The sequence below is a fragment of the Papaver somniferum genome, chromosome 11 (genome assembly GCF_003573695.1).
Source record: "Papaver somniferum cultivar HN1 chromosome 11, ASM357369v1, whole genome shotgun sequence".
NCBI classification, from domain to species: Eukaryota; Viridiplantae; Streptophyta; class Magnoliopsida; order Ranunculales; family Papaveraceae; genus Papaver; species Papaver somniferum.
In genome coordinates this window covers 73,668,186-73,740,274 of record NC_039368.1, presented here as the reverse complement: position 1 = coordinate 73,740,274, position 72,089 = coordinate 73,668,186, and the positions used below count along the sequence as shown (strand labels likewise).

Here is a 72,089-nt window from a genome sequence, read left to right as displayed (position 1 = left end):
TTCTTTATTTCTTGAATTGATTCTTCAATAAATAGATGACATGGTCGGAGCACAAATTTTTTACTTGAAATAAATATAAAACCATGTTCCAAGGGAGAATTCTATCATCTTCTCGCTCAAATTCAAATAAGAAAACTAAACCATCATGATTGGTCATTTTAAATTTACCTTTAAGATTCCACTCCTTCTTCTCGGTAGATTCAATGACAGAGAAAGAAAGACGTCCACCCATAAAATAGCCGACCATAAATTTTTCGCAGACCTTAATTCCTTCTTCAAAATTGGTAGTTGACATTAGAAGATCTAGGGCTCTGGTCCCGACCTTTACTGCCATTAGAAGCAATTAGGGAAGGGAAAACAGTAAACCCCAAGCTTAATTCGTCTTCAACCATTGTAGAGTGAAGAAGATAATCGATCTCTCCAAACTCAAATCTAAAACACAATTCCCACCTCATACTTGAGGATCAGAGGAATAGGAAGAAAGGGCACAAAAGGCTAGAGAATTTGAGTGAGAAAAGAAAGAGAAACCGAAAATCTAAATTTTGAAAAAATGTGCTGTTGTTGGTACAAACTAGTTTCTATTATATGCCTTTCTACATGACACTGAACTTCTACGTTCCTTGTTCATATGTAAAATGAAGATCAGGTCTGTAAATTTCTTTCTGTATGATACAAGATCTCCATAGCATAACTTAGCAGGAACATGAAACATCCATGGTGTAAGAGACAAATTTTCCCAACCATGAGGAAAAAATGTCAAAATTTCTAACTTAGAAGTCTTTCTAAAACCTGGCCAAACAAACTGCATAAACAGAATGTAACAAGTTAACTTTCTTTTGCTTCACTAAAAAATTAATTTACCAAGGGGACAAATCAGAAACTCAGGTGCAGTCTCCAAAAGAATGAGACAGAAAAACTGCCGAGTACAAATTCTCAAGCAGTAGCAGATTCAGATTCTTCTCACTCCACCCATATTCCACAAAGCCTATATGAAGTATCCTAAATCTGAATATTCTCACTTGCCACCACCCTCGACTGCAAAAGACAAACATACTTGCAAACCAATTTTTCTTTTTTACAAACTCCCACCAACCAATTTTAAATAGAATAGTCAGCAAATGGGTGGAATGAGGACCCGACTAAGTATAAAATTTACATCAATTACAGAGCAATCACCTATACAAGCCGATGCTGCTACCTACGACCCTCCCCAAGGTGGGGTTCCATTAATCGAACATATAAACCATTGGATGATACCAAATTATCATGGGTACCTTGTTCCACAATTTTGCCACCATTTAGAACCACAATATTGTCTACATGCCTCATCATAGCTGCTCTATGGGCAATCAGAATAGTTGTTTTATTCATCATGAGTAATGCATCCCAGAGCTTCTTCTACCATAGAGTCTGACTCAATTGAAGAACTGGCCTCATCCAATAACAAGATGGGTGCATTTTTCAGCACAACACGTGCATGGCAATTCTTTGTTTTTGACCAGGTGTCAGATCCACCCCTCTCATGCCCACATGCGTGTCGTAACCTTGCGGAAAACTACTGATGAAATGTGAGCATTTGCTATTCTTGCTGCCTCCATCATCTCAGCTTCTGTTGCGTTACGCCTAGCATAGATGATGTTCTGCCTTATAGTTGTTGAGAAGATAATCGGTTGTTCTTGTTGAATGAGACATATGTGGTTCCTTAACCATCTGAGGTTAAAAAGCTTCAGATCTCGGCCATCCAGTAACCAGCGACTGGATCATAGAACATTTCCATCAAAGAGATTATAGTGCTTTTTCCAGATCCTGAAACTCCCACGACGGCTATACTTCGGCCTCCGCTGATTTTGAGGCTAAAATTGCTCAGTATCATAATTTCAGGACGGCATGGATAATAAAAGTCAACATTTTTCAGCTGAATGCTTCCGAAGACATTGGGGGGTTTCAATCCAGTGTTATCATCAGGGTCAATCTTAGGTGAAAGGTCTATGATTTTGAATACGGAAGCAAGAGATTTTCGACATTTAAGAATGAATGGAGCCAGGCCAAAAGGCTCAATAAGGGCAAAGGTTGTAAAAGAAAAGACTATGTACTCCTTCAGACCTGTGGGCAGATCCAGATGGCCGTTTTTAACAGAGATAGCAGTGTACCATAGTAGGAGAGCATTGCAGGCAAAAAGCAGAAACTGTGAAAATCCAAAGGAAAAACCAATAGCCATTCCATGGAGGAAGCTCTGCTTAAATATTTTTACCAGCTGCGATCTGTAGAGCTCCAATACCTTGTTACCAGCACAGAACGCCACGACAGTGTAAATGTTTCTAACTGAATCCTCAAGGACCAAAGATGCTTTCCTATGCATCTCTTGAATACCTCGTGAGAAGCCTGCAAGCCACAGCTTCTGCAAAATGCAACATTTAAAAGTCTTAGGTCTCGTTGAGGAAACGATTTTGAGTTACTAAAGTACAGTGTTATGGGTATAAATTGTTGGTTAATCTTCAATAAAGAAATCACTAACAAGTTGGTTAGGATAAGAATAGGAAATACATGAAGTTCTAAGAATTAGGAGCTAGCTAAGTTCTAAGAAAAGGAAAGACATGTAATAAGATAATAGGACTAGGAAAAGGAATTCATAGTTCTATATATATATGATCACCAAAGTTGTGGTTGATCATATGAGCAAGATTAGAGCTTGTGTTTAGTTTTGAGAGATTTTCTAAACATCAATAAAGAGAGTTGTCTTTATATAAGCTAAGTTTCATCTTGCAGTTGTCATTAATTGGTATCAGAGCTTGTTTCTGGGCCATGGAAAATGAAACCACCATTGTGGGTGTAAAACAGTTCACGCCACCATCAATACAAGTTCCAATCCTCAACGCCACAAACTACACAGTATGGGCCATGAGAATGAAGGTACTGATGAAAATCTACAAAGTTTGGGAAACAATTGATCCTGGTACATTGGACCCAGACAAAAACAATGTTGCCATTGGATTACTCTTTCAAGCAATACCAGAATGTCTTGTTCTACAAGTTGGTGAACAGGAAACTTCAAAGAAAATTTGGGATGCAATAAAGGCACGTAATCTCGGAGCTGATCGAGTTAAAGAAGCCCGTCTGCAAACCTTAATGTCTGAATTTGAAAGAGTGAAGATGAAAGACACTAATACTATTGATAGCTTAGCAGGAAAGCTATCAGAGATAGCCTCAAAAGATGCGTCACTTGGACAAGTCTTTACCATTGATGAAGATAAACTGGTAAAGAAGTTCCTCAATAGTTTACCAAGATCCAAGTATATTCATATCATAGCCTCTCTCGAACAAGTCTTAGATTTAAAGAAGACTAGCTATGAAGATATAATTGGAAGATTGAAAGCATATGAAGAAAGAATCCTTGATGAAGAAAATAATGGAGAAACTCAAGGAAAACTCCTGTACACAAACTCTTTCCAATAAAACTCTGCGACAATAGGAAGAGGTCGTGGAAGAGGTGGTAGAGGAAACAGAGGCCGAGGAAGGGGAGGAAGGTTTAACTCACAAGATAGAACAACAAGTCAGAATGATCAAAACCAAGGGAAAGAAAAGAAGGATAGATCAAGCATTACTTGTTACAGATGTGATAAACCAGGAAACTTCTCCTCTGTATGCCCTGAAAGAATACAAAAGATGGAAGAAGCAAACAAGAATGAAACAAGGGAAGCGGATACAACTCATTTCATGCACGAAGTTGTATCCTTAAACGAAGCGAAACTAATACCAAAGAACTACGAATCAAAGGATGGAGAAGAAGGAATCTGATATTTAGATAATGGAGCCACCAATCACATGATTGGTAAGAGACACTACTTTTCTGAACTCAATGAGAAAATCAAAGGACAAGTGAAGTTTGGTGATGGATCTTCTGTAGAAATTGAAGGGAAAGGATCAATTCTATTTCAGAGCAAGACCGGAGAACAGAAGCTTGTCACAAACATCTACTTCATCCCAAACTTACAAAGCAACATTCTAAGTTTAGGACAAGCTACAGAAGTTGGATGTGATGTTAGAAAGCGACAAGATTATCTAACAGTTCATGACCCAAGTGGAAGACTTTTAGTTAGAGTCTCACGCTCACAGAATAGACTCTACAAGATAAGTCTCATGATTGGAAGGCCATTGTGTCTAAATATGAGACTGGAAGATCAGACATGGAAGTGGCATGCAAGATTAGGACACATAAGTTTCAGAACCTTAAAAACTATGTCTCAGAACAAGATGGTTCGAGGGCTACCACAACAAAACAGAGTGGTGGAGAGGAGAAACAGGACTCTAATGGAGATGACAAGAAGTTATTTAAAGGATATGCAGGTACCTAATTATCTATGGGGAGAAGCTGTACGACACTCCACATACCTAATAAACAGGATACATACGAAAGCTCTGAAAGACATGACTCCATATGAAAGCTTGCGAAAGAGAAAACCAAACATAGATCATTTAAGAGTGTTTGGTTGCAAAGCATACGCAAAAGTTGATTCTGCAACTCTTAAGAAACTGGATGATCGATCTCAGACTCATGTGAATCTAGGAATTGAGCCTGGATCCAAAGCTTACAGATTATTCAATCCAACAACGAAAAGAGTGATAGTGAGTCGAGATGTGGTATTCGATGAAAAGGCAAACTGGAACTGGAAAGAAACTAATGATGGACCAAGTAGGGATCCAGGAATGTTTCACATGAGATGGGGTCAAGTAATTGATGAAGGCAAAGGACCCATAATCATCAATACCAATGGAAACAATGATGTTAATCAAGAAGAAGAAGAGAATAATGAAAACACTGAGAATAACGAAGAAGAAGAAGAAGAGATCGATGGAAAAACTCAACCCATTCCACTTCGAAAATCAACAAGACATATACAAAAGCCACAGTATCTGGAGGATTATGTTCTTCAAGCTGCAGAAGAATGTGAGATAATGCTACTTTCTGTTAATGATGAACCAAGGAATTTTCAGGAAGCAAAGGTCTCAACTAAATGGACACAAGCATGTAGAGAAGAAACTATTTCAATCAACAGAAACAAGACTTGGTTTCTAGTTGATAAGCCAGGTGGGGTAAAAGTGATTGATCTTAAGTGGATCTTCAAAATAAAACGGAATGTTGATGGTACTGTCAATAAATACAAAGCAAGGCTTGTATCTAAAGGATATGTACAAGAATCAGGCATAGATTTTGATGAAGTTTTTTCACCAGTTGCTAGAATTGAAACAATACGCTTATTAATTGCAGAGGCAGCATCAAACTCATGGGAAATTCACCACTTAGACGTTAAGACAACATTCTTACATGGTGAATTGCGAGAAGATGTGTATGTTGAACAACCAGAAGGTTTTGAAGTAAAAGGGCAAGAGAATAAGGTTTATAAGTTATCAAAAGCTCTATATGGTCTAAGACAAGCTCCTCGAGCCTGGAATAAAAAGTTAGATCAGATCTTAAGAGAAATCAGATTTGTTAAGTGCTCTAAAGAAACATCAGTATACAGAAGAGAAGAAAAGGGAACGCTTCTTGTGATTGGAGTCTATGTAGATGATCTATTTTTGACTGGCAACTCCCTTAAGGTGATCAATGAGTTCAAGAGAGAAATGTCATCAAAGTTTGAGATGTCAGACCTCGGAAAACTGACTTATTACCTTGGCATAGAAGTCCATCAAGGAGTAGATGGGATTCAGATTAAACAATAAGCTTATGCAAGGAGAATTCTGAAATAAGCAGGACTTGAAACTTGTAATCCAACTAAGATACCAATGGAGTTTGGACTTAAAGTTTCAAAAGCACAAGAAGAAGCTGAGATTGATCTAACGAGTTATAGAAGAAATGTTGGATGCCTTAGATACTTGTTACACACAAGACCAGACTTGGATTTCTCTGTGAGAGTAGCAAGACGTTATATGCAGAGTCCACGCAAGTCTCATGGTGATGTAATAAAGCAGATATTGAGATATCTAAGAGGAACAATCATCTATGGATTGAAGTATGGTCGAGGAGGATCAAAAGGAATTGTTGGGTATAGTGACAACGGTCATAATATTGACCAAGATGATGAAAAAGGTACAACTGGTCATATATTTTATCTAGGTGAAGCACATATTACATGGTGTTCACAGAAGCAAGACACTGTAGCCCTCTCATCCTGTGAAGCTGAGTTTGTGGCTGCAACAGAAGCAGCTAAACAATCAATATGGCTTCAAGAACTTTTGGGTGAAATCAAAGGAAGAGAACCTGAAAAAATTCTCATCAATATTGATAATAAGTCTGCAATTGCACTCACTAAAAATCCAGTGTTTCATGGGAAGACGAAACACATTCACAAAAGGTATCATTTCATACGAGAATGCATCGAGAAGGAGGTCATTAACGTAGAACACATACCAGGAACTGAGCAGAAAGCAGACATATTGACAAAGGCATTAGCTCGGATCAAGTTTGAAGAAATGAGACAACTGATTGGAGTACAAGATATGTCACGGGTAAGGTTGAAGCTTAACGGGAAGAATGTTGGTTAATCTTCAATATAGAAATCACTAACAAGTTGGTTAGGATAAGAATAAGAAATACATGAAGTTCTAAGAATTAGGAGCTAGATAAGTTCTAAGAAAAGGAAAGACATGTAATAAGGTAATAGGACTAGGAAAAGGAATTCATAGTTCTATATATATGATCACCAAAGTTGTAGTTTATCATATGAGCAAGATCAGAGCTTGTGTTTAGTTTTGAGAGATTTTCTAAACATCAATAAACAGAGTTGTCTTTATATAAGCTAAGTTTCATCTTGCAGTTGCCATTATAAATCAGTGCAGACTTGATGATATTGAGGCTATTTCTCATTTTAATGGGCATGGGCTCCATGCGTAAAAAAAAAACAAGATTGAGAACACCTTCTATGAAATTCATGGGATCTTTTCCCCTTTTGTTGTAGAGCATAGAGGTCAACTGCAAACCTGAGAAATGGCAGAGATGACAAGGACTGGTAGGGTTGCCAGAGCGAATAATGATATCCGTCGTTCCAACAGCATCCCAATGAGAAGAGCCACAGCAACAGCTGTACTGTCCTGGATAAAGATAGAAAGCCGGTTGCAAAAAGCAGCACGCACAAAAATAGTATCATTTGCCAAGCGCATGGATAAGTTGTCAGCACTGTTATCTTCTTCATCAAACCAACCAACTTCGTTCCGCAACATAGCTGGATGGAAACAAAAACACTTTTAGCTCAGAATGACAAAGTCATAACGCGAACATATTACCTCGAAAACACATAAAGGAAACTACTATTGATTACTAGTAATACCTGAGAACATCATTCTCCTAACTTTCTCAGTCATTTTCTCCCCCATTATACCAAAATAGAAGTGCTGCAAGAAGTTGGCCATCACTGTTACAAATCTTATGCCAACAATGACCAAACACCATCTGTCCACTTCATAGCGTTGATGATGACCGGTATCTCTATAATACGCTACCATAACCAGAGCAAGAAGATAAGCAATGAGAGGATTTAAAGAACCAATAATAGCATCTCCTAAGCTCCATAAAAGGGCATTAATCCACTCAGGGAAGCAAAGCTCTGCAAGCCGCCTAAGTGATGGAGGTTTCTGAAGCTGTGTGTCCTTCACATATTTCTGCTTTACTGGGATATCATCATCTAACCTCATCTCAAACCTGTCTTGCCCTTTTACAGATTGTGACTCATCTGTAGAAGCCAAGGGCATCCCATTTTCTGATACTTGCTCCGAAGGTGGACTCTGAAGTTTTGGCAACTCTTGTGAATTCAACGTGGCATCTGAGGCCCAGAATGCACGGGCACCATGTGCTGGCTGAAGAGAGAGTGATTTACTTATCCTAGGAGATGATAATTCTTGAGTAATATGATCTGATGAGATGTCCTCATTTTGACTAGATGTGGTATCTCTGTTCCTCATAGGGGTCCTGAAAGAGAATGTGACCGTAAGATAAGTGACCCAGGTGTTAAAAATGTAGAATGGGAAAGATGATCACCAAATGATGGATGCAACATGCAACACTCTTGCACAAACAAGTGATATTGCTAACCAAATGTAGAAGGATATTAAACCTCACTGGATGAAGCAATGGTATTATTCACTAAATTTTCCCATCTAGACTTCACCTATGAACACAAAAGCCAATTCTAGCCGCACCATGCGCCAATGGCATGCCAAACCCTTGGCCCCACCATGCTAAGCCAACCGCACCTTTCCTTGGCCCCACCATGCCAAGACGTCCGTACCAAACCCTTGGCTCTACTATGCCAAGCCATCCACGTCATTGTCCTTGGACCCACCATGCCGACCTTCCCCATGCGGCTACCAAAACGAAGACGTGCGACGTCAACGACCACCCTTCAATCATGGATGAAAATCCTAGCCGTCCAAGGTCGCCAAACAACGCATGGTAACCTTTGGCCCAAAACCCTAGTTTTGGCCACGACAAACCGCGCCAAGGCATGCCATCCCACATGTGCCAATGGCATGCCAACCACCTTGCCGCGCCATACCATGCCGGCCTTCCCTATGCGGCTACCAAAACGAAGGCGTGCGACGATCAACGGCCACCCTTCAATCCTAGATGCAAATCCTAGCCGTCCAAGGTCGCCAGACAATGCATGGTAACCTTTGGCCCAAAACCCTAGTTTTGGCCACGCCAAACCGCGCCAAGGCATGTCATGCCACATGTGCCAATGGCATGCCAACCACCTTTCCCCGCCATACCATGTCGGCCTTCTCTATGCGGCTACCAAAACGAAGGCCTGCAACAATCAACGACCACTTTTTCATCTAAGGTGCAGATCTTAGTCCAAGGTTAACAGCTAACGCATGGAAACCTTTGGCCCTAACTTTTGGCCGCGCCAAAATTAGGCCATATTAAAGCCATACTGATCATGCTTTCATGCCACTGGCTACCAAACGAAGGGTTGCAATAATCAACGTCTACCTTTCCTCTTAAGATGCAAAATCTCGACCGTCGAAAGTCACCACCGAGCCGACAAGTCTCCCAAGCTCAACTTGCCAGACAACAACAACGTGCTACATGTTTTCCACGAAAACACTCGAGACATCAACGCATGTCACAAACTGGGGGATGCTCATGGGGTATTGGTTTGGCGGTTTACAGCGTGCGGCGTACACTACGCCCGTTATAAGAAAGTTTCATAAGGATGAGGCGGTTAGTAAATACAGGGAGTAATGGTGAAACGCTTTCTTTTATGGAACATCAATTCCAAGCATTACCGGTTACCACCTCCTCCCATTTACTCACCCGTTTCCTATTTTTTAATGAAACCAGAGTACGTTTCACTTCGACTTGTATAAATAGGCATTACCTATTTCCACCGAAAGACAAGTTCTAGTCAAGAGCATACAACAATCATAAAACATTTGCTAGCTTTCCCATCCGTTAATTTCCCACTTTCTGATACAAGTCACAAAACAACTACTTTTCCAGAATCAACCATTCTGGTCTCAACACTCTTTTCGCTTCCCTCCCCAAAACCAACCCTTCTCCTCCACTTTGTGACCGAAGCAAGTCTGGATCAGCCATTTCTTGGTTTAGGCCAGACTTGTACAGATTGATCTCTTGAATCTAAAGTACTCCCTTGCAGTACATTGTTTAGGGTTTAGATTTGTTTCTCACCCACATCACACGAAATTACCGAAACCAGCAGAAACTGTTTTAACCCTCAAACAATTGGATCACCTAAGCCCCCTGCCCCACACCACCAAATCACCCTCAATCCCACTACAACAATCTCTCAACCCCTCAACCAACACCCCCCCCCCCCTAAAATAAATAACTAACTAATAAAAAAAAAACTCAGCAACAAAAAATTGTGCAAGCTGGAAGGAATGTTATTTACAGGTCTTACTCTGATGATGATGTTGCAGCTGAGTTTGAGATTAAAATGAAAGTTTCTAAAAAATTGAAGCTATAAAAAGCAATTGCTAATATTGCTTCCTTTTCAAAAGAGCCTGTCATTTTTGGAGCTCAATCCTCCACTAATGTGGAAACTGATTCCCTTCACCCAGATGTTATAGCCTTCCAAATAAGAAACAGGAAGTTGGAATTCTCCAAGAAAATTGTTGGCAACTACAAGAAAAACCTTCCAAAGATGAAAGCTGCTGCAAGAGATAAAAATGCTGGAACTTCGAATAATGTTAAAACTCAAGAAGTGAATCATGATGGCATCTTTCCTACTTCACCTCCACCTAAACCTTTCCCCTTCAACACCCTCCCAACTCTTTCTCATATTAAGGAGAGAATGGAGGCTGAAATAGCTAAAAAAAATAAGGAAGCATGGAAGGAAAAAAAAAAGAAGCTAATGTCTTTGAGCAGACCTGTTCACCTACTCAGATACCCAATATGATAGAATCTAAAAAAGAAACCTTTACCTGATGAGGATGCCATGGACATCAACTAAAGTGATTCTGATTGTCTCAAAATATTCAAAGACCAAGATGATCTTTCTACTGAACCACTGGACTCCAGCATTCCCTTGATGGAAAATGGTGACTCAGGCAACTCCTCTCCTAACCCCAAGGTACACTTCTATACTCTCTACAAGCTATTATTATTACTTATTCTTAGATTAAATATCCATTTGAGTTTACTCACTTACTATGACAACATTGCTAGAAGACCTTCCTCCAAGTATCCTAATGTATCCTACTTCTGGCAATTCTTTACCACTTTGGCATGAAATTGTCAAGGATTGAGCACAAAGGATACTAAAAAATACCTCAATGATATGTTGAATAAACTCAACCATGATATCATTTTTATTTCTGAAACCAAACAAAAATAAGAAAAGCTCAAAAAAATCATGAAAAATGTTAATATCCAGAACTATTGGTTTGTAAACCCAGGAGGGGCTAGTGGCACAACAGGTGGCTTAGCATTGATATGGAAAAGCAATATTGATATTGAGATTCTTGACTACTTCTTAAACCATATTAATGCAATAGTCAAGCCTGTCAGTGGCACTCCTTGGTTATACACTGGTTACTATGGTAGCCCATATGACACCAATAGTAAAATACATACTTGGAAAATCCTGGAAAATACTGCTGCCAACAATGCTCTACCTTGGTTGGTCATTGGAGATCTCAATATCATACTTCATGACACTGAAAAATTCAGCAGTCAAACTTTTGATGCTAATGAGGTTACTATCTTTGGCAACAAAATCCTTGAACTGGATTTAGTTGAACAGGGCACCACTGGTTGTCCCTTCACTTGGTCTAACAAAAGAAATGGACATGCTCTCACTGAACAAGGATTGGATAGAGGGCTAGCTGATTACTAGATTTTTCGTGTGGTTGTAGTAATAAAGGTTCAAACTCTCGGACTTGTGAAGGTAATGGATTTTTAGATTTATAAAAATTATATACACAATATTAACAAAATATGGGAGAGAATTTTTACTGGGGATCAGGATTCCACCATCGACCAAAATTTATGTGATTCAATAACAATTCTTATCATGCAATTCTAGACAATATAACTCCAATCAAAGGAAATTGTGATTCTAATCATTGCCTAAATTAGATTTTGAAAACATCCATTGTTAATCGCGAGCATGAAGTATCAAAAGCAATTTACTAAGCATACTCCATCAAGAGAAAACACAATTGATTAATAAAAATCATTTACTCCATATTTATTCGGTGCAATTAATCATAAAAGAGTTGCATAAATAAATTTAAATAAATTTTACCACATAACTTTTGAAAGAACGGCTTCCTCCGTCACCCCTGGGATTGGATTTAGCTACTCATGATGAAAAACCTCTCAAAATGATTCATTGATGCTCAAAAGTTGTTTACAATCAAGAGAAAATGTAAATATAATCGGGTTTGGAACGCATATAAACGTTACACACTGCCGTTACAAGAGCGACAGAAATGAAAAGCTGTTCCCTGGTTGAATGCGACCAACAGCTGAGTGTCGCAGACGCTTGCGAAGAACGACTGCTGCTGCAAGTCTGTTCTTCCCGTTCTTCCTCTCTCGCACCAGCAGAAACTCTCTCTGTATGTTTTTTTTCTTTGATTCTCTCGACTCCAAACTCTCCCCCAAAACTCTCCAACCCTTCTCAACTCTTTAGCCTTGTATTTATAGTGTTTTAGAACAAAAATATCCGACCATAACATCGTATAATCTCCCATTAATCCCGTCATTGCTCGCTGCCCATATTTAACAATAATTTCCATTTTTGGCTTCTACACACGTAAACTTTGATCCTGCACGCTCTAGTTAACCTTCCCCACGCCTCCAAAGTCATCGAACTCCTCCAAAACACTCCATGCATGGCAAACACACAATCAAACTCGTGTTACAGGACACGTTGCTCTGTTTTGAGCTCGTGACTCAAACCAGGATTTCCAGCCAATTCCGATCAAATCCGATGCCCAAAATGTGTTCCTTAAGCTATATCACATCTTCCTACCAAGTTTGAGCCATTGAATCGCACCACAACACCTTCATTTTGTCGATTTAAATTCTGCCAGTTGATGAACCAATTTTCCCGCCAAAAAGTTTATTTGAATTTGAGAAGAAGGTGCCCCTTATCCAGAGTGCTGGGGTGCGAATAGTAATTTGGGTGGAAATAGTAATTTTTCTGGGATCCTCCGGTACATTTTTGGGGTGCCTTTCAGTGCATTTCTCCGGGGTGTAAAACATTACTTATTGAGCAACTCTTTCTACACAAGGGGCATTTCTCCAAAAACACTTAAACAAACATAAAAACACCACAATAAGCAAAAATGGGTACTAACAAAATACACAAAAGAGATGAAAATAGACACATAAATGCGTCTATCAAATACCCCAAAACTTACTATTTGCTAGTCCTCGAGCAAAATTTATTCTTGAAAAGTGACCGAGTTAATCTCGGGTGGGTTTATCAGAGGTGTACCCACAAAAACCAATACTCCAGACCCTAACTATCTACGAAAAATCTTGGAAAGCACAAAAGAACCTCCTTGGTTGGCATACTTATTAATTACAGGAGGAAGTACCCTGACGCGAAATTCCAATTGCTGTATACAAGTTTGCACTCAAGCATACTAAAATTCATATAAGTGACAGAGCTCTACTAAGATAGTTTCACGATGGACATCATACTCGGAGTCAGACTAATCACATGAAAAGATTAAGAAGATGGAAAAAGAAAAATATAGATGGTTGAAAAGTGAACGGTGTTTACCATATCTGTCTGAAGGCCTCTGCCAAGGTGAACCTAACCTAAATGACTGAGATACCGGTCTGACTAATATTAACACACTGGCATATACAAGGGAACCAGTGGTCAATAACTTAAATCTAGATCAACAAACTGGAAAATACAAGGGAACCAGCAGTTGACTACACATAACAATAACCATTTTTTTTAACTTAACGGCATGAATAGATCTTTTGATTCCAAGCGCATGCTTCTTGTCAGCAGATTACACGATAGTTCCCACGGGTCCTGCATTCCACGCTTGCTTAGGCGACGGAAACAGGGAGAACACACGCATATTGCTATCCAAGTGTTAATACTTATTCTGATTGGTCTAACTGGTCTGGTCTTTTTTTTTTTTTTTTTTTTTGAAAAGGTAACTCAGTCACTCTATTTCACCCTAGAAAAGGTAACAACTTGAATCGTGTGCCCCATCAAATCACTTGAAATAAAAGAAAACTAAAAATAGAAAGTGAAAAGGACTCGACGAGATATGGCGAAACTATCATGTTATTTCTAACACCTGAGCTCTGTGCTTTTATGAATAGACTCTATAGATGTTTCCATCTAGTCAGATTGCTTCCTCAGCTCCTAAAACAAAAATGTTTCCATCCACTTAGATTGGTTAGTGCTATCCTTAATAGGCGTAAATTTCTAGGCTCTGGAGTGTATTTATTGCAACTAAAAAGTTTCTCCCACACCCCCAAACTTAAATCTAACATTGTCCTCAATGTTCTAAAGATGAAATTAAAAGCATGAACAAGGAGAGACAGTTACTATTTGAAGCAAAAGAGTGAAGGAAGGATATTACCGGGTTGCATGAGATTGGGTTACCTCCCAAGAAGTGCTAAGTTTAAAGTCTTCAGCCAGACTTAGGAAAGGATTAGTCAACTCGAACCATAAAGTAACAGTCGAAATAATTGTGGGTCTTCAAAACTAAATAGAGCTGACCAAAGGAAACTACAATAACCCAAGAAAGTGAACATGTACTGCATACCCTTATCTAGTTTCCTGATGAAGATACCTATGTCCCATTGTGGTTCAGGTTCAGGTTCTATGAAAGGATCTTGATAGAATATTTTCATTGGCTGCGTTTCTTCATAGATGGGATCCGAATCACTAGGTCTTAGAGTCTGTAAAAACTCAAATACGAACTTAGAATCACGAAGTAATAACCTAAATAATTACGGATCCTCTAAGTCAATCAGATATGACTTACATAGTTGACCACAATGAGAGTAGTGGTCATTCTTAGGAAAATGTGTTGATTCTATTAACCTAAAGTACTTGGGCTAAGTCTCAGAACTTAATATTCGACTCATTTGAAACGTTCCCACAGTTGGAAGAAAACTATTTGGTGGGAAAACAAAGTCAATCTGGGGATCATAGCCTGGGCAAACCACATCAACCAGAGGATGGGTTTCTAACGACTGAACTCCTTCATGGACACCATTAGGCTCGGGAAAACGAGTATGAAGGTAATCTTGTAAAATGGTCGAGGCACAGATATCAAGTCCTAAGTGTAGGGACTTTCTGAGAGTTAAAGGTAAGGCACTAGGGAAGTGATAATCACCCCCAAACTTAGAGTTTTCAGTGTCTCTAGATAGACTAGTTACAATCTCCCTAATTTCTGGATCATTAGATTCTTGAAAATGGTCAATTGATTCTTTATTATCAGGTAGTGCATCTTTACTCATCTATACGGGTATATTTTCTTCATCTAATACTATTGTTTCTAAGTCGCTAGACTCTAAAACAGCATTTTCGGAATAAACCCGTTCCTCTAAACCACTATCGGCTTCGTAATCAAAAGGAAAAACTACATCGTCTAAAACGGTGGTATCCCTAATCAAATCCTCATCCTTTTGAATAGGTGAATAATCATAAAAATTATTTGGATTTGAACTAGAAATAATATAATCATTATAAAGCTCAATTGGATTAATAGATTCCTGATCACTATGCCTACATATTTCAGATTCTTCATTACTACTATCCTCATCATAATAACATGAAAAAGATCGAACCTCATAAAAACAAGTAGTACTACCAATTCTAACCTTGTTATCTTGATTATGTAAATAACTATCTTCATTCTCAAGGGTATTATTGGATACACTATATTGGCAATTCAAGTAATTTCGAGCAATTCTTTCGTTCGTCTCAGCTATCCGCCTGAGGTGGTCTTTTAAAGAAGGTTCACTCATTATTGTAGTTCTTTCGTCTATAATTATACTATTCATCTCAGCTAACTTACGCGTCGACTCAGCTAACTTACGTGTTGACTCTAGTAAAGAGGAATTATCAGAAGGATCATAAAAAGGACTACTTTTCAATAGTTTGATTGTATCCTCTAGAGACGAAGAACTAGTACTATAATATTCTTGCTCGTAAGACTGATGCATGTGTGGATAGTAATTGGGCTCACCAGGGTATGACCCATATCCTTCCAAAGGATGGCGTTCCCAACCACTATTCCCAACATGGTCATAAAAAGGATGATGTCCATAATCAAATTCAGGTCGATACTCATTGTATTGGCTTTTATCATACCAGTTCGACATTATTAATTGCAAGGGAATTCTACACAATCACAAACAAGGCTGACTCGACTCCACCAAAACAAACCTAAAGATTTCTAGCAAACAAAAAGCATGATGGCTCCACTTAGATTGTTTCTAGACCAGCTTCTATCTTTCGAAAGGGAATTCGTTGCAATTTGAGCAAACCCCTCTGGAATCAATCCGAGTCAAAGTAAGTTGAATTTAGGCGAGGGAAGCTCAGTGGAGCTTTGATACCCAAGGCCTCACCGCATTAGAAGGCGGCGCAGTCACGCATTCAACTCACAGAAACCATCATGAACTTTGGAGTGTGCTTAAAGAGCAACCAATATTTTTCGAACGAGTTTCCTATTAAGCTCGTTACCCTATCGGTCTCGTTCTATTCCAAATTTTAAAGCTTAGGTTCGCGTTCGGTTTCGTTTTCCTAAGGCGGGCAAGAAGAGAACGGTGATGAAATCCGAACCCTTATCTTGTTTAGGCCAGGCCTTGCCCTTTACTAGGAAAATAAAGACAGTCCGGTTCGTCCTCAAACAATTATCACCTTAAGGCAGACAGTAACCCGCTTGCAGGAGATTCGCGAGTGTTTCGATTGGACTTACCTCCCGTACCAGACGGGCGATGAACCGTTGTCGTCGACTCGGGCCACGACTCCTATGCCGTGTGCGAACCCGAGGGGCCGAGACGATATAGTAATCGTCGTCCTTCCCTGCACACAGTTTATATAATAATTTTTTTTTTTTTTTAATAATAATACCCTTCCGTAGGGTTAAAAAAAGAATAAAGTCCAATTGTCCAGAATAAAGTCCAAATAAAAAGTCCAAAAATTATGAAAATTATGAAAAATAAACCCTATTTACAAATTCTAAAAAATAAAAGCTATATACAAAAAAAATAATAATAATAAAAATTAAATCCTAAAAAAAAAATTATGTTTTTTTTTCTTCTCTTTTAGCTTTTAGCTTTAAGCTTTTTGTTCCCAAGTCCTTAGTATTCACTTTGAACCTGCAAAATAAAGACAAAAAGAAACGTAAAAAGGAACAAACAATTCTAAGAAAAATAATAAACCTAAAAAAAAATTCTACCTAAGCACAAATCCGCGTCGGCGGCGCCAAAATGATTACTAGATTTTTCGTGTGGTTGTAGTAATAAAGGTTCAAACTCTCGGACTTGTGAAGGTAATGGATTTTTAGATTTATAAAAATTATATACACAATATTAACAAAATATGGGAGAGAATTTTTACTGGGGATCAGGATTCCACCATCGACCAAAATTTATGTGATTCAATAACAATTCTTATCATGCAATTCTAGACAATATAACTCCAATCAAAGGAAATTGTGATTCTAATCATTGCCTAAATTAGATTTTGAAAACATCCATTGTTAATCGCGAGCATGAAGTATCAAAAGCAATTTACTAAGCATACTCCATCAAGAGAAAACACAATTGATTAATAAAAATCATTTACTCCATATTTATTCGGTGCAATTAATCATAAAAGAGTTGCATAAATAAATTTAAATAAATTTTACCACATAACTTTTGAAAGAACGGCTTCCTCCGTCACCCCTGGGATTGGATTTAGCTACTCATGATGAAAAACCTCTCAAAATGATTCATTGATGCTCAAAAGTTGTTTACAATCAAGAGAAAATGTAAATATAATCGGGTTTGGAACGCATATAAACGTTACACACTGCCGTTACAAGAGCGACAGAAATGAAAAGCTGTTCCCTGGTTGAATGCGACCAACAGCTGAGTGTCGCAGACGCTTGCGAAGACCGACTGCTGCTGCAAGTCTGTTCTTCCCGTTCTTCCTCTCTCGCACCAGCAGAAACTCTCTCTGTATGTTTTTTTTCTTTGATTCTCTCGACTCCAAACTCTCCCCCAAAACTCTCCAACCCTTCTCAACTCTTTAGCCTTGTATTTATAGTGTTTTAGAACAAAAATATCCGACCATAACACCGTATAATCTCCCATTAATCCCGTCATTGCTCGCTGCCCATATTTAACAATAATTTCCATTTTTGGCTTCTACACACGTAAACTTTGATCCTGCACGCTCTAGTTAACCTTCCCCACGCCTCCAAAGTCATCGAACTCCTCCAAAACACTCCATGCATGGCAAACACACAATCAAACTCGTGTTACAGGACACGTTGCTCTGTTTTGAGCTCGTGAATCAAACCAGGATTTCCAGCCAATTCCGATCAAATCCGATGCCCAAAATGTGTTCCTTAAGCTATATCACATCTTCTTACCAAGTTTGAGCCATTGAATCGCACCACAACACCTTCATTTTGTTGATTTAAATTCTGCCAGTTGATGAACCAATTTTCCCGCCAAAAAGTTTATTTGAATTTGAGAAGAAGGTGCCCCTTATCCAGAGTGCTGAGGTGCGAATAGTAATTTGGGTGGAAATAGTAATTTTTCTGGGATCCTCCGGTACATTTTTGGGGTGCCTTTCAGTGCATTTCTCCGGGGTGTAAAACATTACTTATTGAGCAACTCTTTCTACACAAGGGGTATTTCTCCAAAAACACCTAAACAACACATAAAAACACCACAATAAGCAAAAATGGGTACTAACAAAATACACAAAAGAGATGAAAATAGACACATAAATGCGTCTATCACTAGCTACTGAAAGATGGCTCCTTTTGTATCCCAATACTACCATATCTGATATGCTAGCCATTGGGTTTGACCACCACCCAATCCTTTTCAATTCCAACCCAACTTGGCAAACTGGTAAAATTCCTTTCAAATTCTTTGGTCCTTGACTGGACCATAAGGATTGCAGGAACATCATTGCTGAGTGTTGGAGAAGAAATCTTACTGTCTCCAGTACCTTTCTCATTGCTAGGAAGCTTAACGATATCAAACTTCACCTCAGAGTTTGGAACAAAGAGGTTTATGGTAATATAAAAACTAATATTGAAGAATGTAAACAATATATCTTATGGTTACATAACAACTACTTCAGAACTGATAGAAATGAAGTTGTCATCTTAGCAAAACAAAAGCTCAAAGATTGGTAAGATATTGAAGAAAAATTTTGGAAGACAAAAAGTAGGGATCAATTCATCAAATTAGGTGACCAAAACAAAAACTACTTCCATACAGCTACAAAGTGCAGAACAAGAAAAAACAAGATAGATACTATTCAAGATAGTGATGGAAATTGGATCTCAGATTATCAAGAATTGAAGAATTGCTTTACCCAACACTTCACTAAGATGACTACTGCTGAAACAACCCTCATCAACCCAGAAATCATCAACCTAATACCCACTACCATCACCTCTACTGACAATAATATGCTGAACAGAACCCCAAATTACAATGAAATTAAATCTATCCTTTTTAGTATGGCATAAGATAAAGCCCCAGGGCCTGATGGTTTCCCACCTAATTTCTTCTAAGCAAAATGGGAGCTGATAGGAGATGAAATTGTCAAGATGGTGCAACATTTCTTCATATCTGGCCATATGCTAAAATAGATGAATTCTACCTTCATTTCCCTTATACCCAAGATAGACAACCCAACTTCCCAAAGCCATTTGATAGACGCATTTATGTGTCTATTTTGATCTCGATTTTCTATTTTTTTAGTACCCATTTTTGTACTTATTTTGGTATTTTATGTTTTTGTAGGTGTTTTTGGAGAAATAAGCTTTTGCGGGAAAATTGGCTCGAAAAGTGATATTTGCGCTCGTGGGAGAAAATTACTATTCGGACTCTCAGTTTGGATAAAGGGCACTTCAATTACTAAGGGGCACTTACTGATAAGGGATATCCTCTTTACTATTTGCTGCCGCATGCTATTTACACCCCATTAGAGGATAAGGGGAGGTCATCTTCAATAATTCAAATTCAAGTTCTGGCGGGAATTATTTTTACAGCGGAGCATATTTTAGGGTTTGATTTTGGAACGATTATGAAGAGATTCAACCGCTGAATTCTCTTGGGTTAGGCTTCAGTGGACTAAACAGGGCGTGTATGGGTGTTTTATTCGATGAACTTGGGATGGATTTTTAGTATGAAGCAAAACAGGAAAGTGATATAATCTCGGGTTTTTTGCTGTTGAAAAGTTACGTGGATTATGCTGGATATTTTCATGGATATGACTCGAATTAGCCCGTTGCTACAAAACAGGGGTGGTAGTAGAGTTTGAATCGAACCAGGAGAAGTTGTGATGTGGTTCTCGTGAAAACAGGGCAAGAGAGAAATTATGAGAAGTTGATTTATTGTTAGTAAATATGTACAGAAAGGGAAGAGAATATCACCTGTTGGATTTGATTCTATCCTAAGAAGAGGGTTGACGACGGAAACTAGAGAAGAAAAGGGAAAGAATCCGTAACTTTCTGTGAAGAAAAGTCCGTGACTCGCAGAGAAAAGAACGGGAAGATAATTGAAATCTTTCTCGAAATATCGTCACCTGTAGAGTATATATAAGTTATTTCGAGTCTCATATAGGGGGTATGAAACCTTAAGATAAGTTTAGAACACCACAGAGCTCCAGAGATCGAGTTGCAGGAAAATAAAATATTCTGCTGCTGCTGCTGAAGAGGAAGAACAAGAAGAACATTGACGCACAAGTATCTGTCGCAGAACACTGTCGCTATTCAACACAGAACCCATCTATCGTTTATCAACAGTAATTACATTAGGTCTTTAGATATTGTTTCCTCTTTGTAAATAGATTCTGCAACACCTTCACACTGTTGCGAATCGGCTGTGTTATCACTTTTTCACCTCCTTGTACACTTTTGAGCTATAAAAACATACTTTGAGAACATGGTTAATATGAGGAGCTAAACCCCATTGCTGAGGCGCTGGAGGAAGCTATTTTTCCAACAAGAAGTGGTATATTCTCTTTTATCTATTTATTGCAATTTTATTATGATTATTTGCCTTGAACTAATATCGAATATGATTTTTATTTGAGTAATTGTGATCTATTTTGATGGAGTATGCTTAGTTTAAGACTTGTGATGCTTCATACTTGGTATTTACAATTATTGCTTTTGAAAATCTACTTGTTGCAATAGTAAGAATCAAATTGAACGAGAAAATTGCATGAATACAAAATTCGGATTAAATCACCTTAAACTTGGAGAATAGTGGAATCTTAGCCTCAATGTTCTTTTAATATTGATATCATCTTTGATTGAGTTTGCTACAACTTTTAGTGTGTTTTCTATTTTAGTTTTAGAATTTAAGTCTATATTTTTTCCTTCGCAAGTCTGAGAATCGAACCACTTTTACCACTATATACAAAACACATCACCATTTTAGACCTATAAGCCTCTGCAATACCACCTACAAAATCATCTCCAAACTCCTAACCCAAAGAATGAAACCATACCTCAGCAAAATTATATCACCTTACCAATCTGCTTCCTGGAAGGCAAATCTCTGATAATATTGCTAATGTCATGAGATCATTCATTCTATGAGATCCAAAAGAGGTGTCAAAGGTGAAAAGGGAAGCATGGGGATAAAGATTGACATGGATAAGGCCTTTGATAGAGTTGACTGGAATTTCCTCAAAACTATTATGACCAAGATGGGCTTCAATGATCAATGGTGCCAAAAAATAATGCAATTCATCTCTACCACCACCTCTGTTGTTCTCATCAATGGCTCTCCTGATTCTCTCTTTCCTCCTTCTAAAGGTCTTAGATAGGGGGACCCTCTGTCTCCATATCTTTTTATTTTCTGCATGGAAGCTTTATCCAGAACACTTATATATGTTGAAGACATAGGTATCATCTCTGGAATAAAATTTGCAGGGGAGCTCCTTCTATAAATCATCTTCTGTTTGCTGATGATTGTATGATCTTCTGCAAAGATAACAAAGTTGAAGCTCAAAATCTCATGGACATTCTCAACATTTTTGGAGACACTTCTGGCCAACTCATCAACTTCAATAAATCTGGAGTGTTCTTTAGCATAAACACTGACCCATCTCTCATCCCTCCCATCAACAACATAATGGGTGTTCAAGTTATACAACTGGATGATAAATATCTAGGATCTCATCTCTTTACCCACAGAAGCAAAATCAAGTCATTTAAACCAGGGGTTGACAAGATGAAGTTGAGATTATCAAGTTGGAAAAATGCATCTCTAGATCCTGCAGGTAGAGAAATTCTCATTAAAAATGTTACTTCAACAGCCAGCATCTATCAAATGAACTGCTTCAGAATCCCTAAAAAAACTTGTCAAGACTTAAATAAACTTCAAAGAGATTTCTTTTGGGGAAAAAATCTGGGAAATCCCAAAGTGTACTACCCAAAGGCTTGAACAGCTATCTGCAAACCAAAGGATCTAGGTGGATTAAACTTCATGAACATGGAACTCTTCAACAGTTCTATGATTACAAAAATTGGATGAAGATTAGAACAAGATAAAAACTCATTATGGTATCAACTAATGGATGTTAAGTATCTGCTGGGGAGAAATCTGCAGAATATGGATACAAAAGCTAAAGATGGAGATTCTTGGATCTGGAAAGGTATCCTTGAAGGCATACAACAACATTGTTATTGGAAAATAGGCAATGGAAACAGAATCAGAATATGGGAAGACCTCTGGATCCCAAACTCCACAGTAAATCTCATAAAACCCACTCATTTCCTACAACATATTGATATGCTGACACACCTTATGACACCCTCTGGGGACTGGAATGCTCACCTTGTTCAACACATTTTCAGTATAAACACTGCTCAAACCATCCTGGCACTCAACACTCATCCAGGGGCAGACGACACAATTCAATGGAACTTAAATGAAACTGGAAAGTTCTCTGTCAAAGCCATTTACAAGGCAAAGATAGACAACTTATACAAGAATGATACCATTACAATAAATTGGGAGGTCATATGGAAAACGAATATTGCTCCAGTTAGAAAGATTTTTATCTGGAAATTTGCACATGAAATCCTCCCCATAAATGCAAATACTGCAATCATTTTGCACTACATTGATCTTATACGTCAAATTTTCAAAAGTGGGGAGGAAACTACGACACATATGTTCTTAAACTTCACTGCAGCAACTGATGTTTGGCATGAAGTTCTTGGGGAATCTCATGGAAAGTTTGACAATACCACGAACTTCATGGATTGGTTCAACTCCAGGTTCATAACTGGAAGTCCCTCTGAAAACTACAATACTTATGCTACTATTTGTTGGTTTATTTGGAAGGCTAGATGTGATCTAGTTTTCAATCGCATAAATCCTAATGCAAAGCAAGCATCTCTCTGCATTAAGAAACACTTATGCGATTATAACAGAGTTCACAACTTACCAACTCATGCTCTAAATACTTTTTCTTTAAATGGTGAAGAGCCTGAAAATCAGGCAGACACTACAGTGCCTTACGATCTGAATCAACATGCTCCACAAGAGTTTTGTTTTATCATCAAAATCTGTACTATACAAGACCCCGAAAACTTAAAATATTTCTCTGCACTAACTATCTTGGATATTGCAGGAAACACCATTGATAGCATAGGACACTCAGGCCACTTGGGATAATGGGGAGCAACAGGAGGTGCAGACCTAGCTTTCAACTGGGCAATGGAGCAGCAACACATGAATATTGAAGTACAAGCTGAATCCAAGGAAATTCTGTTAAGATTTCAGTTTCTATATAGCCAAGCAATCAAGGAAAGATTCAACCTCAGTCATTATGAAGACTTGCAAAACACCAATGAAAACACTCGCTTAAGAATCAACCCAATATCTTTTGTGTTAACTAGTTTTACTTTTATCCATAGACTCCCAAACTTGCAATCTCTTAATATTGCTATTCTATGTAAGAACTCCTGCTACTACTTTTTTTGGTTCTTAGGCGCTGCCTAAGTTTTTCTATATAAAAAAAAGTGGAATATGGGAGCATGCTTAAGAATCAACCCAATATCTTTTGTATTAACTAGTCTTACTTTTATCCATAAATTCCCAAACTTGTGATCTCTTAATATTGCTATTTTGTGTAAGAACTCCTGCTACTATTTTGTTTGGTTCTTAGGCCCTGCCTAAGTTTTTCAAAACCAAAAAAGAAAAGAGTGGAATATGGGAGCATGCAAGTCCACATGTTGGGGCACGTACATAAATTGGCAAGTCCACATGCTGGGTCAACACCACAATAACAAAGGAAGAAAATAATTTTCTTTTACTACAAGGGATATTCTTTTTGTCTTTACTTGCAAGATTCCAGTGATGCTATTAATGTTTGCGTAGTAATATCACTGGTGACCATGGAACTTTCCATTTAGCCTATATCTCCATATAAAACGAGATTGGGTAAAGCAGAGATATGGAGTGTTGGAAAGGGGGAAGTGGCATACTTCTATTGGTCGAATTAATATAAATTATGACACATGGCACTCCACCATTGGGTCGGTGATGTGGAGGAATATTAATGTAATAGAAGAAAGTGGTGTTTGTTGCAACCTATACAATGTGTCAAAACAGACAGAGCCGGAAGAGGGTGGAGAGCCGGTACAGATCACCATTGAATTATTTTTCCCCTCTTTTAGTTTTCTCATTGTAATAATGGATAGCTGAGTCTCTCCGCTGGGTTGAAGATGAAGCCAATAAAGTATATAAGAAATTCTACTATTCTTTAATAAATATTTTTTTTGGAGCTTTTAATGTTTTAGTTAATCCCTCTTCATATTTAGCTTCATTTTAAATGTTTCGGATAGTCTTCGGATGTCAATCTTTTATAAGTGAAGGAGGTTATATTGTTTTAGTACAACATAAAGTTGTAATATTTGTTTTAATCGTTATATATTCTGAGACATGAGATTGGGTTCAATATTGTCTTTTGTTACATTACGAATGTTTTTAGACAGGAATGATTATTTTACATAATTGATTTGGTGGAATCTCAACCCTAGTCTTTTCTCCCATTGATCATCTTAGCAATTTTATCTTTAGTATTTTTCTTATTTAATCTTAAAACTAGATCCTTTGAAAAGTTTGAGAATCGAATTCTTTCTTACCACTTGTAAAAACTACAATCAGTGACTTCCGAATGATAGATAAGTTTTAGTCGTCACATACCTTTTGTTGATGAAGTTCCTCCAAGCTCTCCTTAGTGATCTTCATCTTCAATCGATGAATTTCGTGAAGTCTAAATCTCAACCACATATTTTATCCTAATCCGAGACATATCTATAAGTAGACTAGAAATCAAGACTACAGTTTTGATCAACTAAACTTAACAAACAAGCTTGAGATGACAACGCTTGCGAGTTCGACCGAGCAGTGCTCTAACACTATGTTTCTCTCTAAATAAATTCGTAACATTCCCAAATAACATCAATGACACATGTCATTGTTCCAGGCTATTCTCAAATGATTTGAATCATAATTTGTATTATGAACAATAAATTTTTATTAACCGAAATTCATCAAGTATGAACAAATGTTCATTAAGCTTAGTCATATATATTTCGAGAACTAATTACCAAGATAAACTTGACTCGAAATTCCCGATATGCTTGCAATAATCTAATTAGTTATACGACAACGTCTCATAGATAGAAGGATGAATATGATTTAGAAATAGGTGGTTCAGTCTTTACTTACCTTCTGTTGAAGAAGTTCGCCAAAAGCTTTGGTTGATCTTCGACTTCAAACGATAGAAGCAGTGATGTCTGATAGGTGTAATAAACACCTTGATATTTATCTATTGTTTATGCTTTCTTTGCTACTTTTCTTGTAAATTATGTATCTTATGATTGTTTTTGAGTATTTTAGGTACTTTAGAGTCGTTCAGATCGAAAGAAGAAGAAATCATCCATTTTGAGCACAAAGGGTTAAAGCGTCATTTCACGAGGCAGTATTATTGGAAGCTTAGCCAATGATAGGGGATAGCCAGCTGAAAGAGTAAATGGATTACCACTTTGGTGGCTTATATCCAACAGTGGATGCTTGTAGAAATTATCATCATTACCTAGCCCTAAACTTTAGAGAGAAATAATTCCTCATATCATTGCCTTCTCTTTTCCTACATCACCTGAAATTAGAGGAGAAAAGGCGGTTGCTGCTGCTGGTGGAGGAAATCATTGAGAAGGAAGAGGAGATGTGGTTGAAGTCTACAACAGATAAAGAGGGTATTGATTGGATTCGAACTCGGTACAAGTTTTGGCAGAGGTTTGATGAATTAGGGGAGATGCTGTGGATGTTGATATTCATGGGGTTGTGATGAATTGATGTTGAATTTGAGATTGAGAAGAAAAACTGGGTTTGACTGAGATCGGAAGAAGGAATTCAAGTTGTTGGTGTTTAGATGAACAACACAGAGAGACTGGGATTTGAAGATGATGGAACAGGAATAGGAAGAATTATAGTAAATGTGCCAGGAGTTGAAATGAATAGGCAAATGGCTCAATGGATTGATGTTGTTCATGTGAAACTGAGAATGGTGAAGGATGCAATTGTGTTGGGAGATTGCAGGTGGAAGAGATGATTTTCAAGGGCTTACTGAGATTGGAGGTATGCAGTGAAGATGGTGGTACGACTACAGATGATTATCAAGGGTTTGTGGTCGATTTGGTTTTAGGGTTTCTGCTGATGTTTATGGAGGATTTGTGTGTGCAACTGAACTAGTGTGAAGCTAGAGAACATGGGTGTTATTGGTGCTGCAATGCAGAGATGGACTGTAGCTGAAACAAGGAAGGATTTGAGCCCGAGAAGTTGTTCTGCTGGTATTTGAGGCAATGGTTGCAGGTGATGGCAGGTTGAAGAATGGATGCAATGGATGAAATAGTTGCTGCTACAGGCTAACACAGGCTGAGAAGAATGAGGATATGATGCTGCGAAATGGAGTCAGATTGGTGTTTGATATGTTACCGAGAAAGAACCAAGTGATGTTGTTGAACCGGGGAGAGAGCAAAGATTGCAGTTGAGATGGCTTGAGTCTCTGGTGGAGTTTACAATGGCCAGGGATGGTAGACACTGAACCTAGTGCTGTGAAGTTAGATGTATGAACAGTTCAGTTGCAGGTCAACAAGAAAAAGCTGGAGAATTTCAAGGTTGTGATGCAGCTGTACATGGGAGTCCAAGTGAAGATTGTGATGCAGAGTCAGTTGCAAGCTTGCTGGTGAAGATGACTTGAGCTGCAGTCAAGGATGCTGCTGCTATTGCAGTAGCTTTAGCTGTTGTCATATGATGTACAGTGCAGAATCTGGTAAGAATGATGCTCATGGAGGAAGCCGAAGTTCGTTGCAGTTGAAGTATAAGATGAACGGGTACAGGCTGAATACTGTATGCTAGCCATGGCGAGCTTCTTCCATTTGAAGTTGAATCTGCAGTGATGCAGTGGCCTGAGCAAGTGTTGTTGCAGAGAATGATATTGAGAAGATTGCGTCGTAGAGTGGTGCAATTGAAGAAAATGAGTTTGTAATGGGATCTGATGACAACAGTAAGAGGGGCTAGTATATGCAGCTGGTGCTGAGATGCTGCCATGGATGTGTGGGTTGCGAGGGGACTTCGAGTCTGATGAAGAGTAGAAGCTACTGTTGCTTACGAGAGAATGGTGGTAAGGAGTTAGAAGTGGTTGTTGTGCAGGCAAGAAGCTACAGAAGGACTTGCAAATGATACTGGTGCTTTTGTTGCAGAAGCCACAGAAGAAGCATAGATGAATGCTTTATGTGATTACAGGGAAGTGACATGGGGTTTTTCTGAAGTTGGTTGTGTATGTAATAGCTGCAAGTATATGGAGCTGCTAATGGTGTTATGCGCATTGGTGGTTACAGAATGGATGTAGTGGTGTTGTTGCCGCTGGTATGTTAGAGTTGCAGTCTGCAAGGAAGCTACAGATGGTAGTCAGTTGGTATTGCAGCTGGGAACTGGTTCAGATTTGGAATGGCAGAGGAGGCTTGAGGTAACCTGGGATTTGGATACAAGCTTTTAAAGTATATGCGATGGAGATGAGCAAGGAAATGGCCCTGGTTATGTTGCAGAACTGAGTAACTACTGGTGTTGCGAGCTGGTAAGAAGGATTGAAGTGCAATGGAAATGCTGAGTTGAGTTATTGATTGTCGGAAGGAGAGTAGAACAGAATGAAGGTGCTGTAAATACTTGAAATAGATGTATGCTTAGGGTATAAAGTGTGCAGGGTATGAGTCTCAGAATGGGCTGAGATATGGAAATGAGCCAGAATACAAGCAGAACTCCGCCTGAATCGGAGTCAGGCGAGTTGACTCACCGATCCAGTAGCTGACTCAGATGGACTTGAAACTGTTGGGCTTCACTCATGGGCTGTTAGCTGATGGGTGCGACCAAAGTTAAACTGAAGGCACAGAAAGTATATAAAAGAAGAATTTTATCCCGTAAAAAGAAGTATTATCTTCTCTTCTTCTCTACTTTTAGCCTAGGGTTTCGAAACATGGGTTTTCTTTTTCTCCTTGTTATGAACTCCTATGCCATGAGTACCTAGATTTTATTATTGGTTAAGGAATAAGTTGGATTTCCAAATATGGGTTTTCATTCAATAAATTAGTTTTGTCTCATAATTATCGATTATGATTCACTAGAAATATCGCATGTATGATTGATTGTTAGTTTCGTCAAGTTGCAAATTGGTAGAACTCGTAATCATATCTATTGCTAGTTTAGGGTTTATTATACGTAAACGTGATACACCTTGAATACAAGTAGTATAATTGTGATTATTGCTTGTAGTGATACATCCTAATAATCACATGTGAGTCATAACCTTTGTTAAATTGGATTAGTGCTTTTACACGTTCGATTGCTTTGATTGGCCTGATTTCATAAAACTTAGCGCATCTAGGGAATTAAACTTGATAGTGCTTTTACACGTTAGGTTGTTCTCTTAGGTAGAATTCATATTCGCATCTTTTAATGTGTTTGTTGATGATGAGAGGAAATTAGCGGGATATTCTTGCGATCAAGGTATCCTAGGGCCTTTGATAAAAGTTGAGATTAAATATCAATTCTAGTTATTGTTACAAATTCATGTTTGTGAATGAAAACTAATCCTTGACCAATATCTTTATCTTATTGATTTGCTTGTTTATTTCATTATTTGATTTTAGTTTATTTTCCTTTACATAAAATAACTTGTTTATATAGGAAACCGAAACAACTTGACAAACTAGATCCTCTCTGTGGGAACGATCCTTTCTTACCCTTGCTATATTATATATTTTAAGTTGTGAGAAAGTAATATTATTTTTGACGCATACGACTGCGATCAATGTCGGATTCTGAACTACACACTTCTATCCTTATCCGAGACTTAACTAATTGTTGACTAGATATTAAGATATAGTTCTGATCAACTAAATTTGACAACAACATTGATATTGCAGTACTCGTGAGTTCGGCCGAGGAATGCTCTAACACATTGCTCTATTAACCCTAGAATGCGTCCACAACTTTATTAGTCCAGAATATAGATATTACTTTCGAGTTAGGATGATCACCTCTAAGGAAAAAGATCAACCTTGAAAAATACTTTATTACAGAAATTCAGATGTGCCTTTGTTAATATATCTAACAGAGGCAGAATCACCAAAGAAACTTTATCGCATATACAAAGACATACGCGACCAAGAACTCAGTGTGACTCTCCAAGATGTCTCTAACACCTAAGGCATCATTGGATCTATATGGAGATTCAATCTCGAGCACTACATAGATATTTCTCTAACTATCAAGCACTTTCGTATCCACCAGAAACCCTAGTGATTCATCAAACTGGGGACCGGTGAAGAACCTTATATCCAACATTGGCATGGGTCGTTATAGCAAGTGGAGTTCAGTGAGACGTGACCAAAGCATCAAACTCTTGAATAGATATCAAAGCATAAACCACATGTAATTATTATACAGGGAATGAGACTCAGTAAGTATCAAAGATCATACCAAGTTCAAAATGTGTTTGAGCCTCCCTTTACTTCGTACGCATGAATGAGATACACTAGGGTTTATGTCGGGTCAAAACTCAAATATCTATGGTTTGCGAACTGGTTCGCCAACCTACACTGAGTAGAAATATCAGTAAGTCAATATTTATCTCTTATGATGTTTGAAAAATTCCAAAGTGATAAAATAATTTGCATGGGAAGTTTTCAATTGATCCACAAATTAATTCATAAAACTAATATTCTTAAGGACTGGTGAACATCTTTGCTTAGAACCATATTTCGAGATTTTTCAAAAAATAAGCTTGACTCGAAACTTCTTCATTGTAAATTTACTAGAATTCATACGGTATAGTCTCAACAGATAAATGGTAAGATAATGTGTAAAATAGAATGGTTCAGTCTTCACATACCTGATACAGAAGTTCTCCAAATGTCTTTGTCGATCTTCAGTCTTCAATGGTGATCTCTGATACTCAACTACAAATTCTAACCTATTCCGAGACTTGACTTGGTAGACTAGAAATAAAGATATAATTTTGATCAACTAATATTAACAAGAATCTTGAGAAGCAAAAATGCAATCTAGATGATGAACAAATTCTGAAACCGTAGAAAAAACAAGGTTTATAGACGAAAATCATAAGAAAATTGTTGTTTTTTGATGATTTATTTTAACATAGTTAACTCAGTGGAGAACCGATTTTCAGAGCCTTCAGGAATGAACTGCCTATTTCCATGTTGCGCACAAATATTTCTTTTTGTTTTTTTTTCAAAGAAAAAACAGAAACAAACTTAGAAAAAGAACTATCGTCTTGAAAACAAGACGAGATACATAATCTCTAGGGGATATGTGCATCTTCTTCATACAGTACTTTGACCACCTTTTTAACATCACTCTCAATCATTACTCTTTGCATCATGTTGATGATTGCAATTTCAGTATCCAGAGGAACATCACTGGTTTCAGCTCGTCCTTGTTACAGCCGGGACAACAGGGGCTGGTCCATATTTGAGACACGATGTGACACAATATGACAGGTGAAGAAGAGGATGATTTTCACATTATGATTGATAGCGGGATAACAATAAGAATGATCAAAGGTCTACATTGATTTTCCCAGATTTGGCCCATAAAAATTGCCCCGATTTTAGAGTTTTCCGTTTCAGCTTTAACAGGGCCCACCACCTCATGAGAATTAGTTCCAGAACCATTAAACTTAGAGCTTTGATACACACACCAAATTTAAGCACCATGATGGGTACAGAGGAGAATCGCATGGACACAGGGGAAGGATATGTGCATTGGGATGGGGAAAAAACGGTTCAGTCCAAAACCGCACAAAAAAGAACAGATTAGTCCACTCCGATCCAACTAGGAACAGATTAGTCCAAAAAATGTATAAAGACGTTGCTATCCTTCGCACGCTTTTGATAAAGCACACGTGTAGCGAATGGATACAGTTTTGTAACTGACACCATAAACGTAGTTGTGACACGTAGCTTGGAAAAAAAACTGAATTAAAAACTGAATTAAATGGCGTAACGGAAAATCATTTATTCCTTCTTTTTCTTTTGAAGACTGAATAACAGAACAAAAAAATCAAAACTACTCATACCTCAACATTTTGAACCCTAGAAAATTTTCAATTCACAGAAACTTTCAATCAAAAACTCTAACAGCTTACTAATCAAAACAACTAGATGGTTGAACAATCAGTAACATCATGTTGCAAGGGAAAAAAGTAGTTTCAAAGAAAAACGCACCACCAACAGTGGAAGATTCAACATCAACTGAAGAAGAAATTCCATCAGTTGCTGTAGAAGAAATTCAAAAATCAACATCACCAAGAACGAGATCAAAGTCCGCATAAAAAGATTCAACACCAATTTCATCCCCAACTCCATCAGTTGCTGCAGAAGAGATTCGGAAATCAACAGGACCAAAAACGAGATTGAAGAGATCATTAGAAGATTCAACATCAATTTCAGTACCAGAAACTTCAAAAACATCACCAGCTAAAAAGAAAGCAAAGCCTTCAAATCCTCCAAAGCCTCCAAAGTCTTCAAAGCCTTCAACATCTGTTATCTCAAAAAAAGGTAACAATTCAAATATAGTTATGTCTATTTTTGAGCAATTTTTATTCAATTTCTTGTACATGTGTATAGATATGTACACCGCCATGTTGTTGCAGTGATTCATGTCTAGTTCTATCTTGTTTTTGAGCAATGTTTGTGGGAATTGTTGTTGGTGTGTATAGATCTGTACACCTCCATGTTGTTGCAGTGATTCATTTCCAGTTATATCTGTTTTTTTAGCAATTTTTATTGGAATTGTTGTTGGTGTGTACATACTAGTACACCACAATGTTGTTGCAGTGATTCATGTCATGTTTTGTCTGTTTTAAAGATGTTTCTGTAGCAGTGTACTGGTTTGTACACCATGATGCTATTTCAAACTCATATGGCCTAATGTGTGTGTTGTGCCGTCACTTGTGTTTACCGGTGTACAAGCCTTTGCACCAGCATGCTATTTCACCTTCATATGGCATGTTGTGTGTGTTTTCAACCTATTGTGCCGTCACTTGTGTTTACTGGTGTACATATCTTTGCACCAACATGCTATTTCATCTTCATATGGACTAATGTGTATGTTCTCAACATATTATCCCATCATCTTTGGTGCTGGTGTACACATCTTTGCACCAACATGCTATTTCACCTTTAATTTGCCTGTTGTGTGTGTTTTAAAGTTGTTTTTGATAGATTTCTGTATGAGTGTAAAGATTTGTACACGCACATTGATTCATGGCATGTTGTGTGGGAACAAATATTGTTTTAGTTAGTTTTCTGTAGGAGTGTACACAGCTATACACCTGTATGATATGGTCCTATTTATGCGTACAATGATATGATTTGTACTTGTATGAGTATAATGAATGTATTATTCTTCTTGGTTCATTTTCGTAGATACCAACAAACCATATATGTCAAGTTTTCATGCCTTCAGTGACTTTGTGAATAGAAACCTTGAGGAAGATGAAGCAAAAAGAGGAGAAAAAGTATGGTTTACTAATTACCAACTAGAGAAGCAAAAAGAAGGACCATTCTGGCCTGTTGTAGATATCTTTGTCCACAAAAATGCAGACCGGAAAGATGAGAAACATACAAGTAAAAAGAGAGATGATATATGGACTAAGAACCCAAACTCAATTCTGAAAATTGTGAGACAGTACCGCCATGAAATTTGTGATTCAGGGGGACATTATTTCATGTTTGATACTACCAAGAAGAACAAGCAAGTGGCAGTAAAGAGTGAACCTGAGGATTTGTTTCTATTTTATGGGATTAAGATGGTGCCAATGGAAGTTGAAAAAGGGGAAGATGTAAAAACTGCAGCTGAAAATAAATACGGTCCGCTGATAAACAGATTGACTCTTAAGAAACGAACTGAGCTGGGAAAAAAAGATGTGGAGAAGGAAATCGTACGTATCATGAAGCTAAATCCAAAGTCGAAAATGGAGATTGAAAGAAATGCTGAAGACTTAGTGGCGTTGTTTACTATGTACTTGTGTATCACGGTCTTTTTTACCTAGGCAAACGGAAGTATGATTAGCAAGAACCACTTTGCACACTTTTTTGAGTCTTTGGATAGGATGAAGAGAACTTGCTGGCCAGTTCATATACATGAGTATCTCATGGAGAGCATTAAGAAACATCAGGATTCACCACTTAAAGTTAATGGTTGTGTGCTTTATCTGTTGGTGAGTTCACAGTTGTACACCTGATATATCCATTCACCATTTTAAATAATTTTGTTCATTGTGTTTGTTCCTTTCTCTTATATTTCCAAATATTCACCTATTTGTTAATACAACATTGGTTTGCTGAACACAACAAAATCATGAAGCCAAGCAATGAGGAAGGTGTGCCAAGGCTTCTTAGGTGGATCATCAGCGACGTCAGTAATACAATCGAGAAATACCTGAATGATGCCATGAAAAAGGTATCTCAAAAAACTTTCTTAGAATAGTATATGTACATTGATATACACCTTTAATAAGGTGTACAATATTGTACATTGTTGATAGATTTTAAGAAATTTGTCTTGTGTACAACAATGTACACTCTTACAACATGTGTAAAAAATTGTACACCTGTGATCAATGTTGATACTTTGGCATGTTTTCGGATGCAACCGGGATGGGTGAAGGCTTATAATGATGAAGAACGATTTCTTTTGGATGAGTACCGGAGGAAGAAACAAGAAAATATCATAGATGTTGTGAAAGAAAAGCTGCGAATTTCAGATATGCGAAGAAAGGAGTTGGATGAGGAGCTTAGTGAAGTTCTGGATGGGCAAGAAAGGCTTCTTAGTTTCGTTGAAGAGAAAAGACTAAAAGTTAATGAAGTTGGTCTAATGAGCTTGACAGAAAGAGAAGCTAATGATTTTCGTAATTACACTTTGCATGAAATCTTTAAATGTGCAAAGGAAATATGGCTTGAAACTGAGGAGGATGAGGAGATTGATGAGGATGAGGAGGAGGAGGAGGAGGATGAGGATGATGGTGAGGAGCACAAGGAAGATGATGAGATTGAGGAGGATGAGGATGAGGAGGATGACAAGGTTGAGTAGGAGCACAAGGAAGATTATGATGATGGTGATGACAATGACAAGGAGGAGCACAATGAAGATGGTGATATGCATGATCATAATGATGATGATAATGATGATGGTGATGGTGATGACAATGACAAGGAGGGTAGTAAGGGTGGTGCCGTGGTGATATGCATGATCATGACAATGACAAAGAGGGTAGCAAAGGTGGTGATGACGAGCATGGAACTGAATCTGAAAGGAATGAAGTTCCGTCTGAAACTCCTGAAAAGCAAAGGTACAACATCACTTTTTTTAAATTTGCAAGTCATTTTTTTTTATGTGTGTACATAGTCGTACACCAGTGTGTGAAAGCTAATACCTTTTCCAAAACTTGAATCTTTTTAGCACTCCTTCACCAAAGACCAATGAGGCAAATGAAGAAGATGGCAAGGATGGAACAAGCCAAGGAGTTGAGTCTGAAACTGGTAACAAGCCGAGGTATATGTGTAGCTCGCATTTCTTCTCATTTTCTATATATGTGTACCAATATGTACACCTTAGTGATTTCTCATTTTCTAAAAAAATTGCATTTTTTTCAGCACTCTTCTGCCAAAGGAAGTTGAAATCCCTGAAGGTCAAGAAGAGCATATGAACCTTAATGACCAGGATACTGCTCAAACTGATGAAATTGACAAAGTAGCTGGGTGTGAAGCTGCTAACAAGCAAAGGTATAAAGAAAATGATCTCAGCTTATATATTTTATTTTATTTTGTTTCAGTATGTGTGTACAAGGATGTACACCTTTATGACTTCTTCTGAATTTGTGTACATACCTGTACATTGGTGTAAAACTCTGTACACCATTGAAAATTCTCATAAAAATTTCATTTTTCAGTACTTCTATGCCAAAGACAAGTGTAATCAATGAAGATAAACAAGACCAAGTGAACCTTGATGACCAGAATGTGATGGATGGCACTCGAACAGCTGAAATTGATGAAGCTACTATAATTGCAGCTGAAGCCATATGTCAGTTGGATCCTAAAGAAGTCCTTTTACTCACACAAGGAGAAGAATCACAGAATGAGACTTATACATCAATTGAGGACCTTCTAGATAACTTGTCTGAAACTGTATTCGTAAAGCTTGAAAAAGGTTGTTACAGAACGGCACCATCTGAAGTGAAGGAAAAGATGGCAACCCTGATCCGCCACGATTGTACAAGCTTTGCATTATTGAGCCAAGAAGATCCAAAATAAGAGTCGTCGCAAAAATCATTATCCAATGAAGATGTACGAGAAATGATCATTGAAGAAGCATTGCAGTTCATTAAACAAAATCCTAGTGAATTTTTTAGCAGCCAAGAGGTAGAAGAAGAGAAGACCACTCCAGTGAGGACAAGAGCAGGGAGGATGAAGGAAGCAGAGATGTTGAAGACACAAGCCGCTGGCAAGTTGTCCAAGACACCACAAAAGAGAAATGTAAAAAGAAAGCTAGATCCTGAATTCATTGCCGAGGGTAAAACCAAACGAGTTGTGATAAAAGCAGATCCAATAGGCAAGGGGATCAAAGTGGGACAAGAACCAGGCTATCCTGCCCCAATAAAGAGAAAGGGAGATATATATCGTTCTCACAATCCATTGCCAGATGTTCGTCTATCACCACTATACCATGCTATGCAACCAGGACAGGACAAAAAAAGGGTACAAAAATTCTTCGACTATACATGCATGGAGTAAGTTCACAAAACACCATGATTGAATCTTATAAAAAAATTATGTGCACAACTTTATACACCATGTTAACATTTCCTTTATGTTTCCGCAGCTCTGTAGCTTGGAAACTAATAAGACTGGATGATCCAACAGTCAAGGAAGATATTTTGATTGTTGGAAGATTACTTCGTGAACTGATGTTCAACAAATATCTGGACCAAGAGGTACTCCAGTTCTACATCCATCGACGGAGAAGAGCACTTGTCAGAGATAACATTCGTCATCCAGATGACAAAAAGTACATGAGTTGTGAAATTATGAGTCCTACTGTATGTGTAAGTTTCTCAAAACAAATAAGAAATGTCATATATAGTTACTTTAATATTGTGTACATAGTTGTACACCTAATTGACATGGCGTGTTCTATGTGTTTTTAGATTTCTTTAGATGTGTACATTGATATACACCAATATGAATATATGACACAAGGTCTGTTAAGTGTTGGTTGTTAGATTTATTTAGCTATGTACATAGATGTACACCAATATGCATCTATGATTGACACATGGTCTGCTAATTCTTGATTGTTAGATTTATATAGGTGTGTACATAGGTGTACACCTGTATATCATACATGGATATACGGTCTGTTTTCAAGCCTACAATGTTTGATTTGTTAGTTTTCTGTAGAAGTGTACATGCTTGTTAGTTTTCTGATTAAGGTGAGCCTAATTAATTTTGTTTTCTAACAAATTATTAATTGCAGTACTATGTCAAGTATAATGTCACCAGCGAGGTGCAAAAGCTTGTGGTTGATTTCATACGAGACATGCCTGAGAATCTGGAAGTTCTTGTAATCTCTATCAATCACTCTACAGATCAAACGAGGATGGGATTGCACTGGTCACTTTTGAATTTTGATTTCGAAGCTAAGGAATGGAAATGGTATAACTCGTTACACTCAGAAAATGAGCAGTCATATAAAGACGATGCAAAGAAACTAGCAGATGTGGTACAAGTAGAACTCAATAAGAAGAGAGCATTGAAGGGTCACCCACCTATAGAAGAGCACGAATTAAACATCATGACATGCCCTTCACAAGTAATCAACCCGGACTATCTAATATATACTTGTTACTTTATGAAACGAAGTATGAAGACAACAAAAGGTATGAAAAAAGGTCAGCAGAGGGCCGAAGACATTTGTCAGCAAATGAGATCAAAATTGGTGGCCAAGATATTGACAAAAGTCGAATGGTATGAAAAGGTTTGGGATATAGCGAAGGACGAGGAGCGTAATCAGTGGCGCAAGACCACAGGAAAGCAACCATTGAAGATGAAGAAGAGTTTTTAATCTTCATTCAAGATCACTTTCTGAATTTCTTCTAAACATTTTTAATCTTCATACAAATTTAAGTTTTCAACTTTCTGCTTAAGACTTGTCACTATTATAAAGACCTTGAATTAATGTATTTTATTAGTTTCAATATTGATGTTTTGAAAATATACTTGTGTCAGTACTAAAGTATGTATTACAGGTTAGAAAATATTAAGGTGTACATGATTGTGCACAGTTTCTGACAGAGTAGAAAATCTGACAGGCAATGGTACAGGAAGGTGTACATAATGGTACACATGTACTAACAGAAACATAAAATAGAAAAAGTAATAACCTAGTATCAATCATTAAACAGCAAAAATAAAAACTAATTACTGCATTAGAACTAAAAAAAAAATTACTAAACAAAATAAACTAGTAGCATCCATTGTACAACAAGGTGTACATAATGCTACACATGTAAAAAAGACAGGTAAGAAAAGTGAAGTGCACAGGAAGGTGTACATAATGGTACACAGATCCTGACATTAATTATCCATGAATAGAAAAATGAAAAGACATTACCAAAAGTAAAAACCAAAAAACATAGAATCTTTCAAACAAATCAAACATAATAAAAAGCACCAAGGCATGGGGCAGGTAGCTCTGTTGTGGTGACCAAGAGTGAAGCACTTTGTGCACATCATAGGTCTCTTTTGCTTCTCCCAAGCCTTCTTGAAACGTTGTTCTCTTTGTCTACCGGGTGGAGGCACAGGAATAGGAACAAGAATCCTATCACTAGGATCATAAGACTGCGGCTTGTCATAATTGGGGATTGGAAAGATGATCTCTTGGTATGTCTTTTTGTACCATTCAGTGTTGAAGTATGACTCAACAAATGAATAGATATCCTCCCTTGTAGATTGAATGGCAGCATAAGCATGTGCGCAGGGAAAACCATTTACTTTCCACCTATGACACGTACAAGTTCTCTCCAACAAATCTACAGAATGAGTGCGGGGAGACCTGACTTCATACAATCTTTCCATAGACTCAACAACAGTCCAAGTACGACCAATGTTGATGTTTTCGTTTAGTAAATCCTCGTATACGAGAGTGAGCCTAGTGTTAAAATTTTCAAGACCTTCTACCCTTCTCTTAGAATTCATCTACATAACCTTCAAACTAATATAATAAAAACACAAAAAATAAAACCAAAACATGATATAGAATAAATACAAATAAAACATGTGTACAACAATGTACACACAGTTGCAGAATCACAGATATAACATGTGTACAAGTATGTACACATCAATCAAATCCATGTGTGCGACAGTAAAAAATAAATGAATTAAATAATAAGCAAAACTCACCGTATCGCATTGAGAAGAGCAAAAGCAGACAGCTTTTTGAACTCAAGAATCCAGTATACATGAAGAGTGAGGAGCATATCTGCATACAGGGAAAAATGCATTTTCCCATTTCTCCTTTGGAATGGTCCTGAGATAATTAGCAACATGTCCACCACCAATTGCATGCATGCCCCGCAAAGCTTCTTCAAAGTTCGCTGCTGTGTAAGAGTAAGCAGCTTTGTAAAACAAATCAATAACGACATTGTAATTCGCATCACCTTTTCCAATAGGGAGATTGCACTTGATGTGGTAAAAGCAATAGTTGTGATATGAACCAGGAAATGCTCTTGGAATGCCCTGCAAAAGTCCTTCGTGACGATCACTAAGGAAAACAATCGGACGATCATCGACCACTTGTTGAAGATTATCCAGAAACCAAAACCAATTGTCTTTGTTTTCAGATAAAACAATAGCAAAGGCATATGGGTAAAAACCATCATTTCCATTGACACATGTTGCAGCCATCAAAGTACCCCTGAATCTACCAATGAGGAAAGTAGCGCCCAAGTAAATCATGGGCCTGAGATACCTATAGCTATGCTTGCAAGCACCGAAACAGATGAAAATCCGCTTAAATCTTCCAGTTTCTTCATCAACTTCAAGTTTCACAAAGCTATCAGGATTAGTTTGCTCAACGGCTTTCACAAAGCTACCAGTTTCTCGTCGTCACCATATTGATCTTCAAATACAACTTCTTTCCCTCTACAGGCATGGTGATACTTAATATTGGACCCATAAGTCTTCTTAAAGAGTGACATGATCTGTTTGGGTTTTAAAGTGGGATCACCCTGTATACTATCAGCGATTAAATGCTTAACTAACTTGGTTGTCACCACAGGACTCTTCAACCTCAAACCAGCACCACATCTACAAAAACAAAATCTGGAATAAGTAATGTGCACCACATTGTACACTTAATAAAATCTCAAAAACAACAACACACATGCAAAAAGAAAGCACATACCAAGCAAGAATATGAAATTTACACCACAAGTGCCACCCAAAAAGCCTACAATAAGTAATGTGCACCACAATGTACACCTAAAACAAGTCTACATATTAAAACCTAAAAATCAGTAACATGGATCAAAAAAACAAGTGAACACCACTAACCTGTGAATAACGTTAGAATCTTTCAGCATAAACCGAGAAATGTCACCATTCACAGGCCCAAAGTGAATCCTCCAACCACAACCATCTTCTTCGCACTTCGCAGTAAAACGAGTCTTGTCGTTTTTAAGAATAAGAATCTTGTAACCAGTACACATCTTGTATTGATCAACAACAATCTTTACAGATTTAACACCACCCACAAATATTGTCAAAAACATAACGCCATTCATCGATAATGAGAGGCTTGGCCTTGTCCGCGTCATGATCGACCACCCTTACAAGCTTAGGACTTTCACTTACACAAGAGTTTGAAGTACTAGCACCAGAACTACTGCTACAACCAGAATTAGAACGAGACAAAGACCTTGAACTAGTGCTACAACCAGTATGCTTCGGAATCACATCAACATTCAAATAGAAATCTTCATTGTTCATCTGAATAACAAGAGCAACTAAACCTTGAAGTTGTATATCACCTTGTATAAAAACTACTTGATTAGTATCCATATAGGAAAAACGTATACTCAAAGGGGACAAAGACCTCCACTGCTTACAGGCAAAATGATTCAATTCATCAACGGTGATTAAAGTATTAACACGAAACACAGAAGAATGTTCACCATGATTCAAAACAGCATGAACAAACTTCTCAGACATATTTGATACACCTACATATAACAAAAGATATAATAATAATTTCAGATTCGCATAACCTAAAACTTGAAGAGTGTACAGGAAAATACACATTTAATCGAAGGTAAAAATCAAATAACAGTAAACTTCAAATCAAAACTATTCCATCGATTAATCGCAGATATAACAAAAGCTTCAGAATCTTACTAGAACGCATAATTGAATAAACCAAAAGCATATGATCTAATATCAGTTTGATTTCATATCATGCATCATAACACCAAACACCAAAAAACAGTAATCAAAATCATTCCCCGAAAATCAAAAGCTAAAATACACCAAAAATCAAATCAATAACATACAAACAATAAGATGTAACAGATTGAATTCATATCATCAACTGATAAAATCAAAAAAAAAAACCTAAATATCAGAAAAGAGATTCAACGATGAAGCAAAAACAGAACTAACCTGAATTTGAATTCCGTTAAATATCAGGAATTCGTGAAATCCAACATAACCTCTATGAAACTGTTAAATCCCTGTTACTTGTAAAGTTGAATTCTGGATCGATCTATCTCTGAAATCTGACGTGAATTCAAATCTCTAGTCCAAAAATAATCCCGCAACTACACTTTACCAGTAATCTGAAGTTGAATCGCAACCAAATTTCTCTCTGAAACTGTTAAATCGCCTACGAATTTCTTCTATGTATTAAATAGTCTCAAGGGTAGTTACGGGATATTGGAAATACAGGAAATTGGGATCGGTCACAATTTTGGACTAACTCGTCCATATTTGGGTTAAATTTTTTGAGACGAGATTTTTTTGAACTAGAGAGTACTAGGCCTGAGACGAGAGGACTAAAGCGTCCCAAACCCAATAATTTTGGGACTAAACGTCAATTTCTACCATTGGGATAGGGTGGGAAAATGTGGGTCCCACCCCTCCCTCACACGGTACCTAGGGGTGTGAATTCGGGCAGGCCAGGCCACCCGGCCCAAAAACTGACACAGGTCGGGCAGGTCGGGCTTAATATTTGTGAGGCCTAAACAAATTCAGGCCGGGCAGGCCGGGTAAAAGATGATAATTTGCTACCCAAAGACCGCCCGAAGCCCGTTTTTTATACGGGCAGGCCAGATCGGGCCGGATAGGCCACTATTTTGAAATTTTTTTCTTATTTTTAAGTTCAAATTTTCAAATGAATGGTATTAAATTTATTTTTCCAGGCTTGCAATTAAATTTATTTAATTTTAATATAATATCCTTTCCTTTCTAACATTGCATACCGTAAGTGATAGTATTATTTTATATTTAAATTACAATGACAAACTTTTAATTATAGCCTACAATAAATAATTAATTAAAGTACAATAAAATTTCTAATAAGAAAATATATTACCATTAATGTTTTGAAAAAGTTAATTATAAGTAAAAACAAGTATATATTTAATTTTTCTTGACACAAAATTGATAATTGTAAAATGGTAACTTTTAAGTTTTTTTAAGAGGATATTAAATGATTAATGGCACATAGAAGGTTTTCAGGCCGGGCACCAGGCCGGGTATCAGTCCGGGCATCATAATTAATTGCAAAGCCCGAGACCGCCCAATAAATTAATCCAGACCAGGCCGGGTGGCCCATGACAGGACATAACAGGCTTTGGGCTACTTCGGGTACAGGCGGGCTCGGACGAATACAGGCAGGCCGAGTATTTTCGGGTATTATTTACACCCCTAACGGTACCCACCTTAGTCCTTCTCCTTCGGTGTATCTATACTTTTCGTTAAACTTAACTGCATAGTCAAGAAAGAACCTTTGACTTATCCGTCCAGCATTGTACAAACAAACACGTGGTCTCTTTTAGTGTTTACTCCAGTCCATCCTACTGACCGGAGAGAAAGTGTCTTTATGGATTCAATAATCCAACCAATGCACTTCTAGTTCTAGATACCACTCCCACTACACTATTACTTTGATCTTCTTTCTCACCATGGGAAAAAAGAAGAACACAGAAATGATTATCATACTTGATGTTGAATCAGAAACTTCAGGTAATCTCTTTGGTTCTCTTCTCTGGGGTTTTGAGTACACCATAACGTTTATTTTACATTTTGATGTCTCCAAATGGAAAAATTGGGTTTTTATCAACTAAAATGGTTGTACAGATCATTATGTGTTAGGGTTTTGCTCATCAAGAAAAAACAAGGGGATTCTGTTGGTTTAGCTGATCATTGAAAAAAAAAAAGAAAAGAGATTTTTAAGTGCTGGTAGATGCAACTAGGGATTTGTCATACACAATGTAGTTATTATGGAAATAAGAAACAACAGTTAGAAAGCATATAAGTACACTATGAAAAGAACAAGTTCTGAAATTGATCTGGGTTTTTGTAGGATCGGAGACGATTGATTCGGTTTAGAGCCTATCCGTAAAGGTGTAATCAGTCTCTGCTTTCACCCCCTAAAAACTGTTACATTGCTTCTATTGTCCAAGTTTAATTTTCAAAATTCTATGAATTGAATGGAAGATAGGAGTCATGCCCCGATAAATTACGATTGTAAGGAGCTGATTGCGTTCTAGTTTCTCTTACACCCTAAGCATCATCTTAACTGACTGAGGCTCATTTTATAACGCGGTTGCTTAGGTTCTTTGTACTTCAATTTTGCGTTATCTTTTATTGGATGTTTGTAATGCTCAGAACTTAAAACAATCTTAATAGACATTTGTAGTGCTTGGAATTTTAAACAACCTTGTGATGATGTACAGATTGTTCCGAGGAGGCTCCAAAGACTATAACCAGGCCTACGTCCCTGGGATTAGTAGAGAAGTTCGACAAATCACCAACCGGTCCACCCCTATGTATAAACTGTACCATACCTCAACGAAAGCGATCAAAGATGCGAGGTAGGAAAATTTATTCAAGTATCTCACCCCTATGCAAGCCATCAAGAAAGATAATTGATAAGAAGGTTCCAAACCGTAAGCAAGATCAGAATTCAAAAACCTTTCCTCGACTTCAGCCATCAAAGAGGATAATTAACAGCAAGATTCCAGTCCGCAAGGAAAATCAGCTTGACTCGAACAAGTTTCAGTTCTACTTAGAGTGAGTTCACTAACCTGTTGTTCTACGGGAGCATTTTTGGTTGGCAGATACTGATGATGTTCTTTTGTGTAGGGATGTCTTGTGGAGCTCCTTCTCAGCAGAAAGAAAGAACTCTTTCGCATATCTTGATTGTTCGTGGTTTCCTTTGTATAGGAAAGGGTTACCCAAGGCAAAGGTGTTGAGTTGGGTTAGGAACAGACATATTTTTTCAAAAAAATATGTTTTTGTTCCCCTTGTATGCTGGTATGTTCACTACTAACATAAAGCACAATCTTTTTCTCATCGACCAAATCTGATGTGAAGTTTATATGAAATGTCGATTATTTAGAAGTCACTGGAGTCTTTTGATCTTATGTCACTTTGGAGAAAGTTTGGAGTCTACAACCACAAAACCATGCATGCTGCTATCGGATTCCCTTGAAATAGCAGATCCAAGGCGGTTCGAACCTGATATAAGAAAGTATGTCTCTCTTACTTGGTTAATTTTTCTGTTTGTTTTAATTCTGTGCTCGAGTTATATATCATAAATGTTGTTGCATTTCCAGGTTTATATTGGACATCTATAAAGTTGAAGGCAAACCGGATCACAAAAAGACAATTGGGAAAATTCCTCTGTTGGTGCCAATGGTAAATCTAATCTATCATTTTTTTCTTTTTTTTTTTAAGAAATACAGATCCATCGTTTTGAATTCTCATATTTACATTATGGAATCAATTCCTCCCAGGTGCCACAACAAAGGAATAAAGATGATTGTGGATTTTTTGTTCTCTACTTCATGGAATTGTTCATGCGATGTGCGCCAGACAATTTTAGCATTGACAAAGGCTATCCTTACTTTGTAAGTACATTTTTTAAAGATGCTGTGCTAAGATTCCATGTCTCTATTTTTGTCTATTTCGACTCTTAAAAGAGCGAATACCCCTTCTATGTGTTACAGATGGATGAAAATTGGTTTAGTGCTGAAAGCGTGCAAACCTTTTGTGAGAAAGTCACTTTCTTTTGTACGTGAATCTACTCGCATACACTACAGTGTGTTGTTTTTCAACTTACTCTGTGGATCTGTTTTCAGAAATCGGATCAACTACTTAGAATGGATACATGTTCATGAGTCGTATACAATGAAATTAGGAAATCTATCAGTTGTATATTATGACATTGAAGGAAGGAAAGAAGGTCTACACACTCTTTGGATGAGTTTTTAACATGTCTGATTATTTGTTTTTATCAGTTGTCTGTTCATAAATTGAAGTTTCTGCTGTGCTTTTTAAGAAGCAGTTGTATTTGTATCTGTGATACAAATGCTCGTATTGACTAACCCAATAGACATTAATCAATGTGGCTTGCCTTCAGGGCAAGAACAGACTTCTGTTCAAGCAAAAGAGTAGCTAGCTCTTTTGGTGGTAAATTTTGGAGTATAAAAAAGAATTTACCACCAAAATTTCTGATATGTTTCAAACAAGATTTAGTAATCTGACCTGCTCCTTAGCATGATTCCCAGATTTTCGTGATACTGCAATTTGCTAAACCAGCATGTAAACATGAAAGGACAATCTCCAGTTAACATGAGGAAATAAGAAGCAACTTCTTATTTCATACAGCTTAAACAACATTGAAGTTATCTCTAAATGTTTGTCCCATTTGCCAACAAGTTCCATACTACCAAATATAAATAAATCATCGTACGGCTGCGGCATCCTTCTTCGTTTGAATCCTCCAATTTGTTTATTAAACTAGTCACCCCATTTCGAAGAAAAATGACAGAATCAGCAGGTCTTTCAACGCTGCTTAGCACTCATATAAGCACTATTGCCGGCATGCAACTGACTCGTTATCCAAACGCTTTAGATACCTGAAGATTTGAAAAATGCAACTTGTCTTGCCAGTTGACGCATCACCATAAATGAAAAGTGGGAACATGGGGGAATTCACAGGACTCAGCAGATTTACGAGCTTGTCAATCTGAAGCTTTCTACCAGGAAGAATAGAAGTCTCCTCACTCATGGAGGTTTTCCTCCTCCAAAATATAGGGTTGATGTTCTCTTTTGGGTTTTGCAAGGGAGATATTGTTGTTCGGGTTTTGTCAAATGATCAAAGCCATTTCTTCTGACCTAGAAAAATCTCTCATGTCTCATGAGCATAGTTTTGTGCACAAAAAGTCGTAAACCACAGATTTTGTTATTGCCCACTATTCGACGGCTTTAAGGTTTTTAAGGATTTGAAACCAATAGAATGGTTTTACAGAAAGAGTTCACATTCACTTCAAGGGACACTGACATGAACACTACACCTACAAGAAGAAAAAGAAGTGCAATCCAGCATTCTGAAGGAAAAAAAGCTTCCAAAATATGCCTAAAGGATCTAAAGCTTCAACATGCTTCGAAACTAAAAAGAAAAAAAGAGAGGAGAGGATCTAAAGCTTTCTTCTTCGTCTTCTCTAAGACATTCTAAATTCTGAACCTAAGCCTTATTTTCCCTCTTTCTAGCAGCTAACACATTGTTGGTCATCTATTTGCTCCTATCCTCCTTTCCATTCCAACTCTGTACAACGTACAAATAAATAAAACAAAAAAAAATAATAAAAGTTTAAATGGAAGAAGGAACTTCGACTATTTATCTTTTACAAGCTTCAACTTGTGAGCTTTCAGGCACATGGGTGTTGCTTGCTGGCAAGAATTCTGGAGCTGAATTTCTTGGATTCATGTCGCCAGGTGTACCTTCGATCCTCATTGCCAGGACCTTCTTGTGAGTGTTGGAGTGTAGTGAAGGTACGAATGTAGGACTTGTGGCAGGCCGGTATTCAGGCAAGAGTCTCCCTCTCTTGTAACAAACTCCACAAGCGTTACAGAGGGTACTGGGACCCAGTGGGCCTTCTCTCCATTGTGGGGTCTTTGTTATCTCACAATGCGAACATTTTTTAACTGCCCCACCAGGCTGCTGCTGTTGTTGAAGCGTGCCATGGTCTGACCTATTACTTGGCACAGATGGTGGCAGTCTCTTCCTCTTTTTCTTCTTCTTCTTCTGTTCTTTGCCATTAACTTTGGGTGTATATGGTAAATGGGATTCTGCGAAATTCTCAGACTCTGATAATAAATAGGAGCTGTCTTGGGCGTTGGTTATGCATGAAGTGGGAGAGACTAAGTTTAGAGCAGCTCGTTGATTAAAGTTTGCAGGTCGTGGGCGCTTGCTCCGTACACGTCCAGGAACAACTGTGTCAGGACTGGAAAGAATTGGCTCTCCACCAGGGCAAGAGCTGCTATTCTTAAGGACCGCAACTGGGTTTGATGTACGGAGCCGACACGAGTCATCCTTCTTACTGTTCTTACAGAAGCCCATGTCCAGAGTAATGCCGCCATCTGACAGAGAATCCTCAACAAAGGTTGATAACCACTGAAATCCAGCAGTTTCATCATCCTGAGAAGAGCCAAAAAAAAAGTAAAAAGGTGATTAGTGTACAATAATGATGTGCTTCTAAAAATATAATGAAAAATTCAAGCGAAGATTAACTTCATTCAAATATCACAGTTAAAAGCTACACAAGTACAAGGAGGAGTCACATAAACTCAGTTCTTCATTCATTTGGGATAATACAAGAGTAATATTACATAGACCACGGTTGACTTGGAAATTGATGTGAACATACAATTCAAGACAAGTTAACTGCAACTGTGTTCACCCATCATCTAATGTTGGAAAACAGATTCCATCATGCAATTGGAAGTTATTTAAGTCAACCATGGCATCCCAGTGATTGTCTAACAGTGTAAGTCCCCAAAATTAACAAATACAAGTCTTCTTAACCTATGGCATAAATCTGTGAAGAAGATCTCGCTGACATGGTCAACAAAAGGTGTCTAATCTTTATAGCTTTAGTCAAAACAACTCGCATCACCAAATATAAGATGATGTGTCAAAGGATGAAAGCTGTATTCAGTAACCTGTGATGGGGGGTACTCTGCAGGAGCAAGATTTTAAACGATAAAAAACTGGGCCAAGGGGTCTCATTTACAAGGTGATTACAGATTGTGAAGCCATATAACGGTGGAAATGTGCAAGGAAAACATAAGCCAAAGTAAATAAACTATTGCAAGTAAGAAATATTTTAGAAATGGATAAAATAATTAGTGGATACCAATGGGGAAGGGCTAATAAAAATGCATGTCATGATTGTTGGGATCAAATACGACCAAAGAAACTCACCGGAACAGGGAGGTCACTGGAAAGATCTGGGCTGTTGTTCGACATATCAAAAGATTCTGGTGGTGGGATTGGAGGAAACATATCTTGAAAGTCATTGCATTCTTCTCCTCCACTGCCTTCAAAATCCTCCTCGCCCCATTCATCCATCGGCTTTGTCAATTTTTCGTGATCTTCCCTTTTAACTTCCTGCACCACACAGGGTTGGCAGCATTCTTCAAATTCCTCAGGATGGTAGTTTAATTTGAAAGAATTAAGTTACATACACCCATTGTCAAGGATAGAAGAGAGGTACGAGGATATGACATGACAGAAGTAGACATGACAACAATCAGATGAGTTTTATAGATTTATAACTCACAGTCACATGAAAGTGTTGATTTTTAGTGGTATTCTTAAAAAGATACACTCTGAATTTTTGTATTTTGTTCTGACATAACTCACCAGATTTTGTTTCCAGTTCTGTAGGTGAGAGCTTCTGGTTGCAAGTATCTCGAAATGTTTTCACATTCCCATCCGTCTTACCCAATATTAGGGAAATCACCATGCATATTTGTAATTAAGAATAATAACTTCTTTTTTCGAGCAAAGGATAAAAAACTTTCAGCGCATGCGGAATAAGTCAATTCATAAACTTCTTACCTCGTTTAAAACTTTGTGCACCTCGTGTAGATCATGGTTACTCCTGTGCTCTTTGCCGATGAGGGTTTGATTCAGGTTAGGCTCACTATCCGATTCATAGTCTATCTCTTCCAGTTCTTCGCGGAAACTATTCAGATTCAACTGCAGTTGAACATTGTCTCCACTACTCATATTAATGTTTCGGTTTCTTGTAACCTGTGTCACAGTGGAATCCAAATAAAGCTATAGTTACCTACTCCCTCAGTTTTATAAAAATAGGATTGTTTGGTTTTGCACAAAAAATAAGAAAACCAATCAATTAAGCCATTTTTTATGTTTTTTTTTCCAAATTTATCCTTAAAGAAAAAGTACCATCTTTTGGCATACCCAAAAAGGAAACCGAGCCTATCTTTTTAAAACGGAGGGTACATATTTAGTAAAAGGCAAATGCAAAAATAGAAAAAAATCATTGACATGAGATTGCTTCTCATAGTTCATAAGATTGTACATAAAAAGTCGAACTGATAATCGAGGGGTTTATCAAATGGAGTTTGAGTTGACAAAAGTGTAAGTACCTCTTCACTTAAAACAAGAAGTTGATTGCTTTTAAAATCCAATTGTGCTTCAAGCTTCTCGATTTCCTTACCCTGCAGCTTGATTTCTTTCCTTTGAGTCACTAACTCTCTCATCAACATTTCATTCTCATACACAATCCTCTCCGTTTTTCTCTTTTCTGAATTAAAATGAGAATGACCATGTGGATGTTAGAATCAGGTGACATCTAATTACCAAGGGTTACTGAAACAACGTGTATGCATCAGAAGAATGTAAACATGGAATATTAGCTACAAACTTGGTTACCTTCATTATAAAGTTGATATATGTGATCTCTCTCCTCAGTCATCATACTAAGGAACGTCGTACGTTCTTCCAACACTTTATCCTTGAATTCCAAGTCTTGATTCTTTTCACTTACTTCTGCAGATAATCTAGTAACAAGATCCTGCAGTCTCCTTAACTCTTCCTGTAACTGATCAGGCGCCATTAAACTTGCACCTACAATGTTCAGTAACAAAAACAAGAACTTAGACATTTCATAAATTCTAGAAAGAGGTATGGATCACATGAAAAACAACACTAACAAACACAAACTCCTCGGCAATGCAGAACTTAAATGTTTAAAAAAGTCCTTAACAATAACATTACTGAAGCCGCTCGCACATTGTATCATGTAGGAGCTAGTGGAGTTGGAACTAAATAATACCCTAACTGACACGGCCAATTCACAGTCAAATCTTGCTACAAACAACGCCGTGACAGGTGATAATAACAACAAACTCAAAAGTTATAGATGTGTGTTTTCTAAATCATATAAAAGAATCCATAAACCCATCTACGTTCTCTTACAGAAATTGAAAGGCGGAATTTGACATTGTAGTGGATGGTTAAATCAGGGCTTAAGTGAGACAGCAGCAAATCATTCAACGGACTGAGGCGGAGCTAATTAAAGGCAACTGTGACAATTTTTCCATCTAACCTTCTTCGATCCGGGCTAATATCAAATGCCCTTTCTTCTCTTTTGTTTTACCCTATCTAAATTGGGGTTTTTAACAATTTTTCCTCAATCATCCATAACTGAATCCCTAAAACCCTAAAAAAAAAAAAGACGGAGAAAAATAGAATGAGATTTACTCATACATATATACCTGGTAGAATTGGTGGTGATTAAAGGGCAGCTCAATCAATTGGAACACATTTCGTCTTCTTCTTCTTGTAAATCTCACCACCCTCTGAATTTAAGTTAATAATACTCGCAATGGAGGAGAAGCCCTAAACAGTACTATGATTTTATCCTATTTTCGGAGGGCAGCAGTCTGTTTCATGGACTGGAACAGAAGATTTCCTAAACAGACCAAACAGTTGGACGATTCTTCACACGGGTTGGATCTTGCGTCCAGAAATAAAATAAAAAGTGAAAGGAGACTCATTCTGCCTGATGTTACTACTGTGAAACCCACGCTCCCAAAACTACAGGCGCGCACCCAAATTCTGGAAGAAAATTATTCTCAAACCCAAAATATATAAAAATCATGTTTTCCCGAGATTTCTTTTTTTACCATGGCTGCCGCTGTATTGAGAAGAAGAGGAAAAAGATTATTATCTGCTTCATTGATATCTGTTTCTAGATCTGTTGATGTTGTTTCTGGACCTTCTTCTTCCCAGTAAAAATATTGTTTGAAGTGGTTTTACTGTTGAAAATCGATGTGGGATTTGGAAGTTGAATCGCTGATGTTGTTGACGATTGAGGAGTGTGTTCTGATGGGTTTAATTAGGTCATTATATAGAAGGTTAGGGTTTACTGAAGGTATAAAAATTGAAATATAGGAAGGGGGGTTTGAATTCGTAGATGGAAAAATGGATTTACGGTGGTTGTGTTAGAGTTTACAATGAAGACATGAAGTTGAGCTGCAACAGAGAACAAAGAAGGAGAAATTGAAGTTATGTGATGAAATAACAAATGGGTTTGGTTGATTATAGGGTCTGAGAAGGTTAATGGAGTTGTTACTGCCATGGGTTGTTGCTATTGAAGAACATAGTGGTTGATGGGGGTTTCAAGCAAGAAACTGCTGTGATGAACAGAAAGAAAATCTGGTAGTGAACCGGACAATTTCAAGCAAGATTAAGACATTATAATTAATTGGAGATTTTATAGGCTTCTAGTAAATATTTATGCATTTACTATTTTCGGATGGCAATTTCAATTCAGATTGTGTATCTATTAATCTTCTTCCATGGATTTTACGATTACCAGGTGTCTCAGCCGAAGGTTTCCTTCTCAAGTACACTCGAAGAACACAACCTACGCCACGGGCTGCACACAACCTTCTCAAGTACTAGATGGTTCCACGTATGCTTAATGGGAGATGCAGATGGTGGAATATAATGGATCTGTGGAGTTTTAGCCGTGAGTTTACTGTGGAGAAGATGAGAAACAACAAGGCGAGGGTAAGTTGTTACTGGCAGGGAGAAAAGGAATTGAGCTGTAGCCGAGAAGCGGAACTGGCAGCGAGCAAAATTGGCTCTGCATAAAGTGTAGAGTTGAGGAAATTGAGATCGCTTCCATGGACGTGAACAAGAAGCTGATGCACAGACTGAAAATGGGATTCGTGGAAAGATTGAGCTCATTGTATGTCCGCTGGATTGGGTAGATGGTTAGAGTTGTTACTACCGGGAAGGAAAGAAATGCACATCACTGAAGAAGAGAAATGTCAAGTGGTCCAATGGAGCTGTTCGCAAAGGAGATGAATGGTCTGTTGGATGTTTGATCGAATGGAGGATGGGTGTTGTGTTCGAGCTGTTGTCGCTGCCATCGGTTTAGTGTCTGCACGAAAGGGTTCGATATATGAAGGCATGGATGCTTTTTCTCTACAATCTACAGTAGATTATGACTAAAAATGGTGTTGTTTGGCAATGATAAACAAGGTTTAAAACTGTCGAGAGTTGGAGGTTAGGAAGTCGAAGGTGGGTGAACAACTGTTGCCGGTGATGACTTGGAGTTAGCTATATTGGCTTTGCGTCCTCTAATGACTGAGATAAGTTTAGTTGGCGAAACTGGAACCGAAATAGGACTGTAGTTCATACTGCGAACTAAAGATAGAGAATGTGGATATAAAACTGCGACTGCAATGGGAACTCGGAGATGGACTGTTTGTTGGCTGATTTGATTTCGAAGTGGAGATGTTTGTTGGCTGCACTAGTCGAGAATAGATGAGATATTGTTGTTGGTTAGCTGGTCAGAGAATAAGCAAGGAAGTGGAGGGAAGAGGATGCATGCTGTATGAGTAGTCGATTGAATCAGAGGTGTTGCTGCTGGCATGACCTGAACAAGGAAGCTAAGACTTGATTGATGCATTACTCGTTATGCAGATTTGAAAATGGTTACATAACCTGTTATGCATATACAAAAGTTGTTGCATAACTTGTTATGCAATTTAGAAAATGGTTGCATAACACGTTATGTAGTAACTTTTTTGTGACTATTGAAACCAATAAAAATAAAGAGAGCATAACTTGTTATGCACCTATAATAATATCTGCAAAACAAAAACAAAGACCGCATAACTTGTCATGCACCTATAATAATATCTGCATAACATGTTATGCAGTCGCGAAAATGGATGCATAACCTGTTATGCATCCGAAAATATGTCTGCATGATGCATTATGCATCGAGAAAATTGTTGCACAATCTTTTATGCATCGAGAAAATAGATGCATAATGCATTATGCATCAATTTTTTATGTAGTTACGCACTAATACAATGACTACATAACTTGTTATAGATGCATAACTTTGTTATGCAAATTATGCAGTGGCATAATTTGTTATGCAGTGGAGAAAATGGTTGCAAAATTCGTTATGCGTCTGCAGAAGGTGTTATGCATCTTTTTTGGTGACTGCATAATGGTTATGTATCAAGTTTTCGAAAATTTAGCCTAAAATGATGATCACCTCCGATTTTTTCGTGAAAAACAAAAATTTGATATTGTTGTTTGTACTCGTTGTGTAGCTTTCTTAAAAAGATTTCCAACAATATAAAATTTGTAAAATTTCAAGGCGCGGATTTTTAGATATGTTATATCCAAGTTGCGTTGTCAATTATACCCCTGAAAAATTAGGATGCATAACGAGTTATGCCTGAAAAAATAGTATGCATAACGAGTTATGTATTAATTCTTAATAATTTTGGATAATTTTGGGTGTCAGAGAAATAATTATGGGTGTCACGGTATACAAAATTAATTGTCGGCCTGAGAATGAGAATATTATTTTCTTTGGGTCTCCCCCTAATTTCCCCCAATAAAAAAGGTAACAGACGGCCTTGTGGGTTGATGGTGCACAGAGGGCCCATGAGTCTCAACAAAAGAATGATTTTTCAGGGACCATTGTTTTTTTTTGAAGAGACCATAGTTTTATTAAGCCACCCTCCCTATAGTTATAAGGGGTGTCCTAAAACGTTGAAATGACTAACCTACCCTTAACCTAATTTAATTTAAAACCAACCTAATAACCACCTATATATATATATATATATATATATATAAAACCACCTCCTACTACCACCACCACCGATTACCACCACCTCCGATTATCACCACCACCAACCACCGATTACCACCACCACCTCCTCACACCAGCACCACCCACCACCGCAGATTACCACCACCACCGTCGCCGAGTATCACCACCACCAACCACCACCACCTCTCTCTCTATATATAGCTTAATTTAAAGACATTAACAAAGATATTTTCACAAACCCATTACTTGTCATTCGTTTTTGGTTGAATAAATGAGAAGTAATCATCAAAATGAGTTGAAAATAGAAGTTGCAGAGAGGTTTAATGGAGGGTTTTTTTCAGAGAAAAGTTCTGTTATGTCACAAAACGTTCGGTTTCGTCGCAAAAAGTTCAGTTATCACAAATTAATTTTTTCTTAACCGAACTCAGAGTTCGGTTGATTCGCAAAAAAAACTTTTAACCGAACTCCTTGTATTAGAACAACACAAGTCCATAAGTTCGGTTCCTTCGCAAAATAAGGATATCACCGAACTTTAGTTTACGAAAATAATGAGAAGTCCAAAAGTTCGGTTCGTTCACAAAAATGTTAAGTTTTCTTTGTAACCGAACTCTACCTTTGAAACTTCATAACTGAACTCTACCTAATTCGCCAAGAAATAAATTTCGCAGTAATCGAACGTTTGCCTAATTGCATATATGCATATATAAGCCCAGTTCGATTGATTCGCAAAATATGTTGAAGTTTGCGAACCAACCGAACTTCTAATACTAGGTTACTTTTAACCTGCAGTTCGGTTGGTAACTTGGTTGCGTTGAAGTTTGCGAACTAACCGAACATACATCTATAAATTTTATTACTAAAGTTCGGCTACCTGCGTGTTTGAAGAAAGAAACCGAAATCTGTGTTCGGTTATATGTTCTTGATATTTATTAACCGAACTCCGTGTTCGGTTACCTGTTCTTCACACTTGGTAACCGAACTACCTAAACCTAGCAGGAATTTTTTATAAAAATTTACAGTTTTATGAATATTTGGACCAATTCAACAACCATTATCTAAGTTTAAAGTATACTTGGGTACCCAAATACTCTTCCTCCGGTTGTGGTTGGTAAAATCCATCATTTTCATCTTGAGATTGAGTTTGTGGAAGAATACATTCACCATCTAAGAAATAACTCATATCTAGATCATTGTGAAGATTAACAAATACTCTAGGAGAGGATGGAGATGAAGAATCAGATGAGCTATCATCACTTGAATATTCAAGCTTAGTGAATTGGAAAAAAAAAAATATTTTCCATGTTTTTCTTCTTCATCTTCTCTAATTTTACTCTCTCAATAATTCTACTTCTTTAGCTTAATCATTTCACTAATCATTACCCAAAATTAATCAGGAGGGTAGTTTAGGTATTAATATAAATATCTAGATAAGGGGTGACCTAGATTTACTTCTAAATGTATTACTAAAAATAGAACCATGGTCCCCCCAAAAAAACCATGGTCCCTAAAAAATCATTCCAACAAAAAATTGTCAACTCCAGCCAACAAACTTTTTGTTTCTCTCTTTCTTTTGGCAATTCTTGGTTAAGGCTAAATCCTATGGTGTGCTAAGGCAAACCCCTATGGGCTAGATATCTAGCAGCTAGATTGGTCATCCACGTCAGTTAGGGAAACCTCCTAAGTCCTATGGGCTAGATATCTAGCAGTTAGATTGGTCATCCACGTCATCTGGGACCATTATAGAACGCTGTTTGGTTCAGCGTTTTAAATCTCAGCGGTTAGATCATAAAATTTATCTCCCAACGCTGAACCGTTCAGCGTTAAAAATACTTTTTGAGCGCTGAACCATTCAGCGTTTCAATCTCGCTGCTAGTTGAACTGCGAGCACTTGCTAGGAGAGAGAACTATCCAATGCTAGTGTTAACTTTTTTTCCCACACTTTTTTCATGATTTGCAACAATTTTTGTTCAATCTAGCCCATAGGGGTTAGCCTAATCTAGCAACTAGATTATCAGTCCACATCAGCTAGGACAACCTCTTAAGTCCTACGGCAGTGCTAATCTAGCATACTAGTCGCATAATCAAACATCGTTCAGTATTGTTTGGTTCAGCGTAACCAATCTCAACCGTCAGATCAAAAAATAAATCTAGATGCGTTGAACCATTCAGCGAAAAGATGATTTTTCTTGCGTTGAACCATTCAACGCAACTATCTCGCCACTATTTCAAGTATGAGCAAATGCTAGGAGAGAGAACCAGTGCTAACAAATAGACAACACTTTTTTTTTAATTGTAACACTTTTTGGCTAATCTAGCAGCTCAATCTAGCCCATAAGACTTAGTCTTATGTGTCACTGAGTATATTGATAAAGTTATTCGGTGATGATATGAGTGATCTGGGTTCAAATCTGGTCAGCCCAAAATTCTTTATTGATTAAAAAAAAAAACAACTAAATGTGATGTTTTTTGTCATCCGAGGACACGTACATAGACTCCAATATAATCAATGGATGCCAGCTTATTCAACTCATATTGCATCGTCTCAGGTGATTTATGTGCGAGGAACTTTCCTTATGGGTCATTGGTCCTTGTCTAAGTGTCCCGCTCCCTTAAGCCACTCGTGCAGTCAAGCATATTGCTGATGTTAGAGCTTCCGCAACAAGTGTGGAGGATTGATTAAAGACTCTTAGCGTGAATCACAACATCCAAATAATTAAGTCACGAGTTTGATTTTTTATCCGCACATTGGCGCACATGAGTGGCATGGCTTATACAAGTACATGTGAGAAAATGAAGGTTATCTAATCTCAACTCAAAGGTAGAGAGATCCATCAGTTGATCTTTCTTGGAAGAAGTCACAGGAAGCGTCTGTACGTACATCATGTCAGATTTTGATGTCGTTTCCTTACAAAATCCTGTTGAAACTGGCTTCAGGATACTATATATGCGACACTCTAGCTCCTGTTTATTCTAGTGCATTGAGAAAAAGAAGAAGAAAAAATGAATAATGTTGTATTAAATTTGAAATAATGGGAAACAAAAAATTTCAACATTATTCAAAACAACAAATATTGAGGTCAAAGTAAAGATGTTGGAAAGATCTAATTGTGTCTGGAAATTGTTAGATAAGAATAATTTACAAGGAAGTCTTGACCGACTAAGAAAATGAATTAAAAAATAGTGACTAGTGTGTTCTTAATAACTATACGCGATGAATTTACATGATTCTTATATCTACTCACTACACTTCGAAAATTTACTCCCCTCTACCGAAACAAAGAAAGAAAAAACGCAGTCACTAGTGTTATACCAAATTTAGGGAGAAGCTTTTTTTAGAGGTATGACTGCAGCAACACTTAAAGTTCAGATAACAAAATATCCAGGTAAGTATTTGGATATTCATCTTCAGTGGGGTAGATTTAACCTTAATACTTTTAATGACATGGCAGACAAATTAGCTAATAGAATGCAGGGTTGGAAAAGTAAAACTTTAAATATGGCAGGTAGAACTATTTTAATAAGATCGTTTCTTGATCCTGTTTCTAATCATGCGATGTCTATGCTCAAATTCCCACATGGCCTTTTTATCTAGGTTGAATATATAAATACAAAAAAGACTTTCTTTGTTTGGGGGTGGGAGGGATAAGGACAAGAAAACTTTGCATAAATAGATGTGGGGAAAAGTTTGTAGACCTTTGGAGTACCGTAGCTTAGGTGTTAGAGACTTAGAGATTAACAATTTAGCCTTACTTGCAAAAATAGATCGAAGAGTACCATCTAATCCTGATGTTGCGGTTTCCAAGTCATTAAAGGCAAAGTACTTTTAGGATAGTGATTTTTGGTATTGTGACATCAAGAAAAAGTGCTCTACGAGTTGGAGAAGCATTGCAAAAGGTAGAGATGCTTTTAAAGATTGTCTTAGGTGTAATATAGGGGATGGAAACTCTGTTGAATTATGGAATGATCCATGGCTCTATAATCTTCCTATTTCTGCAATCGTTGGTGATAATACTCTAACTTTACCTAATTTCAAGTTCATAGATATTATGAATAAACAAGGTAGGTGTTGGAATCTTGATGATATTGATACTTTCGAACATGAATAGGTGGGAAAGGATATAAAATCTATGTCATTTGCTGGTGGTAAGGACATAATGATCAACTTGTTTGGTCAGGAAGTAAAAGTGGTGCAGTCACAGTTAAAGAAGCTTATAACTTCCTTATTTATAAAAGAATGGGTTATCTCAGTCCCTACACATATTGATTTTTTTTTTATTGAAGCTCAAATGTTCGCAGAAAATTAAAAAAAAAAAGTTGTGGTTGTTTTGCCACAACAAGCTTAGTCTGAATGAATCTTTATACCGGAAAAATATTGGTACTCACCCAAGTTGTAAGCTATGTAACAAAGACTTCGAAACCCTTCACCATTTATTTATTAATTGTCGTGCAGCTGGTCCTTTATGGAGTAAAGTTCAGTTGTGGATTGGTTTCCAACTTATGACTAATCACATCTCTCCTACTATTCTCAAGAACTAGTACAATTTCGAAGGAAAGATGGGCGATATTAAGTGGAAATAACTTCTGCCATTTGTTTTATGGTCAATTTGGAGAGGAAAAAATGATTGTGTTTTCATGGGGATTGTTTTTCAGCCAACTAGAGTGCTTTCCAAAGCTATCAAGGATGCAAGGGAGTTCCTTACTGCTACACATCAATTGTAACATGTTCCACAGAGAGTTGTTTTTATTCCAGTCCCTAGGATATATTCCAAACATGACTATGCAAAGTTGAACTGCGATGGAGCATCAAACCATCAGGGTTTTGTCGTGATAGGAGGGGTTATTCGAGGTGATCAAGGAGGTTTTATTGCGTGTTATGCCAAACATATTTTTAAGACAACAATGTTGCGGAGCTTTGGGAGATAAGAAATGGAATGCTTCTTGCGAAAGATATTAGTATCAAGAAACTAGAGGTTGAAAGTGACTCGACATATGCAATTCAATTGTGCAACAAGGAAGTTCAGGCTCCATGGAGCATGTATGCGTTAACTGAAGACATTAACGCTTTGAAAGAATACTTCGATGATATTTTATTTCAACAGATATAAGAGGCATATTCTGTGGCGTAATACTAAGCTAAAGTAGGAGGTGCAAATGTGATGGAGGATGTGTGGTTAACTCAACCTCCATATGACATTAGATATTTGATAAGTGATGACCTTGCTGGTAGAGCAGCAATGAGAGATGTTAGAGTACTTAGTTAGTTGTTTTGGTCAGCCAACATATCCAAAAAAAAGATGCAATACAACACAATTAAGAAAGAAATATAACATGAGAGCAATTGATCTATACAATTTTTCCCAACCCATGTAGGTAGCAGTCAATTACAGTAGAACCTCCATATAGGAATAACCTCCATATATGAATAAAATTTTCTGGTCCCGATTTGGGCCAGTTATATTTAAGAATAAACTCCATATTGGAATAAGTCATAATTTTTTTCGGTCCCGTCTTAAGGAACTTACCTCCATATAAGAATACTATATAGATAATATAGATCATATCGTACATCAAAGTTTAAGACGAAAATATTCCTTTAACCAGCTTGAAAAATCCTTTTACTTTTTAGCGTGTGTGGTGTTTTTTTTTTCTTTTTTGTATGACTCGTTCAAATATTTTTGCTCATTTGATTTTATTTTTCAATTTTTCATATCATTGTTGAATTTTGTGTGGATTGTGTTACATACCAAACTTTGTATATTTGACTAATACATGTGAAACTAAACAAAATTTATGTTTTCCTAGGTATTGTCTAGGTACATTGTGTTGCATAGCAAACTTCCTATATTTAACTTGCGTATCATACATGTGAAAATAAACAAAATTTAACTAACATTTGTATTGCCTAGGTACATTTTGATGTTTGTTGTGCGTAATTATGTTTTCTCCTATATATATATATATATATAATAAATTTTTATTGATCGTTTCAAGGTAGACCTCTATATAAGAATAACCTCCATATAAGAATAATTTCTTGTGGTCCCTAGGATATTATTAATAGAGGTTCTACTATATAATCCTTCTTTTCTCGGACCTTCCTTCGAAACACGATATCCATTAAGTTATTGTTAATAATGAAGTTCTCCACATAATATATGAATTCGAAATATCCATCATTTAGAGGAATGGAATTGATCGCACATGCTTCAATTATGTTGAGCGTGCATAATAATCGTAAAAGTAGAGAGAGATATACCGGAAAAATGTTTGTTCCGTTCCTCAATTGAATAACATTTCCACATGGAACAAGATTGATATCAACAATACCAAGGATCAATTTTTCAAAGATTTTTGATAGGTTACAAACTATGAACTCTGAACATCTGAGACGTAAAGTTTCATAGTAAATACTTAAAGAGACTTTCTCATCATAAGCAGTAGGATATTGAGAGATTACAGGAGTGTAAAAGGAGAAGATTATAACATGAAAAAAAAAAGTAGAGCAGGAAATGAAGAAGCCATGTTTAGAAACTTACACAAAATTTTCCAACTAGTACTATGATTTGAGATGGGGTTAACTTGGGTTCTTATATAGGATAGGAATTTGGTTTAGCATTTCTAGAATTCTTAAGCAGCAGTAGTTGGAACAAAAAGTATAATAATATTAATTGAAGTTTATTCTCTCCACACACCATACACTATTCTAGAAGCTTGAAATACATGGATCTATTTGAGTGCACCATATGCTGATCAAAACTGTGTAACACTAGCCGTGGTGCATAGTTTGAGTGAACAAGCTTCAGATTTGCAGGCACTATTTTGCTTCTTGACTGGGGAATATAGGCTCAAGAATTGAATAGCGTAATAGTGTGCCACTCATGTTGATCTTAATGAGTGGTGTGTTCATATTGAATGTGCTAATGCGGAGTAGTTCGGGTAGGTTAGATTCAAACTAAAGTGCTCGGAGATTTTTTGTTAGCTTCTGTCTTGATTAAGTATTGTTATGTTTGTAAACATCTTGAATGAAAATGAGATGCACATGTAAAGCTCTTATTTATAACATCCTAGTTCGAGAAACTCTAGGAATTATCTTCTAGAGTTTCAATAACATTTTTAAAGAATTCAACCATTTTTAGAACATCCTAATTCAATAACATATTGAATTATCTTCTACCATTTTTAGTTTATAAAGTTAGCTGTAGTGAATTTAATTTTCATTAAAAAATTCAATAACATTCATTTCAAGGCTTAAGAAATAAGGAATATTTCAAAAAATATCGTGATATTGGTTGAAATTTTGTTCCAACTAACACAAAAATAGTGGTGTGTTTATATTGAATGTGCCAATGTGGAGAAGTTTGAGTAGGTCAGATCCAAAATAAAGTGCTTGGATATATTTCTTTGCTTCTGTCTTACTTGCCAGTTGCATGAATATTGCTATGTTGGTAAATAATTTTAATGAAAAAGGGTTGAACATGTAAAGCTCCTATTTATAGCATCCTTGTTCGAGAAAGTTTTGGAATTATTCTTCTAACATTTTTAGGTTACAAATAGTTTGTGGTAAATCTCACCACCCCCTAAATTTAATTTAATAACAAGAGAGTACTCACAACGGAGGAGAAGCCCTAAACAATATGATTTTATCCTATTTTCGGAGGGCAACAGTAGATAGGGACTATTTCATGGATCTGAAACGGAACATTACCTAAACAGACCAAACATTTGGACGATTCTTCACACGGGTTAGATGTTGCGTCCAAAAATAAAAGGTGACAGACCTTGCGGGTTGACGGTGCAAGTCGGCCCATGAGTCTCAACCAAATCCATCCAGCAAACATAAAAAAAAATTTTGAAGCATGAGAAATAGAAAAAACAGGCCTAAATAGCTATTACACGTGGTTGTTTTGTACCCATAGAGTCATTTAATAGAACTTGGTTGAGGAAATGTGGGATTGTCTGGTCCTATATTTTTGTTGATAAGTTTCTTGTTTGGATTTCGTCTGCTGCAAAGTTTGCCAGACAATCTGTTGCTTGATTTCTTTCTCTATAATTGTGTTGTATAACACATAGAGAAATTTATCACATTCTCTGTTTTATTTTGATAATCATTTATGCAATATACCACGGAGCTTCAGCCTCCCCTTTTATGAAGCGCATAAGATTTTCCGAATCCATCTTAAAGATAACTTTTGGCCATTGTGTCTCCGTTGTTGTCCTTGATGCCAGCAGAGTTGTCGTGTTTCATCTATTAGTGTCTTAGTTATTCTTAGAGGCTACGCATGAGCCATCATAGTTTGAGCACTCGAATACCTGCGAATAAAACCTGCTCTCGTCATTCCTGGATATCCCCTAGTAGCCTCATCCATGTTGATCTTTATCCAATTCGGTTTCGGTCTGGTCCATCCTGCTGATATTGTTATTGTTTCTCTTATATTTGTTGGGGTGTCCCTGGCAGGTGGATCTCCTGGTTAAAACAGGTGCATAACCTGTTTACCCATTCGAATTCCTGTTGTTGCTTCAAGGTTTGTGCCATGATGTTGCCCGGGGGTGTATGGTGTTATTTGAAAACAAATTCATTTCTAGACGTCTATAGGTTTCAGAAAAGAAAACTGAAAGTTGGTACCGATAGGGTATGGCTAGCGTCTTTTCGAATTTGGGAAATGGTGGTATGGGAGTTAAGGTTGGTTTGGTTTGTCGATAGACGAGATAAAAGGTTGTTCCTCCATATTCTGTTTATTTCTCTTATATCTATGCAGACTTACCAACATAGTTTCCAACAAATAAATTGTTTCGAACTAAACTCGTCAAGTCGATGATGAACTAATCTAAATCTAGAAAGCTTCCAAATTTTATTTCAAGAATTAGATATTTAAGATATACGCAACTCAAAATTTCACTTGGGTATAACAAAAAATCTATATAGTTATACGACTTAGTCTCATTAGAAGATAGAATATAATACACTTTTGAGTGATATAAAAGTTTTAGTCTCCACATACCTTTTGTTGATGAAGTTCCTCCAAGATCTTCAGTAGATCTTCTTCTTTAATCGATGAACGTCATGAAGACTAAATCTGAACTAACAATCTATCCTAATTCGAGACATATCAATAAGTAGACTAGAAATCAAGTATATAGTTTTGATCAACTAAACTTCAAAAACAAGCTTGATATAGCAACGCTTGCGAGTTCGACTGAGCAGTGCTCTAACTGATGCAATTATTTGGATTCATAATGGTCAGTACATGCATCATCCTACCGCTCAAGATACAAAAAGTATTTTTCTAGGAAATGAAGCTCGTGGATTTCCCGGGATGCTTGGTAGTGTCGATTATTTTCATGGGGCATGGAGAGCATGCCCAATGGATCAAGTAGGATCCCACATGGGCTATAAGCCAATTCCCACGGTTGTTCTGCAGGCGGTAGCTTCATATGATATATGGATCTTGCATTCCTATTATGGTTCGCAATGTCTTTGATCATATCCCTAAATTAAAGTGACTTATGAGTAATAATTTAAGTTATTTAGAAGAGTTTTAATTAGAAGTAGAATTTCAATTTCAATGTACTTTTAAATTTTTAGAAGTAGAATTTTAATTTCAACGTACTTTTTAATTTTTTCAAAAGACATTGTAACCTTGTTTTGCAATGTAATGAAGGAATTCCTTAGTTTGGTAAATTTTCAAAATGTGAAAAAAACAACAGTTGGAACAAATTGTCAAACATTTCGAAATTCAAAATTTGAAAACACATATGTTGGTGGTGTAACGGGGGTGTGAAAAAACATGGTTAAATAAACATTTAATTGCTGATGGTGTAAACTAGGTTTAGGAAAGAAGAAAAAAAGTCAAATTTTGGTGACGCGTTTCCATTCAGCGCAAATATGTCGCACAATTTCATTCCGCACAGACAGGCTGCGGCTTTCCATTCAGCGTAGACCCCGTGGAATATTCCACATGACGCTGAACCAAACAGCGAAAAATTGATTATTTTTTTTACGCGTAACCTTTCAGTGAAACTATGTCGCTACTAGTTGGCATTCGAGATATATCTGGAGAGAGAAGTACTGTTGAAGAACAGACAACAGTTTAAGAAGAATCTAAAACACTTTTTTTCTAATTTAGAAGTCAAATCTAACCCATAAGACTAAGTCTAAGATACCGTGTATTTTGGAAAGGCTTTTACCATGCATACTTTTCTTTAAAAAGTCTTCGTAAATATATAAAATCTACAAACTTTGAAATATAACAATAACTGGGATATTTTAATGATGTGTACAAAATCACAATCCAATCCCATAAAGTTAAAGTGAGATTCATAAAACCTGTGGCTAACAAGGGATCGACTATCTTAAAATCTGCATCATCTAGCAAAAGATCTAAAAACTCTCTCAAAGCTGCATATTCTTAATTAGTAACCCTCTTGTTAGAGTTTTTTTTCTTCGAGAAATGGGTCAAAGTGGACTGAAAACTAATGAAACTTAGTGAAACGGATGAGTGAAATTTAAGCAGGGTGTAATGGACTGGAAGAAAAATAAATAAAAAATAAACTATCATACCCTTGAGGGTTGTTCCCCTTTCCTATATATCTAATCTAATCTAACAAAATGATAATTGAAATCAATTCTCCCAGATTCTGGTCCACAAAAATCTGATTTGGACTATTCTGGTAGAACTATAAAAAATAGAGATCCCTAATTGATCCTGACCCCATACCACACATGTAAAACATAACACACCTTATTTACACCTGTAACTCCACAACTGACTTTTAACCCCACTTCCTTGAGAACTAATTATATAACTGCTAAACAATTATCTCCTTTAGAAAGTTGTTATCTTCATCCATTAGTGGTTATCACTAGTACAAAAATGGCTTTTCATCACGGTAATTTACCGTGACCAAAGGTCTATGGTCACGGTAATTCAGTTTTTAAGAAACTGTGTCCAAAGGCTGCGAGGCCAAAAGTATGTCATTTGGTCACGGACAAATCGCGTGACTATTTAATATATTTCACCGTGACAACTGCTTCTTTAGTCTCGTCATTTTATTTCTCCCGTGACAAGTTTGTGTTTTGGACACGAAACATTTAGATTCACCGTGTCCAAATTTGCTCATTGGTCTCGGAATATATTTCCCTTCGTGACCAATCTGTGTAATGGTCACGGATCTGTAAAACTCACCGTGTCCAAATCAAGCATCTCCATGAAGTCGTGCACCGTTTTTATTATTAATATCGTTCCCAGAAAAATCTCCAAAGTGGTAACCAACACTAAATTGGATTTTTATTAATTATTAATCAAACAACATTATCCTTGACATGAATTTCCATAAGCATATATACATATGATGCTTACTGTTAACAAAGACTAAACAAGAAACGAAAGATGAAATCCCTATTTACAATACTGATATTACTTGTAATGACTATTACCCAATGGGAATCTAATCACAGAAGTGATAGTTGTGCACACACTCACTCCCAGCAGAATGCCTGACACTTCCATGTTAGTCTTACTGAGAGCATTTGTTGAAGTGATCACAGCTTCACAGGTGTGGTTTCTTTATCCAAAAAGACCTAAGTGAGATCATAGGAATAGATTAATGAAATACTTTAAATGAATTTAGTTAGTGTGTTTAAGTCTCTGATATCCTATATGTGGCATCTCCATTAGCAGCTTGGTGTGCCTGGAATCGAATGGCATGCTGCCTCTGCATATCTTTACACTTTACCAGAAATTCCTGAAATGTACCAAATTTGTGTGGTTCACCATTTTATCATATTTCTAGATCAAACAATACAACCAAAGTTCTTGGTATGATATATCAACGATATAATGAAAGAAACAATTTGTATGTCGTAAGTTCAGTTTATAAAATTAATGATCAGAATATAACCTGAGCGAACTGCTTTTCACTGCGGATAACTGTTGTAGGTCTAAGTCAGATAGCCAACCGTTTACCACTTCTGCAGCTCCAATCACCAGAGGAAGTAGCAAAATTATTTTGACTCTAATTTGTTTAAGCTAAATCTACCCAACACACCATACTTGAGTAACCAAGTTGACTGTTTTCTTCATTCTCTGGTCACATGTAGATGGATATAATCAATTCAACCAAAAGGAACTACAGCCGTCAAGAAGAAGTTGATCCATACAATATATATTATGAAGGTATTTTGATGCAATGTATTCAACAAAGACCACCAGGAGAGACACAAGTCAAAATCTCTTTCGAATTACTGAAATAGCTTTACAGAAGCATTCAGAAAACTTTTTTACCTTTATCGGAGGGTACTTCGAGAAGGGAGCATGATTATGGGCCAACTCTGTAATTTGTGTACACAAAGAAACTTCACAAGAGTAGATAATGGTTCTTATAGGCATATGAGACAAGGGTTCTCTGTATCGGTAGTTTTCATGCAAAGTAAAAACTGTTATACGGTACAGTAAGAAATAAGAAATACCCACTTACTTGAAATCGTATCAACATCCCGGCTCCAAAACATTTGAGCCATCCCTGTAAAATATGGGAATGTTTCCAATTTCAAATTGTGTACAACAATGAAAAAGAAAAAAAAAACAAAAAAAATGGAAGAAATAGTAGGTTTCACTGAGAAAAAACGTGTTTGAAGAGGAAAAAAAACTGACCAGCATGGAGTTAATATAAAAGTATTACTTGAGCGTTGCCTGTCACCCTTGTAAAATATACAAGTTGAAACACCGAAATCCCCAATCTTCACTATTCCATCGCTATCAAGCAGTGGGTTAAAAAATATCTAGAGAAACGAAAAAATACACAATGAAGGATGGTAACAAAAGTATAAGCTAGTTCTAACAAGACACTTCCATACCTGATCGTTGGATGTCATTCCTAGTGTTGTTGAAACAATTTAACAACTATCAACTCGTTTTTCATATTGGTAAATGGAAGGGGTTCACAATTTGTATCTCCCTTGTATGATAACTTAGGACATTGCTGAGCATCAAAAGTAAGTTTATTTGCTTAAATTTCCTGCAGTTGTGGGTCCTACGGTCTATGTTTTCAGGAGAAGTATCCGTACTAAAATCAATTTGAATACGATCATCTATTTTATCTCTAGCCCGTAGGCTTACTTCGGAGACATGGAGTTTTTCTTGGAAAGCTTTAGATGTCGGTATAATGAGCCAATGTTTTTGTGAATTGTGTATTTCCTGTTGCCAGGCCTCGCACAAAACACAAACCCTGCGGTCAACAAGTAAGATGCTTAAGAAACTTAAAGCATTATTCTAAACTTGCATCAACACTGACTGTCACATTATTAGAACTGATGAAATATCTGTAGAGATTTAACATAAGGATACCCTTTCTGAGTCCTCCACTATCACCTGAAGTCTGATTCTCAGGAGTGTGAACAACTTCATTTCGACCACACCCACAATGACCGTTCACCCAGTAGTTTTTAGTAAAGGATATATCTAGTGTGAATTCAAATGATTGATGCAAGGGCGCCAGTTTTATATCTTCTCTAGCTGAACTAGATATCGATCGCAGATTATAGTTGCAAAAAAAGGGAAAAAACTAAGAAATTTGTGAATGTCAAACTATAACTAGGATTATTTTTGAGTATCGACTTGGAAATCTAGGACTTAGAGTGATTTTTGAGTTTGTCTTACCGGTGGTGAGTATGGAAGATTTAATGGCAGAAGGAAACCAAGCTGGATGGAATGACTTGACGTAAGCAGCAACACCAGCGACGTGAGGGCATGACATGGATGCACCTGACATGATGTTGAACTTGGAATGCTTGGTATCACCTTCTATACCACTTATTGACCTAAGCGGAGTAAATGCTACCAAAATGTCAATGCCTGGTGCCGTGATATCAGGGTGTTCAATAACATTAACATAAGGAAATCAGTATGACGGAATGCAACTTTTAGCAACTCTAAACATTTGTCAGAAGTTTCATAAAACCGATTTGAATTTTTACAAGCGCTTTTCTAGTGAAAAGATGTTAAACTTAAACCTAAGGAAGGAGACTAATACCATTTTAGTGATATAATATTCTTACTTTGAGTAGATGACATGAACCAGAATTAGGCCCTCGCGACGAAAAGGATGCCACAAATGGAGCTTTGACCTTCATTTCTTGGGTACGCGAACTATTTGGAAAAGTTTCCAGAACCATATCTAATAAGAATTCACATACAAATCCCTAAATTAAAATGTAAAATCACCATAAATTGATTAAGCACTTGAGTTTACGCCTCTCCTTTTCAAATCCTAGAAAGGTAATTCGAAGGAATTGTGAAGAATAAGTCAGACCTAAACGAAAATGCGTAACAAGTTATTTGAATTGGCACAAACACCATCTACATATAACACATTTAGTATTCCTTTTGTACAGATGATAATAATCAATTCATAGAAATGGATTTTGCGTCTATCATGATATTAAACTAATTGAACGCAAATTTTAAGTTTAACAATAGAGTGAATATGTACCAACACCACCATCAATGATCAGTAGACCATCATTGTCCTAACAAAGACGAAAAATTCACTATCATCTTCACATATCACCTATCTGAACCAGATCAAAACTAATATCAAGCTGGAACCATGATGGCCAATTGGTAGATAAATTCTCCTAAATTAAGCAAAAACATATTCATTACATTCAAACAAAATAATGACAATTGTAAATCTAGAACATAAAAAGAATGGATTTTTGTTCTTAACTGTTTATCCATCATGGTGATAACGACAACCTAACATCTCATTACAGCAAGGGCGAAGGGCCTCGAAATTCACATCAACATTCTGACATAACTATACTAAAAGTACACATATCAATCCCTGATAATTTTGAGTACAACCAAATCGATAATTGGGTGACATAGAAATTGGGGTTCTCTTCAACAATTGAAGATAAAACTAACTTACCTTTCACATAAAAAAGCATGGATCTCATGTACTCTAGCAATGCTTATTTTAGGGTACCTATTTTCAAATTCAAACACAATCGAAATTGGAAAAAAAATAATGTGCCACGATTTCAAATAAGAAAACCCTAATATACAAAAAGAAATTCAGTAATTTAACATTTGAGCAAATTATTGCATTCATTAAGCAAAAGCGAGCCCAAAATTAATGCCTTCAGACTCTTACCAGAAAAATCCAAGCTTAATGAACATCAGTTTCACCATCAAATAGAAAAATGCGTTGATTACTGCGTCAACCTCTATTTTAACAATAAAACTTCATGTACTATCTGATCTAGGGAGACAAAACATTGACCGACTGATTCGAAACTTCCGATTGATTACGCTTAGGAACATGAAATCAGATCGAACAGTCAAGATACAATAAGGTTTTTATTTGGGAATGGATGACAGAGAGACGAGGAAGCAGAGAGGAACGATTACCCTAAAACGTAAGAAGGTGAGCAGAGGTGTAGGAGATCGTGGAAGACGGGAGTGTAGAAGTTCAGTTAAGAACCAAAGAAGTTCTAACTTTTGATCGTGTGTAACATTGTGGACTGATTTAAACTTAATGTACATTTGACACGCGTCAAATGTACCCGTATCCAAAGAGATGTGAAATGGTCTCGGAAATACATTTACCCGGGACAAACGTAGCTTTAGTCCCGTTTATAGATACAGACGTGACAAGGTCAACCGTGACCAAAGACCATAATTGTACTAGTGTATCTTCATCTTCTCCATTGAATTTTTTTCATCCTCTCTTCTTTTTCTGCCCGGATTTTAAATTAACATCCGGGTAGAATTATCAATGTAATATATATATATATTACAGTAATTGATATCGTGGTGTATTTTTATTTCGTTTACATATGGAAAGTTTGTGCCATTAAAGTTTCTCATACCTTCTGGAGGGCCTTCGATTTTGTTTAATCTTTCATTCAACCATCTACGGACGTGATGAACGGAGATTACAGAATTTGATATTGAACTTGGGCGTATTACTTTTTTTTATGGAAGCATCATTCCTTATCGGAGAGTATCCAACAAAATGGTGATAAACCATTAGAAGATTTCCATTCCCACGTCGGTTTACATATATATGGTGCAGAATTTTGTTTTCGATTCAATATTATTGTACTAATTATATATTTCGATGGACGTAATTGAATATTATGTAACAATATTTTTTACTGTTAATGAAGTTTGGGGCTTTCATGCTCCTCATTCCTTCAAAAAAAAAAAAAAATCTAACTGCTGATAATAACTTCTGCAAATGTTTCCTCAAGTAGGATACTTTTTTAGTTAAAACTAAATTTCCATTACGTGTAAATAATTTATCTTTTTTGAAGGAACAAGGAGTAGATGCTCCCAAATTATTTATTTTTCGTCAATAAGACATCGTCGAGTTTGTTTGGCTGATAGCCCATGTAGGACCATTGGTGGACATCCAAATTATCATAGATTGGCTCCCAATTTCATAAGTATATTGTTAAGAATTCTTACAAGAATCAAGTACATCTTGATTGAAATACAAGAATAAATAAAAATTCTGTGTATTCTAAAATACAACAAAAGTAATAAATTCATGTAGTTTGTTGAGGAAATCGATGCTATTTAAGGGATGGTGTGAAGTTTCTGATTCCACCATTTGAATTTTTGTTCTTGATGGAGAAAAAGTTTATCTTCTTCTTTAAGATTTGATGCTCTTATAACAGAGGAGTAATATGCAATGTGTGTCGAAAACACGATCACATCCAGTAGACATGGATCTTCATGGTAATGTGGATCTACGTCAAGCCAATGTAATTCGTCCTCGAAGATGTATTTGAAACGATTGCAATAATCGATAAAACCTCCTTGAAGTTTATGTGAAATTGTTATACAAACATATAAAAAGAAATCAATATAGCATACATAAGCCATCTGATTGATCATAAATATAAAAAGAACCCTAAAAATTGTTGGAACAATAATTTGTTTTATTAAAAACTATACAAATTATGAAGACTAACCTTGATCTGCCAGGATGATTCAAAAAATCAAATCAAATCCGAGAAAATTCTCTATATAAAAACAGAGTTTTTTTGAGCGTTGTGGTTAACCAAACCTTCTGGTTGATTTTGGACCCACCGTATTTTAAATTTAGTAATTATATTAACACTGTATATTTTTAAATCTTATAAAAATTTATGATGTTGCCAAAAATATATTAAAAAATATTTGTGGAGATATTTAATTATAATTATTGAACTTCATAGGTATAATCGCCTCAAATTTTTCTTTTTTCATCATGATTCTATCGAAAACTTAAATCAATCATAAGAAAAAAATTAAAAATCGATCATAAGAAGAAAAAAAGTCTAGTGTACAATGTCCGATTACAATTTTTGTAGCTAAAGTAAATCTAAATATTACACTTTTCATAGCTAAATTAAGCCAAAATATTACACTTCCAAATTACTCAAAATTAAATTAATGTTGATTATGATTACAATGAAATTAAATATAACTGCGATAAAATGTATAAAATCAAAATGCATGGAGTTGCGAATGCTTACCGTAGATCAAACCACACTTCCTCTACCGCAAACAAATTGATTATTAATCCTGTACAATAGTTGAAACAGAAAATCGTTAATAGAAAATATAATAAACAATCAATCACATCAAGTAAAATTTTGAAAACAAGTGAGCAAAAAATATTAGTTGAAAAGTACAATACAATCGTTCATTTCATCAGGAAAAATAGAATATTTTTATTTTTATTATTAATAATAATTAAAAAATCAAACAAAGCTTGTGGTTGGTATCCTAGCAACAAGCTGAGCTCCAACTCCTTTTTGAATAGCAATGCCTAATCTATAAAAAAAAAAAAACTATCAAAACCACTACTATCGTCGTTGTTAACTAGACAATTCTTCACACGCTTGAAAAAACACAAAGTATTTTCACCGAGTTCCCCTAAAGAAGAAAAAGCTAGGACACCCAGACCGTAGACATGTGAAACACACTTTTCCAAGTATTTAGTACGTTTACGTGAAACCACACTAGAAATAACTTTTCATGGGACAAAAGAGTGAATACCATCACCAGTGAAGGGCGAGACACCTGTGACATCCATACAAACATTTTGTCCGTTTTCCCAGTTAAGAACAAGAATATCAGCAGGCCTCGGATCTTTGTCATCATCTGACAGGAAACCAACAGAAACTTCCTTGTGCGCAGGCACACCAGCTTTGTAACAAACGTCAACGATTATATCACGAACAAGATCATGTCGAAACTAATTCCAACATCTTTAGCACAATGAAGAGCGTGATCCCCAAAGACATCAATCCATAGATCTGTTACAACTTGTGCATAAGCCATTCTCAACAAACAGTGGGATACCAAGGCGATAACAAAGCACAACTTTGAACTGTCTAGGCCCGAGGTACTGATTAAGCCCACTATTAGGTACTACTAATAACTAATCTTGTGCATGCTTGACACGGTTACATTGTCACAAAATGGAATCTCTTGCAGACATAGAAAATTGGTCTGGGATTTGCTTCTTAACTGCATCAAAATAAGT

General features: G+C 36.9%; 4 protein-coding genes and 1 pseudogene across 5 annotated transcripts; 2 read left to right on the top strand and 3 right to left on the bottom strand.

The window, feature by feature from the left end:
• Positions 1 to 1,128: 1,128 nt before the first annotated feature.
• LOC113324561 lies at positions 1,129 to 10,024 on the bottom strand (annotated as a pseudogene).
• A 22,711-nt stretch (positions 10,025 to 32,735) lies between these two features.
• Positions 32,736 to 34,384, top strand: LOC113324560 (glutamic acid-rich protein-like). The gene is made up of 4 exons (XM_026572874.1): positions 32,736 to 33,233; positions 33,345 to 33,512; positions 33,962 to 34,159; positions 34,295 to 34,384. The coding sequence occupies exons 1-4, from the start codon at positions 32,736 to 32,738 to the stop codon at positions 34,382 to 34,384; spliced, it is 954 nt and encodes a 317-aa protein (XP_026428659.1).
• Positions 34,385 to 37,769: 3,385 nt separating this feature from the next.
• Positions 37,770 to 38,550, bottom strand: LOC113324559. The gene is made up of 2 exons (XM_026572873.1): positions 38,027 to 38,550; positions 37,770 to 37,776 (listed from the first exon to the last, which is right to left on the bottom strand). The coding sequence occupies exons 1-2, from the start codon at positions 38,548 to 38,550 to the stop codon at positions 37,770 to 37,772; spliced, it is 531 nt and encodes a 176-aa protein (XP_026428658.1).
• Positions 38,551 to 42,467: 3,917 nt separating this feature from the next.
• On the top strand, positions 42,468 to 44,870 carry LOC113323711 (probable ubiquitin-like-specific protease 2A). 2 transcript variants are annotated; one of them, XM_026572056.1, is made up of 7 exons: positions 42,468 to 42,597; positions 43,311 to 43,647; positions 43,720 to 43,890; positions 44,018 to 44,107; positions 44,193 to 44,274; positions 44,373 to 44,486; positions 44,586 to 44,870. In XM_026572056.1, exons 1-7 carry the CDS (start codon positions 42,537 to 42,539, stop codon positions 44,655 to 44,657), a joined length of 927 nt encoding a protein of 308 aa, XP_026427841.1. In that variant the 5' UTR covers positions 42,468 to 42,536; the 3' UTR covers positions 44,658 to 44,870. The 2 variants fall into 2 exon arrangements, with proteins under 2 accessions (XP_026427841.1, XP_026427840.1); XM_026572055.1 differs by having other exon boundaries at positions 43,979 to 44,107.
• A 948-nt stretch (positions 44,871 to 45,818) lies between these two features.
• Positions 45,819 to 50,383, bottom strand: LOC113323324 (GATA transcription factor 5-like). The gene is made up of 6 exons (XM_026571614.1): positions 50,170 to 50,383; positions 49,325 to 49,519; positions 49,039 to 49,196; positions 48,485 to 48,679; positions 47,846 to 48,031; positions 45,819 to 47,059 (listed from the first exon to the last, which is right to left on the bottom strand). Exons 2-6 carry the CDS (start codon positions 49,506 to 49,508, stop codon positions 46,259 to 46,261), a joined length of 1,524 nt encoding a protein of 507 aa, XP_026427399.1. The 5' UTR covers positions 49,509 to 49,519; positions 50,170 to 50,383; the 3' UTR covers positions 45,819 to 46,258.
• Positions 50,384 to 72,089: the final 21,706 nt, after the last annotated feature.

What these genes read in the sequence shown, in the direction of transcription:
- LOC113324559 (XM_026572873.1), bottom strand. Translation starts at nt 38,550, where the DNA reads ATGAATTCTAAGAGAAGGGTAGAAGGTCTTGAAAATTTTAACACTAGG.
- LOC113323711 (XM_026572055.1), top strand. Translation starts at nt 42,537, where the DNA reads ATGGGAAAAAAGAAGAACACAGAAATGATTATCATACTTGATGTTGAA. An exon ending in TTTGTTCCCCTTGTATGCTG is followed by an intron (nt 43,891 to 43,978) that starts GTATGTTCACTA and finishes ATTATTTAGAAG; the next exon opens with TCACTGGAGTCTTTTGATCT. An exon ending in ACAAAGGCTATCCTTACTTT is followed by an intron (nt 44,487 to 44,585) that starts GTAAGTACATTT and finishes TATGTGTTACAG; the next exon opens with ATGGATGAAAATTGGTTTAG.
- LOC113323324 (XM_026571614.1), bottom strand. Translation starts at nt 49,508, where the DNA reads ATGGCGCCTGATCAGTTACAGGAAGAGTTAAGGAGACTGCAGGATCTT. An exon ending in TTCTTGTTTTAAGTGAAGAG is followed by an intron (nt 48,680 to 49,038) that starts GTACTTACACTT and finishes ACTGTGACACAG; the next exon opens with GTTACAAGAAACCGAAACAT. An exon ending in TGCACAAAGTTTTAAACGAG is followed by an intron (nt 48,032 to 48,484) that starts GTAAGAAGTTTA and finishes TGTGTGGTGCAG; the next exon opens with GAAGTTAAAAGGGAAGATCA.
- LOC113324560 (XM_026572874.1), top strand. Translation starts at nt 32,736, where the DNA reads ATGTCAAGTTTTCATGCCTTCAGTGACTTTGTGAATAGAAACCTTGAG. An exon ending in GTTGTGTGCTTTATCTGTTG is followed by an intron (nt 33,513 to 33,961) that starts GTGAGTTCACAG and finishes GGATGGGTGAAG; the next exon opens with GCTTATAATGATGAAGAACG. An exon ending in AAAGACTAAAAGTTAATGAA is followed by an intron (nt 34,160 to 34,294) that starts GTTGGTCTAATG and finishes GATGAGGAGGAG; the next exon opens with GAGGAGGAGGATGAGGATGA.